The 72,089-nt window shown below is 38.8% G+C and overlaps 1 long non-coding RNA gene and 1 pseudogene across 1 annotated transcript; one reads left to right on the top strand and one right to left on the bottom strand.

Annotated features, from left to right (window-relative positions):
* The first annotated feature begins 43,012 nt into the window (after positions 1-43,012).
* LOC107772122 (UPF0481 protein At3g47200-like) lies at positions 43,013-46,054 on the top strand (annotated as a pseudogene).
* A 13,751-nt stretch (positions 46,055-59,805) lies between these two features.
* Positions 59,806-60,954, bottom strand: LOC142167445 (uncharacterized). Its single transcript, XR_012697585.1, has 3 exons — positions 60,771-60,954; positions 60,610-60,684; positions 59,806-60,157 (listed from the first exon to the last, which is right to left on the bottom strand). It is a non-coding gene; the product is annotated as an uncharacterized LOC142167445 (long non-coding RNA).
* Between the last annotated feature and the right edge of the window lie 11,135 nt (positions 60,955-72,089).

Raw genomic sequence — 72,089 nt, 5'->3', positions numbered from 1 at the left:
AAAATCCAGTCCAATATAAGAGAACCAAGCGCATTGATGTGCGCCACCACTTCCTCAGAGACAATGCTAAAAAGAGGCTCATTTGCATGAAATTCTGCAGCACAGAAGATCAGATTGCATACATATTTACCAAGGCTTTGAGCAGAGAATATTTTGAAAGAAATTGCCCGACACTAGGGTTGATAAAACCCAATTGAAAACCTGGTCCCTCGATGATTGGCTATGAAAGAAATGTTCAGGTAAAATTAGTTAAAAAGTGTTTTCTGGCAACGTCTAACTTATCTCTATACCGTTACAGGTAGGCACGTATAATGATTACATAGAAAGTAGGCAGTGGATGCAGTACACGCTGGTAAAAAGGGCAAAGCTTACAGATGCAAGATTAGTCAGGGAACCTGGTTCTCCTGACACAGGTTAGCAGCTTCTCTATTCTCTCATGCACAATTTTGATCAGTTAAAACAAGTGCCACATCATCAGTGTGTTAGTTTCTTTTCCTTTCGCCTTTTGAACCCAAACGTCTCACCCGTTAATAATCTACCCGACTCCCAAAACTGTCGCCCTTTATTAACCAATCCCTTATCCATCTTAAATACATCCATCACTATCACAACTCTTCACATCAAACTTCAAACTCTCCCTTCTTCTTCCTCTCTTCAAACTACCCATTCTTTTTCTTCAATTCATCACTTCTCACCATGGCTGAAAATCATGAAAACTCGGGTGTTCCAAGTAACACCTCAACTGAGTCCTCACCAGTTAAAACACTAATGTTGGACTCCTCGCTCCTCACTACTACTAGCCAAAACCCTAGGACAGAGTCACGCCCACTATCAGTTTCCTCTCCTACCCAATCGAGTTCTGGTTCTCATAGGAGTAGCAAAATCTCGACTCCTAAAAGGTTTGTGTCTACGAGTTCTCCTCCTACCTCGCCGGAAAATTAGGGTGAAAAGGGTATAGTTAACGAAGAAGAAAATTAGGAAATCTCCAGTCTTCCTTTGGATGAAGACTCAAATGCAGACCAAACTGCTGGTTCTGAGAATGCTTCAGTTCCTAATCTTGACCCACAAGTACAACTCCTTCTTCTTCTGTGTTTTCCATGGAGTTACAAGAGAAAGAAGTAATAGAAAACATGTTATCTATAGCTAATGAAGGGTTTATTATCGAAGGAAGTGTGGATGGGTCTGAGGCTCAGGGAGAAGAGTCTAAGACTGTGGTAGAGGGTAGAGAGCTTGTGCCTGTTGAACAATCAACACATGGCAATACTACTGGGGTACCAAATGTGGGACCTGATCCCTTCTCAGAGGATCTAACTCAGGGGTCCTCTTAAGAGCCCCAGGTCAGTATTGATCCTGCTCCCTTTCCTCATTTCGATGCTGAGCTTTTGTCTGCGGTTGTGCCTGAGATGAGATCTGATTCTGAAGAAGTAGTTGAGGAAAGTGAAGAGGATTCTGATGATATGCTAATTGCTAGATTAACTAGGCATAGACCAATGGTTGCTCAAGAGTCTACTCCTAAGCGACCTACTACAAGGTTGCAAATGAAGGAGGCTCTTGAGTCTGCGCTTAAGAACAGCCAAGCTAAGTCAAGGAGAAGAAAATTAGTGAAAGATGGGAAAGTTGTGCGCGAGAAGACGGTGCCAGTTGTGAATGCGGATGATGAAGTAGAAGAGGAACCTGGTTCCTTGACTAGAAAGCGCTCACAGAAGCATGGCCTCCCCAAGCCAAAAAAGGGATCTTCTATGTCTGCTGAAAGTCTGAGCAAATCTGATGATGCTGTCGCTAGTGAAAATGTGGTGAAAAAATCTGGTGATAAGTTGGTAGAAGAGTTTGCTGCCATGGTGATGGAATAGAGTTATTACAAGTCTGATGAAAAAGGAAAGAATGTTCGCAAGTCTGCTAAGAGAAAAGCTGATACTGATGAGGAACAACATTCCTCAAAGAAGGCCAAAGTTAGTGATCCAAGGAGTGCTAGGAAAGAGAAGTTGAGGAATCAAAAGGTGCTATGGGCCGCACGTTTGCCCCTGACATTTTGGAGGAGGATGGTTTGAGACAACTGGTTGAAATTTGTGAGTTTCAATAGTGGACACATTTGTTCACAAGTGATGCTCCAAAGGTGTATGAGGAGGAAGTTCAAAGTTTCCATGTCGACCTCTTCAAAGTTGAGGATGATCGCATCTGCGTGCTGGTAAATGGAGTTGACATGGTAATGGACTATGCTTTGTTGGGATCTATTCTGGGTGTGCCTGCTGAAGAGCTGTCTAGTGTTCAGGGATCTTGTTCTCAAAATTTCAGAAATGCCATCCTGAATGACATAGCAGTTCAGCAAGGGGAACGGGTACAAAAGAAGGCCCTCCTTCTAGTGTAGTACCAACTGCTATTTGAGATGGTGAACAAGGTCTTGCTCCCTCGTGCTGAGAGAAGATCTATCACTTCTCGTGCAGACCTGTCCCTCATGGAAGCACTGGACAACTTCACTACCATCAATCTGCCTGGGATCATAATAGAGCACATGCAGGGAGTGGCAGATTTTAAAGATGGTAATCATGGGTTGCCTTATGGGTTCCTTCTCACCAAGGTCTTTGAGTACTTCAAGGTTCCTCTGGGACAAGCCAAAGTGGGCACTAAGGAACAAACTTTCTCTATGTCTACTCTAGAAGAATGTGAGTGCATTGATAGGGTTGGAGGAGTTGGAAACACTTCTACCATTTCTCAGTTGATCTACGCTCAGAATAGTGCTACTGCTGAGATAAGGCAGTTGAAAGCAAGGAATGCTATTCTTAAAGGTCAGTTGAGTCAGCTTCAGGAGGCACCTGGTTCTAGTATCTCTCAAAATGAAGAGGTTTCCCATCTGACTAAGGAGAATGTTGAGCTCAAGAAACAGGTGGAGGACCTGAAAGAGAAATTGCTTAATGAGCAAATGTCGGCGAATGCTCGAATGGATCTCGTCCTCCAAACCCTTGCCTCTGCCTCTAAGCCCTCTCCTTCCAGTACTCCCTAAATAGTGTCCCCTCAGTGTCAAGTCTTAAGTATTGGTTTCCTATGATTAGTTTTTTTATGTTTGTGGTATTTGTTTTTGTTGTTTTGAATTGTGGATGGTTGTCAGTAACATTGACTTTGCTCCCTATTTTCAAATCCAAATTGTTTAATGGAAGCTTTTCCCTTTTTGCTGTATATGCCTTGTCTTTATGCTCTGTTTTTAGTCATGTTGTGTGCACACAAGTGGCATGAGTTAACTCAAGCTAGACTTCTTTTTGCTATACGCCTGTTACTAATCTTTTTATGATGCCAAAAGGGGGAAAATAATTCAGGGGGAACATAAGGGAAACAGATTCAAGGGGAATAGGATGGGAAACAAATTCAGGGGGAATTCAAGAAATGCTGGTTCTTAGGGGGAACTTGAATTATAAGTTTGTCATCATCAAAAAGGAGGAAATTGATAGGCCATATGTATATCCCTATTATGTTTTGATGATCTAACAAACTTACTGTCAAGAACTAGATAAGGAACCTGTTATACATTCTCAACACCTTAAGATCAAAAGGTTCCAACTTGGGATATGGTTCAACTCTTCAGAGTCAAAGGAACAACAGAGGGAATAGATAACTACCATTTTCCGAGAAAACTACACAAGTCAACTGCTCCAGCTGTAAAGTTGCTGCCTGCACACGCTACAGTACAGAAACAGTGCAACAGTCAACTTTATGGGGAATGCCCTTTACCTAACTAGCTTACATCATTCATGTGATGTCATAAATAAGTTATTTACATCAAGAATAAAAGGTAAAACAAAACACTTGCACATTCAAGAATCCAAGAAGCATTCTCTCAAGTCTGTGCCAATCTTGCAAGTGATTCTCAAGGGTATCAAGAACAAAGAACAACATAACGAAGGACCAGCTTCTTGTATTGAGTTATCACATGTTCTTAGTTGTGTTGCACCTCTGTTAAAGCACTTCAATTGTAATTCCTACTTATCTTGTTTAGAAGCATTGCGTAGGAAACACTTTGTAAATCATAAACCCTTGTGTTTGTGTCTTGGCTAGAGTTAGTCGAGTTATAAAGTCTTTGTAATAGAGTTATTACAAAGTGGCTTGTAATAGAGTGTTACAAGATGGTGAGGGATTAAGAGGTTAATTCCTAGGTGACATAGGTTGTAATCTGAAAGTTGCTCAGTAGTGAAATTGACATCCTACAAGGGTAGGTCGTAATTTTTAATCCCGTTGAGCTGGAAATTTTCCACGTAAAATTCCTCTTGTCATTTACTTAATGTACTGTGCGTGGTTTCTGTGGGAACTTATATCTGTGGGAACTTATAGAGAACCTGGTTCTCTGGACCCTTAAATTCTATCACTTTTAAATCTTGTGATCTTAGACTAAAGATATGTGTAATGTACCAAAATACTTTTAAATCTTGTGATCTTAAATATATCATGTGAAATGTTGAAGTTAAAGAATTATTAAATATAAAAAAAAGGTATTTTTTTTAACAGACTAAAAAAGAAAGTAAAACATATAAATAAAAACAAAGAGAATACCTGATTTGTCCCAAGCCATATTTAGCGACAGAGATAAAAGCTAAGGTAGAAGTTGATAAAAGCTTAGAGGCCAGAGAAGGCACTATCAGACTTCTTAAACATGTTGGTTCAGTCAAGTATGATGCTCAGGTAGATGGTGTTTGTAAGGCTACAGCCATACAAGAAGATGTCCTTTAAAGGCCATTAATATTCACAGACGGAACTAAAGTTATAGCTATGGGTTCGGTAGAACTTAATAGCTTTAATCAAAATTCTGTATTTATATTAAAATAAGTATAAATAATTTATTCAGAATCCAATAAGATGTATCTTATCTAGAATAAGACCTCATACACTCATCAAAATTCTGAATCCGCCTCTTTTCATATCACGTATATACGTCATAATGAGTGTGTTGGTTCAGAACTGCTATCCCACTTTCCTTTTTCTATTATGATAACTAAAGAGGAGATCTAAGAAAAAGAAATAAATAGATAGTTCGTTGTGTATTAGTTTAATACGTACTAATATTTTTTCGGCAAAGGACCAAATATACCCCTTTACTTTCGAAAATGGTCTAAGAATACCCCTCGTTATACTATTGGGTTATTTATACCCCTGCAGTCATACTTTGGGTTCAAATATACCCCTCATTTAAACGGAGGGACACGTGTCATCATCTTGTTGGTCAATTCTAAATATCTCCTAATTAATTAAAAAGACTCATTACCCATACCCGAAAAATAATAATTTTTTTTTAGTTTGTACAAAAGAACTGCTTTAAAAAAACTGAAAAATATTTCCTAAAACAATATTTTTGTAAAAACTGGAAAAACAAAAGCTGAAAATTAATTTTTCAAAGTATTTTTTTTTTGTAAAAACTGGAAAAAACTGATTTTTTAAACTAAAAACAAAAAAAAGCTGAAAAATATTTTCTAAAACAATATTTTTGTAAAAACTGAAAAAAAACTAAAAAGCAATTTTCTATAGTAATGTTTTTGTAAAAACTGAAAAAACAAATATATTTTTTTTTAGTTTTTAGTTAAAAATATTTCAGTTTTTTCTAGTTTTTAATTGCTTTAGAAAATTATTTTTCAGTTTTTATTTTCAGTTTCTACAAAATATTATTTTAGAAAATAGTTTTCACGTTTTTTAAAGCAGTTTTTTTCAGTTTTTAGTAAAATTGTTTTAGTTTTTTCCAGTTTTTACAAAAAAAAATATATTTTTCGGGTATGGGTAATGAGTCTTTTTAATTAATTAGGAGATATTTAAAATTGACCAACAAGACGATGACACATGTCTCTCCATTTAAATGAGGGGTATATTTGAACCCAAAGTATGACTGCAAGGGTATAGATAATCCAATAATATAACGAGGGGTATTTTTATACCATTTTCAAAAATACATGGGTATATTTGGCCCTTTGCCCTTTTTTTCCTTCTATTTCCTTTCCTCTTGTACGTGCAGGCCTCATCTTTTGCTCATACTATCACTCTGGACTCATTAGTTTAATCCTCAAATAAACAATTAACCAATTGAAACCAATGCATATTTGCCTATTTGCTTTTATTTCTTTCATTAAAACACAAGAATATTTGAATCATACTTAGCCACCGGTTATGACATGACAGCAGATACAACTACCCCTAGTTATTGGCTTAATTGGAGATTCTAAATCTGTGCAATATGGATATTAGCAGCAATGTTGGTTTCAGCACTCATAATATGGAAGTATGAACAACAACAACAACAATAACAACCCAGTAAAATTTTATTAATGGGGTCTAGGGAGGGTAGTGTGTACGCAAACCTTACCCCTACCCCGAAGGAGTAGAGAGGCTGTTTTCGAAAGACCCTCGGCTAAAAAAAAAAAGACAAAAGAACAAAAATGAGACAATATCAGTATCACAACAACAATCATAGGAAAAATAGGAACACCATGAAATCCAGAAGAAAGATGCAAAGCAAAGGGAGACAATATTAGTATCACCACAACAATCATAAGAAAAATAAGAACACCATAAAATCTAGAAGAAAGATGTAAAGCAAAAGCGATAGCTAGTAAATAGGACCTGCACTGAAAAACGAAATAGTAAGACACAATATTGCCACTAGCTATCTTAGACAAAAACCCTACATGGCTAGTCCCACAATAGTACAAAGTAAGGCACGACTCAACTATTTCCTAACCTATAGCCCTAATACTCGACCTCCACATCTTCCTATCAAGTGTCATGTCCTCGGAAATCTGGAGCCTCGCCATATCCTGCATGATCACCTCTCCCCAATATTTCTTATGCCGCCCTCTACCTCTTCTCGTGCCCTCCACAACTAGCCGCTCACATCTACCGGAGCATCTGGGCTTCTCCTCTGAACATGTCCGAACCATCTAAGCTTCGCTTCCCGCATCTTGTCATCAATGGGAGCCACGTGCACCTTCTCCCGAATATCATCATTCCTAATCTTATCTATCATAGTGTGCCCGCACATCTACCGCAACATCCTCATTTCTGCTACTTTCATCTTCAGGATATGTGAGTTTTTAACGGGCTAACACTCAGCCCCATACATCATGGCTGGTCTAACCACCACTTTATAGAACTTACCTTTGAATATCAGTGGCGCTCTCTTGTCACACAGGACTCCAGATGCTAACCTCCACTTCATCCATCTTACCTTAATACGGTGGGTGATATCCTCGTCGATCTCCCCTCCCCCCTGGATAACCGAACTAAGGTACTTGAAGCTGCCTCTACTCGGGATGACCTGCGAATCAAGCCTCACATCCACGCCCACTTCTCCTGGCTCAGCACTGAACTTACACTCCAGGTATTACGTCTTCGTTCTGCTCAACTTGAAACCCTTAGACTCAAGAGCCTGTCTCCAAACCTCCAGTCTCTCGATAACACCGGCTCGCGACTCATCAATCAAAACTATGTCATCAGCGAATAGCATGCACCATGGCACATCCCCTTGAATATGGTGTGTTAACGCCCTTGAATATGGTGTGTTAACGCGTCCATCACCAGGGCGAATAAGAACGGACTGAGCGCAGAACCTTGGTGTAACCCCATTACAATCGAAAAATGCTCAGAGTCGCCTCCTACTGTCCTAACCCGAGTCTTAGCCCCATCATACATATCCTTAATCGCCATAATATAGGGAACCGACACACCTTTTACCTCCAGGCATCTCCAGATAACTTCTCTAGGAACCTTGTCATACGCTTTCTCTAGGTCAATAAACATCATGTGCAGATCCTTCTTCCTCTCTCTGTACAGTTCCACCAACCTTCTAACAAGGTGTATAGCTTCTGTAGTCGAACGACCCGGCATGAACGCGAACAGGTTGTCGGATACAGACACTGTCATCCTCACCCTCGCTTCAACCACCCTCTCCCACACTTTCATGGTATGACTCAGTAATTTGATACCCCTATAATTGTTATAACTCTGGATATCACCTTTGTTCTTATACAATGGAACCACCGTACTCCACCACCACTCATCCGGAAGTATGAAGGTTTCTCAAAATGTAGAAGCCAACAAATAGAGAATCATGAGCTAATTAATAAAGCAGGTTTTCTGTATAAAGATGAAGTTTGGAAAGCATGTTACAAACAAATTCATCTTGTTTGGCTGCTTGTTTACAGATTAATCGCTTTCGCTTTGCTTCTCTCTCTTCTTATTGCAGATGTTGTTACCCATGGTTTACGCATACTTAATTTCTATACTCAGTAAGGAATATAATGCCTTTCTTCTTTTTCTCCATCTTTGATCTTTGCCTTTATTCTGTTGCTGATCGATTACAATCACCATTTTAATTTGAATTTATATTTGTCACCACTAAAGTAACTAAACTTTATTCATTATAACAGTAAAGTAATGAAATTTGCCAACTACAAAGATGGAACCTACTATCAAAGTGATTTTAATATTCATTGTAGGGAAAACTTTATTAACTTTTACTGTCATATTAGGTAAAGCTTAGTTACTTGAATGTAACAAATATAATTTTGTAACTTTACTATTTAATAGTGAGTAACGTTCAATTGTTTTAATGTTATAAAATATAGTTGTATCACTTTACTGTTGTAATAGGTAAGTTTAGTGACCATGCCTTCTAGCTGTACCACACATTCTTACAGAAAACAGCAACAATTTCTTGACCAAAGCTTATGCATGTTTGTCTTCATTTTCTTGAAGTGCTATATTGTTAAGCATTTCCCTTTAACAAACAGCATCAGAATACTCTTCAAAATCTAAAAATGATATGTCAAAGCTATTTCGTTGATTTGATTGACATATGGTCAGTCTTTATCTTATTCTTCTTCTTTTTTTCTTTGAACAGGTGGACATTCACCTTGGTTACAATCTACTTTGGGGTATGTAACTTATCCAAAACCATTGTTACAATTAATTTCTGGATATGATATTGGAATATCTATAGATGTTGCCCGAGTTTGGTGTTACCGTGTATATATGTTTCACACAAGAGAGGGAAAAAAAATACGAAGGAATTAAATGTGGTGCAGAATATGTTGAAATGTGTGACAATCTCATTTAAATTGTTTAAGATGTTAAACAAAAGACACTTTTATTTTCTTAATTACGTCTTCAACAGAATACTTATTAGTTCTCCCTCACTAAACAGCTCGAAAAATTTATGTCACCTCACATAGTCACAGTACCTCTCATCTCTGGTCTCTGCCTCTTTCCTATTACTTTGAGATTAATGTTAGTATTTCTTATACAAGTTGGTGATGCTCTGAGCTATATTTCATAGTTAGGATCTTCACTCTCCATCTATGGATGTCTCGAATCTCGCAAGGAAGGTAACAGTGAGAATTCTGATGTTGTTGATGCTGAAAAAGGCTCTTATACTACTGATTCAACTCCTGAAAACGCGAGCGTAATTATTTTATACAATGGCTTGAATTCCCATGTTACAGAAGCTGCAGGTCTTTGGGGATATGTCTTTCAAATAATATTCCAGGCATGTTCTCTCTACATCTATTTACCTTATTATATTTCTTTTTCCTAAATTAAGTAGATCGAATATGGTGGGATATTCCAGGCATGCTGCATTTTACGGTTACTTGGCTAATTTTTGCCCTCCCCTATATAATTTGTAGATATGTGCAGGTGCTGTTGTGATTACAGATTGTTTCTTTTGGCTCCTTATCTACCCATCCCACATTTACGAAAGTTACTGGGTACATTTTGGGTTTAATCTTCCTTAAGCTCCATAATATTTTGCTTGATATATCTCTTTGAACATCCGGCAAATGATGTCGCAGTTGTTCGTCATTGATAAATTCACTAATTTCACCTTTGACTATGAAATGCAAATGCCCTTGACTGTCACTGTTAATCTTTAAGATCAGTGAGCAAGTCAGGAATTAAGCTAAGGGTATTTAAGATTTAATGTATGTGTACAAAACAGTAATAATTGACCTATATAATCAGTATAATTTTCTAGCGAAGGCAGTTCTACTGACTACCCTTGAGCCTATGTGGCTCCGCCTCTGCATCTATAATTCGTGCTCGGCACATAGTTCATACATACCTGATAGTGTTCCTGTTACTGCAGCTGGCTGTTTGTATGCATTCTTTGAATACTATTTGCCTTTTGGGTGATACCTTTCTAAATTGTCTAGTAAGTTTGAATTTCCTCTACTGTCTAAGCTCTATATATAATCGAGCCGTGGTTAATATTCAGTCTTGCTTCCTTCCCAGCGATTCCCTTTCTTTCGCATAGCATATTTCGTGCTTTGGACGTACATCTTTGTCAGTTTCCAGTGGATCATCCATATTTATGTCTCGACGAGGTATTTGTTTCCGTTTTTGATCATTGTACTGATTATCATCTAGCTAGGCTTATGCTGTTTTACTAAAACTGTTAATTAAACTTTTGTTGCAACAGGTGGCCTTATCCCTTTCTAGATTTGTCATCTCAATATGGTCCCTTTGGGTATGGTGTCTTATTCTTCTAATATTTTTCTTACAATTGTGTATCTCCTGTAAACGCCTTTTAATCATGCAATAAGTTTCGGACAACGATCATAGGCGGAGCCAAGATTTGAATCGTATGAGTTCAGGATTCTAGTTTTTTAAGCCAATGGGTTATAAATTAATAATTTGTGCATATATAATGAATTTCTTAAGACAATCTGAGGTTTGCACCAAATCTATTGAATTCGGCTGAACCAATAGTCAAAGGGCCGGCTCCGCCCCGACTACGATTTCATTTTTTGGTTGATATTAAAAAGATGAGCAATTAGTTGATACACTTATTGTGCTCTTCATGTTTGGCCTCAAATTTGAAATTGCAGGTATTTTGCAGTTGGTATTCTCCATCTCCCTTGCTACGGGATCTTTGTCGTACTAATTAGGACAAAGAAGTATTGGTTATCCTGATTACTTCAAAAGCCGAAATAGTGTTTTTATTTCTGGTCGAAGAAACGGAGTCTTAGAGCTTTTACTTTATGTAAATGCACCTTGAAATCATTCGGTTGGAACTTTGAAGCTGTCTGGGCAGAAGAAAACTCGTATTAAGCACTGCCCCAACATTGCCTTGGTATGTAGCATTATTTTTAGTGCAAGACATTAAATTGTTTTTTCAAGTGATTTGATTTACTTGTCCACAACTTATTCCGGATTAAAGTGTAGTTGATAATTGATTGTTGATTTGATTGATAATGGAAATTAAACCGTGATTTAATATGATGGTTTACAATACAAATTACAAAATGATATATTCTTATTTTAGGTTTGTGGTTTATGCCTTTTCATCTACATTTCACTACTTTCTGTTACTTCTGATAGTAGCTGAAACCGCCTAATTCTGTAAGCTAGTTTTCATTGAATTTAAGCTAAATTAGTATCTTTGTTGCGGTAAAGTTGTTTCTATGTGACCTATAGGTCAAAGGTTCGAGCCATGAAAGCAGCCACTAATGCTTGCATTAGGGTAGGCTATCTACATCACACCCTTTAGAGTGCATCTCTTCCATGAATCCTGCGTGAACACGGGATGCCTTGTGCACCAGATTACCCTAGCATCTCTGCTGCCAACGTGGTGGTGTGCCTATATATAAAGGTTACACCAACCTGGCTAGGCATAATTTTCTTAGATACTGCCTTTAATACTCCCATTTATGCATACATTTGGACGGTTTTTATGTAGTACATGATCTAGAATACATGGCTCAAAGATAATTCTTCAATTAATGAATTGCACTCTTTTCAATTTGAAGAATTAACCCAAATAATCGACCACCCAGCCACTTAAACTAAAAATAGCCGGTGAATGTATAATATATACATAACTTATGTATTGCATATATATAATTATGTATAATCAATATTTAATTTATGTATATGACTAAAAAAAGTAAATAGTAAATATGGCTGACTATTTGTGTAAAGATCCCTTTGAATTTGCCAGAAATATCACGTTGTTAATTAGTACAACCTGTTTTCTGGGAATCATATGTTGTAGTCAAGTGATTCAGAGATTATCTACTTTCACTACAGCAGCTTCTATTCATGACATACACCACGGTTTTGCCGACATATGCATCGGATAACTATGGTGTCCGGACCCGCTTGCGCGCACCTTGACTAATTTCACTGAATACCTGCCATCTCCCACCAGCAACAGGCACCAGGTAACTAGCTCTATCCACCAAGGCTTGGATAGGTGGGAAGAAATCACCTAGTATTTTTGGCATTCATTAGGATTTGAACCTGAGATCTCATAGTTCTTAACCTCTTCATTGACCACTAGGTAATTCATATATTATTAGTTACAGTAAATCTATTATTATTCATCGCATAATAATTCATATATGATTAATTATTGTATAACAGTTGTTTCATTATTACTCATCGTATAAACAAGCTATGCATTAAGGGGTCTGATTTAATATGTTCATAAAAAATCGCCAGCTTATTTGCCGAGTCAATAATTGATATCATTATCCACTAGGGTCGGTTTGTCTTGAAAAAAAAACTATGGCTTGCTTTTTCTCTCTTGGTGCATGTTAGCTTAACTTGCACCAGCCATGGGCAAGAGAGCTCGCATCCCATCCCAAAAGGCTCTAATGGCTAAGGAAACATCCACATCATATGGAATTGCTCATCAATGGCAGAAATCAGGCAATTGTAGTGAGGAATTAGCAAGGAAAACTGAGTCAAGTCCAAAACCCAATGAAGTAGTAACCCTAAACAGTGAAATTAAGAAATCTCAGCAGATCAAAGGACAACGAGTATGGTCTGAAGTGTTACAAGCTTCACCAAGCAAGGATCAAGCAGCACCGACTAGTAGTGAAAAAACATCATGGGCAGATGAGGTTGAAGAGGAGTTAGAAACGCAGAAGAAGCAAGGATCAATCTGGGACGACTTGACATAGCGAAAATTTCAAATGTTGGTTATAAATTAGAATATGTAGCACCTTAGACACATGGTGAGTTCTCAATAGTAGAAATTGAATGGGATGATATTAGTTCTGAAATTGATTACTGGGGAGAAGCAGTAGTATGTTATGTGTTAGGGGCACATCCCCTATTCACATTTATACAGGGGTACATCAAACGTTTGTGGGGTGGAATATGGCACCGACAGAATTAGTATGCTAAAAATGGAGTGATAGTGGTTCGATTTGAGACAGAGGTAGGGAAGCAAGAGGTCATTCAGGGCGGTATTTACCACTTTGATAACAAACCATTCATTGTAAATGTCATGACCCAATTGGAGGGTCATGACTAGCACCCGGGCCATACTTGCCGAGCACCAACGTACATGTTATCTAACCTTCCTTATTATCTTTAAGGGCCGACAAGATCAATATAAATAGTAGACATGGATCATGAACATCCAACAATGAAAGATAATGTCATGAACATACATAACATGGGACGACAAGACTGTCAAGAAACTATATATAAGGTACGAGCTACCATGATGCCATAAAAGACTATACAACAAAAATCAGCCGACAAGGCATTCTAAACCATACATAAGTCGACACCTGTCTATGAGCCTCTAAAGGAACATAAGTGCTACAACATTGCCGGAACAGGGCCCCGACATACCCATAATGTCTATAACAAAAATGCATACCAAGACCATGGCAAGTCCGGAGAAGGGATCTCGCCAATAACCGCTGAACTGGACAGCCTACTGTGGTAGGGGAGTTACGTCTACCTGTCTATCAGGACCTGCAGCACGACATGCAGTGTCCACAAATAAAAAGGACGTCAGTACGAATAAAGTACTGAGTATGTGAGGCAAGAAAGCATAAGTAAGAACAATAATGTAAACAGGGATAGAGAATATACAACCTGTGACATCTGGGTACCTCTGAGGGCTACTGACATGAAATACATGATACATACATATATATACATAAACTTTTAAAACATACGCCTTTGTGGGCATCACCATCATCATATCGTACCCGGCCATAATAGGCTCGGTAAAACGTACCCGGCCATCATAGGGCTCGGTAGAATCGTACCCGGCCACGTGGAGCTCGGTAAAACCCAATTGATCAGTGGTTGCACAATAGGTGCCATACCCGGCCGACTATAGCGCGGCTCGGTAAAGTAAAATAGATACATATATATGATGCATGCTGGACTCATTGGAATTACATTTTGAACCTTTCGGAGTGACGTAAGGTCGGTATCCTTCGTACACGTTATTAGGATTAACTCTTCATCAAGAATCTTATAAGAATCAGGAACTTGTATATACTGCCCAACCTCAAGCTAAGCAAATGTCACGACTCCTTAGTCTTTAAACAGAAAGAACAACTCCAATTTGACCTTAATTTTCCACGAAATATCCCTTCAATTTAGCGCCACGGGATTCCCGACATTTAATTTGTGTTGTTTGCCCTTTGTTTGGGTCTTGGATCATGAGAGAACCTTGAGAGACTGTTTTTAGGGTTATAAGGTCTGAATATACTGAAAAATAATGACTTTAAATAGGGTTGAGGTATCTTATATATGTCCATATGTCTTAAACCGCCTTTGTGGGCCCCATAGAGAGTAGCTTGGCGCACTCTTGCGAAAATGCGAATATCTCTCTATTCTGAGATTGTATCGGCAAACGGTTTAATGCGTTGGAAACTAGACTCATAGATCTTCAATTTGATAGGTAGATTACCCCATAATTCCAAGCACACTGGGAGAAAAATGCAGTAACATTTGACCTAAAGTTTAAGAAAAATTATAAACCTAAGTTGTGACAACTTTTATCGACTTTTGTTTCATAACTCGCTTGACTTCAAGACTTATGATACAAATATTATATGATTCAAATACATTAAAACAAGACCTCTTGGGATAGTTAATCACCTCTAGTGTTACCCGAAAATACGGGTTACAACATCCTTGATTCGTTTAACTTCTAATACTTGTTAACCACTCTTATACACCCTTGTATCGTTTAAGACCAATAGGATTAACTTCTTATCATCTCAAAGATAATCTCTTCTTGGATTTACGTCGACTAACTTACGGCGTGATCTATAGTATGCGAATTTGGGTTGTAACACCCTCTCCCCCTTAGGAACATTCGTCCTCGAATGTAAGGGTTTATGGGGTGTCTAACTCATCATGGATTCCGACGGAGATTTCCGGCTGAGTTTCCCCTATAAAATGGACACTAGCCAAACTTGCAAGCAGTTAAACCTAACCTATGGCCTTACAAGACTATACAAAGCATTATGGATATGTACATTATCTGCATATTACCATTTTGTATTAAAAAAAGAGTATTCACAAGCTATTGCTTACCTCATAGAGCCGTTTCACCTTATAATGCGTCCTTCTTTCCCCCGGCATCCTCGTTATCTTCACTCTGGAATAGGTAAGGTTATTTAGACTTCATCTCCTCTTCTGCTTCCCATGTCATTTCTTCTATATTCTTGTTCCTCCATAATACTTTCACGGAAGCTACATCCTTTGTTCTCAGCTTGCGGACTTGTCGATCTAATATAGCCACTGGCACTTCATCATATGATAGATCCTTTGTAACTTGTACATATTTGATAGGGACGACCCGAGAAGGGTCTCCAATACATTTCCTCAACATAGATACATGGAATACCGGGTGGACAAATTCCAACTCAAATGGCAATTCTAACTCGTAAGCAACCTGTCCAATTCGTCGAAGAATTTTGTACGGCCCAATATACCGCGGACTCAACTTACCCTTCTTCCCAAAACGCATAACACCCTTTATCGGTGAGATCTTCAGGAAAACCCAATCACCAACCTCAAATTCCAGATCATGACGTCGGACGTCGGAATAAGACTTTTGCCTGCTTTGTGCCGTCCTCAGTCGCTCTTGTATCACTTTCACCTTCTCAATGGCTTGGTGAATCAAATCTGGCCCATATAATTCTGTCTCACTGACTTCGAACCATCTAACTGGTGATCTATATCTCCTCCCGTACAGTGCCTCATACAGGGCCATTTTAATACTGGAATGGTAGCTATTATTGTAGGCAAATTCTATAAGTGCCAGATGGTCATCCCAATTCCCCTTGAAATCTAGAACACATGCTCATAGCATATCTTCAAGCGTCTGGATGGTACGTTCAGCCTGTCCGTCAGTCTGCGGATGGAATGCAGTGCTGAGATTTACTTGTGTGCCTAAACCCTTCTGAAAAGACCTCCAAAAGTTAGCCATAAATTGAGCTCCTCGGTCTGATATAATAGATACCGGCACACCATGAAGCCTAACAATCTCCTTGATATACAACTTCGCATAATCTTCAGCCGTGTAAGTTGTCTTAACTGGTAGAAAATGGGCAGATTTTGTAAGTCGATCAACTATCACCCAGATGGAGTCAAACTTATGATAAGAGCGAGGTAATCCAATAATGAAGTCTATATTAATCACCTCCCATTACCAGGTCAGAATCTCTATATTCTGAATCAATCTACTAGGTTTCTGATGCTCGATCTTTACTTGTTGACAATTAGGACACTGGGCTACAAATTCTGCAATAGACTTCTTCATATTATCCCACCAATACTACTCCTTAACGTCATGATACATCTTTGTCGAGCCAGGATGGATAGAATATCGGGATTGATGAATCTCAATCATAATCTTCTCTCGCAACCCTGCCACACTAGGCACACATAATCGGCCCTGGTATCTCAGTGTCCCATCTCCTCCGATCTTGAAAGCTGTAATATTACACTGCTGAATTCCCTCTCTCAATCTTACTAAGGTAGGATCTTCATATTGCCGTGCTTTTACCTCGGCTACCAAAGATGATTCTACTGTATTCTGTACAGTAACACCTCCGTCATCAGAGTCCAACAATCTGATTCTCATATTGGCCAGCTGGTGAAGCCCTTTGGTCAACCCTTGTCTACCTGCCTCAATATGTATTAAGCTTCCCATTGACTTACGGCTGAGAGTGTCTGCCACAACATTGGCTTTACCAGGATGGTACAATATCTCGATGTCATAGTCTTTCAGTAATTCAAGCCACCTACACTGCCTCAAATTCAACTCCTTCTGCTTGAAGATGTATTGTAAACTCTTGTGATCTGTGTAGATGTCAACATGGACGCCGTATAAGTAGTGCCGCCATATCTTCAAAGCATATATTACTGCAGCCAATTCCAAATCATGAGTCGGGTAATTCTTTTCATGCTTCTTCAATTGTCTTGATGCATAAGCAATCACCTTCCCACGTTGCATCAATATGCACCCCAAACCTATACCTGAGGCATCACAATATACCACATAACCTTCTGTTCCTTCTGGGAGAGTGAGCACTGGCGCGGATGTCAATCGATTCTTTAGCTCCTGAAAACTATGTTCACAAGCATCAGACCACTGGAACTTGGTAGCTTTCTGTGTTAACTTAGTCAATGGTGCTGATATAGAGGAAAACCCTTCTACAAACTGCCTATAATATCCTGCTAGCCCCAGGAAGCTGCGGACTTCTGACGGTGTTGTAGGTCTCGACCAATTCTTCACTGCATCGATCTTCTGGGTGTCGACACTAATACCCTCATCAGATATCACATGGCCAAGGAATGCTACTGAGTTCAGCCAGAATTCATATTTAGAGAGCTTAGCATATAACTTATGATCCTGAAGGGTCTGTAATACTATCCGCAAGTGGCCCGCATGTTCCGCCTCCGAACGAGAATACACCAGAATGTCATCAATGAATACGATCACGAACACATCAAGATAGGGCCTGAATACACTATTCATGAGATCCATAAAAGCTGCTGGGGCATTTGTTAGCCCGAACGACATCACCAAGAACTCAAAATGCCCATATCTTGTCCGGAAGGCCGTCTTTGGAATATCCTTCTCCTTAACCCTTACCTGATGATACCCTGAACGCAAGTCAATCTTGGAGAAATACTTGGCACCCTGGAGTTGGTCAAACAGGTCATCAATTCTTGGAAGTGGATACTTGTTCTTTATTGTAAACTTGTTCAACTGTCGATAATCGATACACATCCTTAACGACCCATCTTTCTTCCGCACGAACAAGACTGGCGCACCCCAAGGTGAAGTGCTAGGCCTAATGAAACCCTTATCCAGCAAGTCCTTCAACTGCGCCTTCAACTCTCGCAACTCTACCGGGGCCATCCTGTATGGAGGGATAGAGATCGGTTGAGTGTCAGGCAATGCATCAATGCTAAACTCAATCTCCCTTTCAGGAGGAAGGCCTGGGAGTTCATCTGGGAAAACATCTGGAAATTCATTGACCACGGGGATTAATTGTAGAGTAGGCGGCTTCGCCTCTGCATCCCTAACGCGAACAAGATGATAAATGTAACCTTTTGAGATCATCTTCCTTGCCTTAAGATAGGAAATAAACCTACCTTTCGGCATAGAAATGTTCCCCTTCCATTCAATGGCGGGTTCACTAGGAAACTGAAACCTAACCATCTTCGTACGACAGTCAACATTTGCATAGCATGAGGCCAACCAGTCCATTCCCATTATCACATCGAAATCAACCATTTCTAACTCAAATAAATTTGCCGAGGTTTGACGACTACAAATCATCACAGTGCAACCTTTATATACCCTTCTAGCAATCACAGAATCTCCTATCGGAGTGGATACCGCAAGTGGTTTATTATCAATTCAGGTTCAATGCCAAACTTATTAGCCACAAAGGGTGTAACATATGATAAGGTAGATCCTGGATCAATTAGCGCATATACATCATAAGAAAACACAGACAATATACCTGTAACAACATCCGGAGATGACTCAAGATCTTGTCGACCTACTAGAGCATAGGTTCGATTTTGAGCACCACTCGAACTCGGCACTGAACCTCTACCTCTACCACGACCTGTCGACTGTTGAAAACCTTGTGCTGGAGGTCGAACTGATGAGGAAGAACCAAAAACAGATCCAGTCGGCTGAGCCATACCACCACCTCCTCTGTTAGGACAATCCCGCATCATATGACCAGGCTGTCTGCAAGAATAGCATGCATCGGAACCTCGACAGCACAGTCCAAAGTGGGCCTTGCCGCACTGATCACAACGAGGTGTTGGGGGTCTCGTCTGACTAGTATCTCTATGAAATTGTGAGCCTGATGCCCTCGAACTCTGACCTGAACCAGAATAGATAAATCGATCATACCGAGGCCTCTGAAACTGTGGAGGAGCACTAGCTACAGGTGGCACCAAACTCCTCGAAGATTGGGGCCTGATACTTCCTCTGAACTCATCAGAATACCCTGTAAATCTCGCCCTCTTATGCTGGCCCCTATCCTGCTCCCTATCTGCCCTTTGCTAGCGCTTACGATCCTCTAGGGTCTGGGCATAAGCCTGAATACGGGAAATATCCATGCCCTCTACCAAGGAGGCTGTTGTGCACTCATTTATCAGATGTGGTCCCAACCCGTTCACGAACAGATGCACCCTATCACTCATCTCGGACACCATATGGGGAGCATACCTTGCTAAAGAATCAAACTGTATACTATACTCTCGTACACTCATATTACCCTGTCGAAGGTTCAAGAACTTATCAGCTCTAGCTCGTCGTATCTCAACTGGCAAGTAGTGACGAAGAAAGGCCTCAGAAAATTCCTTCCACACGGTTGGAGGAGCGTTCGGACCCCTAGATCTCTCCCAACTATCATACCAGAAAACCGCTAAATCCCATAACCGATAAGAAGCCAACTCTACTGCCTCCGTATCACTAGCATGCATAACCCGCAATGTACGATGAACCTGATTAATAAATGTTTGTGGGTCCTCCTTGGGGTCTGATCCGGTAAACACTGGAGGTTCTAGATTAAGAAAATCACGAACTCTCGCACTAACCGGTTTATCAGCAGCACCGGTATTTTGCCTCTGAGCCTGAGCAGCTACCAAGCTAGTCAACAACTGCACCGCACTGCGCATATCGTGGTCTGTAGTGCAAGACGGGGGAACTGGATGTACTGGGTGCCTCCTAATATCCTCTGGAGGAGACGGAGAGGTATGAGACGGCATCTCACTCTGAGCCTCACTTTGGCCTGCTCTGGCTGGAGGCACCTGAATGTTACCCTCTCCTACAGCTGTATCAAGCCGTTTACTAATCGCTTGCTTCCTAGTCAAAGGCATCGCTGAAAGAAAATAAGGTGAATATTAGATATGCACACTTACGACTCAACTCTACGCACGATCTAGATTCAGGAAGAAGGTAACAACCCTAGATGTCACGTAGCCTCCTGATTATAAATGTGGCGCGCTACACATCCATAATCAAAACTCTACTAGACACGGCTCATAGACATCCCCTAGGACAGACTTGCTCTAATACCAAGTTTGTCATGACCCAACTGGAGGGTCATGACTAGCACCCGGGCCATACTTGCCGAGCACCAACGTACATTTTATCTAACCTTCCTTTTTATCTTTAAGGGTCGACAAGATCAATATAAATAGTAGATATGGATCATGAACATCCAACAATGCAAGATAATGTCATGAACATACATAACATGGGACGACAAGACTGTCAAGAAACTATATATAAGGTACGAGCTACCATGATACCATGAAAGACTATACAACAAAAATCAGCTGACAAGGCATTCTAAACCATACATAAGTCGACACCTGTCTATGAGCCTCTAAAGGAACATAAGTGCTACAACATTGCCGGAACAGGGCCCCGACATACCCATAATGTCTATAACAAAAATGCATATAAAGACCATGGCAAGTCCGGAGAAGGGATCTCGCCAATAACCGCTGAACTGGACAGCCTACTGTGGTGGGGGAGCTACGTCTACCTGTCTATCAGGACCTGCAGCACGACATGCAGCGTCCACAAATAAAAAGGACGTCAGTACGAATAAAGTACTGAGTATGTGAGGCAAGAAAGCATAAGTAAGAACAATAATGTAAACAGGGATAGAGAATATACAACCTGTGACATCTGGGTACCTCTGAGGGCTACTGACATGAAATACATGATACATACATATATATACATAAACTTTTAAAACATACGCCTTTGTGGGCATCACCATCATCATATCGTACCCGGCCATAATAGGCTCGGTAAAACGTACCCGGCCATCATAGGGCTCGGTAGAATCGTACCCGGCCACGTGGAGCTCGGTAAAACCCAACTGATCAGTGGTTGTACAATAGGTGCCATACCCAGCCGACTATAGCGCGGCTCGGTAGAGTAAAATAGATACATATATATGATGCATGCTGGACTCATTGGAATCACATTTTGAACCTTTCGGAGTGACGTAAGGTCGGTATCCTTCGTACACGTTATTAGGATTAACTCTTCATCAAGAATCTTATAAGAATCAGGAACTTGTATATACTGCCCAACCTCAAGCTATGCAAATGTCATGACTCCTTAGTCTTTAAACAGAAAGAACAACTCCAATTTGACCTTAATATTTCACGAAATATCCCTTCAATTTAGCGCCACGGGGTTCCCGACATTTGATTTGTGTTGTTTGCCCTTTGTTTGGGTCTTGGATCATGAGAGAACCTTGAGAGACTATTTTTAGGGTTATAAGGTCTGAATATACTGAAAAATAATGACTTTAAACGGGGTTGAGGTATCTTATATATGTCCATATGTCTTAAACCACCTTTGTGGGCCCCATAGAGAGTAGCTTGGCGCACTCTCGCGAAAATGCGAATATCTATCTATTCTGAGATCGTATCGGCAAACGGTTTAATGCGTTGAAAACTAGACTCATAGATCTTCAATTTGATAGGTAGATTACCCCATAATTCCAAGCACATTGGGATAAAAATGTAGTAACATTTGACCTAAAGTTTAAGAAAATTTATAAACCTAAGATGTGACAACTTTTATCGACTTTTGTTTCATAACTCGCTTGACTTCAAGACATATGATACGGATATTATATGATTCAAATACATTAAAACAAGACCTCTTGGGACAGTTAATCACCTCTAGTATTACCCGAAAATACGGGTTACAACATCCTTGATTCGTTTAACTTCTAATACTTGTTAACCACTCTTATACACCCTTGTATCGTTTAAGACCAATAGGATTAACTTCTTATCATCTCAAAGATAATCTCTTCTTGGATTTACGTCGACTAACTTACGGCGTGATCTATAGTATGCGAATTTGGGTTGTAACAGTAAAGGCTTGGAGACCTAAGTTGGAATTCACTAGAGAAGAATCGCTAACAGTTCTAATTTGAATTAAGTTTCCTGGACTGGACTTCAAATATTGGATTAAGAAATGTTTGAGCAAGATAGGCAACTTAATTAGTGGGAAAATCTATTATGGTGGACCAAAATACAAAAAAAAGGAATGGATTGAATTTTTCAAGGCTACTAGTTGAGGTAGGAATGAATGCAAAGTGCCAGATATAGTTCTCTTCAGGAATGAAAGAGGCAAGTTAATTGAAAAAAAAGTTAGCTATGACTGGAAGCCAATTCCGTGCAGTTATTGCACTAAATATGGACATGCTGAGGAAGTGTGTAGGAACAAGAAGAAACTTGCAATGGAAAATGCAGAACAACAAAAGGAGATGAACGCTATGGCACAAACAGAACCTAAAGATAATAAGGGCAAGGAACAAATTCAGGTGAACTCTGAACAAAGGAAAGAGGCAACAAGTACTAGAAATGATAGTAATAGAGAGCAAATGGTGGGGAGACAGTCAGGGAAGCAAAATCAAGTGGATATTACAGGCTGACAGACCCCATTGAGAGTAGGAAAGCCACAACAAAAGCAGCAACAACAAGTTGAGAATTCAAACTCTTTTCAAGTCCTGCATAGTAAAGAGGTCAACATAACAAATAAGGGAGGGAGTAGCACAAATATGGGAGGCCAAAATAATCATCCCCCTCGGGATGGTTAATATGTTAAGATGGAATGTTAGGGGCTTAATGCCCCTAATAAGCTAAAGGAGGTGAAACTCCTTTGCAATGAGGAATGAGTGAGGTTGGTTGGTCTACTAGAAACCAAAATAAAAAGCAACAGAATTGAGATGCTAGCAAATAACATATTTGTGGGATAAGTACCTTACAAACCTAGAGTACCATTATAATGGTAGAATTTGGATTACTTGGAGACCTGATTACTTGTCACGGCCCGAAATTCCCACCTTCGAGACCGTGATGGCGCCTAATATTTCACTTGCTAGGCAAGCCAACGTTAGATTAGTTTTAATATATTTTTTAAACAATTCAAGTTTAAATGATTTCAATTACTGAAATAAGTGAGATAAAACTGAGATAAAGTGCGGAAAGTCATAACAACTGAAATATCTAAATATAACCCTGAATCTGGTGTCACAAGTGCACGAGCTACTAGAATAATACAGATAAAGGTCTGAATGAAAGTAAAGTTGTCTGAATGAAAATACACAGCTAAGATAAAGTAGGAGGGGACTTCAGGGCTACGAACGCCAAGCAGTTGTACCTCAAGTCTCCGTACCGATAGTCAACCCGAGCAATCTACTGACCGTCGCTAGGACCGACTCCAAAATCTGCACAATAAATGCAGAGTGTAGTATGAGTACAACCGACCCCATGTACTCTGCTAGTGCCGAGCCTAACCTCGATGAAGTAGTGACAAGGCTAAGGTGGGTCGCTTACAATAACCTGTACACAGTATAAAAATAATGACAGGAAAGGAACATACGAAAAATAAGGCAGTTAACTCATGAAAATAATCAATCCTAGAAAACCAGTAAATACAGAAATACCAATCCTCAGAGTCTCGTAAGAAAGCACCGAAGCCAATACAATACAACAAGGAATGCAAAACACATAAACTATTGCGACATGAAACCCGACCCACCGTACAACACGATTCTCCCTTATTCCACCATGTAAATATAAAAAAAATAATAAGTAAATATATGTTGCGGCGCAACCCGATCCCACCATATAATCAGAGTCAGTATCATAATCCTCCCTTATTTCACCATATCAATCCATCCTTATTTCATTTATTGCAGTGCGCAACCGATCCCACCGTATTAATATATATCCTTCCTTATTCTGCCTGTTGCGGCGTGCAACCCGATCCATAAATCAATAAGTGCAATCAATTTAACAACTCAAATCACAAAAATTTCTAAGATTAACGAAAATGAAAGCTACAAATCAAGAAGGGATCTCGTACAAAATCATGAAAGGCTACAATTAATACTGAGCAACAAGACAAGTTAAATATATGACAGTTAAAGGGTAAAAGTAATACAACTAAGGCAAATATCAACTAATCATAGAAGCATAGAAGAAATCAACATTTATAATGCGAGAATAACAAATGGCAAATAGCAAGTTAAGGCATAGGAAGTAATTGAAGCATGTAACAGTTAAGACATGGAATAAAATAATTAATGAAATATGAAAAAGCATAAAAACAAGAATTTTAACGGTGTATATACACTCGTCACCTCGCATATACGCCGCTACACATGAATTTCACATAGCACATAGCTCAAGAATTCCTAATTCCCTGAAATCAAGGTTAGACCCAACACTTACCTCGCTTTGCAAGCAAATCAAAGCGCTACCGGGGCCTTTCCTCTAAAATCCGCCTCCGAACCAACTGAATCTAACCAAAATTGACCCAATAACATGGTCCTTGATGAACCAATATGCTACTATATTTATGGTCCTCTTTGCTTTGAAGTTATCTAGTAGTCTTATGTTTCCTAGCAACAGAACTTGACTGACGCTCTAAGTTTCGTATTGTCTTAAGCCTACTTAGCTTAGTATGTTTGTGTATCGCTGAATGTTATTCTGCTGCTTGTCATGAGTTCATCTCCTTGTTTGTTTTAGATTCTTATGATAGATTAGTCCACACCCAGAATCTGTCCTAATGTATTATTTTCTATTGTGTCATTCCTGTACATCTTGTTAATTTCTTCATGGTTGATCTATGCATGTAACATTTAAATTCTAGTATTGCTTGAACTTCTGAACCGGCATGACATGTTTTCTTGCTATTTGTAAAGCATAATGTATTTGTTCAAGTTTTTGTTCCTCAAATATTGCCTAAAGACTTCAGTACATAACTTTTTCTTTATATATGTTCAACTAGTCTAAGTCTTGATGCCTACCTATTAAGTTTTCTCATGTGATTGTTTATCAACCATTATAGAGTATGCCCACTAGTCTATTTGTTATGGTCACTAGGCTCCCATGTTAGAATTTCTATGTGTAGACTACTATTTCACTTGTTCCTATCCTTGATTATGCTAGACCTTTATATAAAGCTCTTATGTCTAAAGTCCTTTAGGCTAATTTTGGATCACGCTTTTTGGAATGGTTCATTGTCCAATAATGGTCAATTCTGTGGTTCTTAAACTTTCTTTCTGGAATTACAAGCCTCAATTTGCCTCAAATGTATCTTGTGTGCCTTCAATCTAGCCTAGTCATGCTTATATGCCTTAACTAGGGATGTTGTTAGCTATAGCTTTAAGAAATAAGTGTCTAAGATGTCCAGTTAATTATATAAATAGTTTGCCGCTTGTATGAACTTGGCATCCATTTGGGTAAAGTAAGTCATTTATTTGGGCTTGGTATGTTGGACCTGTCATGGTACTGAAAGTCTGGGATGCGCTGTCTGCATTTGGAATTTGGACCTGCAGTCTATATGAAGTTCTAAGCCTGTTTGAAGGACAAGATCTGTTGCTGGGTTATTCTGTATTCATGTTTGGGAATGTAATCATTCAATATGGTCTGTAATAACTTGTAATGACGAATGATGGGGAAGTTAATAAAAAAGGGGCTGGGGTATTCCAATATTTGCATAAAAGGGTAGAAAATATGCCTATAGGGTCTAAGTGCTTTATGTGCTATTTTGTTAAACTTGCTCTATTTCTGCACATCAATAGAAATCATGTCTATAGTACTCACGCACACACACTTCATTTAACTTGTCAAAATATGTCGACTCAAATAATTGTTGCATTGTTTCCATGTCTTCTATTCAACACTTAGACAACATGTCTATAGGATGAATAACACATGTTTGTTACTGCCCATCTAGATACCATGTCTATAGGTTTATTAATCGATCAATTAATTACTTCTATTGCTTTTAGTGCGTTGCTCCTTTGGTTATCATGACTATAGATTCTAATCAATTAATCCATCATTTTGTTATTATCATACTTAGACGACATGCTTGTAGGGATAATTATATAAGACATATCTAAACTACTAGAAACCATGCCTATAGGACATTGACGTCTGCCTAAAAACATGTTTATAAAATCACCACTAGTAATCTGGTAAATCATATCGCTCAACTGCCTCATCGCGTGAACAATTAGAAATCATGACTATAGGACTTGCGATGCTTTAACTGGCCTATACGCTGCAGTACTATCTGGATAATATTAATCAGACTCACATAGGAACTATGCCTATAGGATTTAACAACCCAAATATGTTTTAATTCTGAAATCGTCTACTACATAACCAGAAATTTGCTCGCGTGCATTTGTTGTTATGTGTGGAGGCTAACTTGGGCCTTTAATTGTCTTTACGTGAAGTCCTATATGTTTTGAATGTCACTTAGTTTTATCATTTTTTGAGCAACCTAAACAAAGTCTAGAACCACCTAAATAGTAGGTCCAAAGCCTCCTGGACCATAGGCATGGGACGGGTAGCGCACGCGTAGGGTACGGCTTAGAATTGAATTAGAACGCTTTTAGATAAACAACTTCAGCATAGTAATCGAGTAGCAGGAGATGATAGTCTGTGCCCACTGAATAATATGATCAACCCCTACCTAAAGGGAGTTGTGAAGTATTATTTATGTTGCACGGGGTGATCCTTTAGGCTAAAAAGCTTAGTACCCTCTCCTCTCCCCCCCCCCATTTCCTTTATATACTTGGTATTTACATTTAGTTATTTAACGTAGACCAATGCATTTGTATCCTTGTAATCATTTAGGATTTGTACCAGTTCCCAATGTGTTATGATAAGAATCTTCGACTTCTATACCTCCCTTTGTTTATTTGATTACCTAACCTAATGACGTAATCCACATAGTTTAAAGTTCGGCCAGGACCCACAGTTGTGGACCTCAAAGAGTGCCTAACACCTTCTCTTTGAGGTAATTTGATCCCTTACCCGATCTTTGGTGACACAAACTAGTCAAATAAAGTTATTTTAAAATAGGTACCCTAACGCACCTTAAAAATCGTTAGGTGGCGACTCTTCTCTTTTAAAACTTTCCTCATTTAAAAGAGTTGTCACACGTCGAAACCCGCTTTCGCGAGAAAACGGGGCACGACAGCATGACGACTATGCTGGGGATTTTACACTTTGGCTCTTACCATAATAAACTTGACTTATGTGGATTACTCTCTTTTTCTTTATTTGTTTAAAACTACTGTTGCATGCATATCCCTTCCCTATTCACCTTTATTTTTTTAAATCTGCTATGACATGTACATCCATTCCCCATTCACCTTTATTTGCTATGACCACTCTTCATCTCTTTTCATCTTGTCTAAAACTACTATATCATGCCTTTCCCATCCCTACTTCCTTACCTACTTTATTACATTCCCGCATATATTTTTTATGAACTAAACTGACTTCTTCATTTTGTCTTTCTTCTCTATTCTTTCCATGTTTACTTTTGCTATCCTATTTACTGCTTCCTATCATGCAAATACTTGGAAACGCGTTATTATCTCTGCATAAAGCATGCTCCATATCATACTCCACTCGTGCCAATTATCAACATAGCGGCGCTTGATGAGTGCCCGCACTCATACAAAAGTCATAACCGTCATTAATGACTTTGTTTGATCTCCTTGAACCTAGATCTTGGGATCTCCAGTCTTCTAGGTAGAGTTACCTCCACAATGGCTTGTTCTCGGCCATAGTCCCATTCCCCTCGATTATTTCTCGACTACCTCTCTAGTTAGGCCTTTTGTAAGTGGATCCGATACATTATCGCTTGACTTTACATAGTCAATCGTGATAATTCCTCTAGAGAGTAATTGCCTAACGGTTTTATATCTTCATCATATATAACGAGATTTACCATTATACATCACGCTCCCAGCCCTTCCAATTGCCGCTTGACTATCGCAATGTATGCATATTGGTGCCAACGGTTTGGGCCAAAATGGAATGTCTTCCAAGAAATTCCGGAGCCATTCAGCTTCTTCACCAGCTTTATCTAAGGCTATGAACTCAGCTTCCATTATAGAGCGGGCAATACAAGTTTGCTTGGACGACTTCCGAGATACCGCTCCTCCACCAATAGTGAATACATATCCACTTGTGGACTTAGAATCAGTTGAACCGGTGATCTAATTTGCATCACAATATCCCTCAATCACCGCAGGATATTTACTGTAGTGCAAAGCAAAGTCGTGAGTATGTTCTAAATATCCCAAAACTCGTTTCATTGCCATCCAATGAGATTGACCTGGATTGCTCGTGTATCGACTCAATTTGCTTATAGCACAAGCTATATCTGGTCGTGTACAATTCATGATATACATTACGTATCCCAACACACGAGCATAATCCAATTGTGATATGCTTTGGCCTTTGTTCTTTGCTAATGCAAGATTCACGTCAATTGGAGTCTTTGCAACTTTAAACCCAAAGTGCTTGAATTTTTCAAGTTCTGTCTTAATATAATGAGATTGTGACAATGCCAGACCTTGAGGAGTCTTATTGATCATAATTCCCAGAATTAAATCAGCAACTCCCAAGTCCTTCATATCAAACTTGCTAGTTAGCATATGCTTAGTCGCATTTATGTTGGCAATGTCATTACTCATTATCATCATATCATCCACATATAAGAAAACAATGACTATGTAATTTGGAACATTTTTAATGTGCACACATTTATCACATTCATTTATCTTAAAACCATTTGACAACATTGTTTGGTCAAATTTCGCATGCCATTGTTTGGGTGCTTGTTTTAATCCGTAAAGAGACTTAACAAGTCTACATACCTTCTTTTCTTTACCAGGAATCACAAACCCTTCAGGTTGTTCCATGTATATTTCTTCCTCCAAATCTCCATTTAAGAAGGTCGTCTTAACGTCCATTTGATGAATTTCAAGACCATAAACTGTAGCTAATGCTACTAACATTCATATGGATGTAATTCTTGTAACTGAAGAGTATGTATCAAAATAATCAAGACCTTCTCGCTGTCTAGACACTTTGACTACAAGTCTTGCCTTATATTTATCAATAATGTCATCATCTTTCATTTTCTTCTTAAAAATCTATTTAGAACCCAAAGGCTTATTTCCAGGAGGAAGATTCACCAATTCCCATGTATGGTTGTTCAATATGGATTCTATTTCACTATTGACTGCCTCTTTCCAAAACAATGATTCCGAAGAAGACATAGCTTCTTTAAATGTTCGAGACTCATTTTCCAATAAGAAAGTCACAAAATCTGGTCCAAATGAAGTAGATATTCTTTGACGTTTACTACGTCTTGTATCCTCCTGATTAAATGTACTTTCTTTTGTTTCTTCCCGATGTCGTTTAGATCCTTCACCAATCGACTCACATTCCTTGTTATACGGGTATATATTTTCAAAGAATTCAGCATTATATGATTCTATAACCATATTATTATGAATGTCAGGATTTTCTGATTTATGAACCAGAAATCGATATGCTTTACTATTGGTCGCATATCCTATGAAAACACAATCAATGGTTTTCGGTCCTATTTTTATTATTTTGGGTTTATGAACTTGCACTTTTGCCAAACACCACCACACTTTAAAATAATTCAAGTTGGGCTTCCTTCCTTTCCATTTTTCATATGGAATGGATTGTGTTTTGACATGGAGTACTTGATTTAGTATACGGTTAGCCGTAAGAACGGCTTCCCCCCACAAGTTCTGTGGCAAACCAGAACTTATCAACAATGCGTTCATCATCTCCTTTAATGAACGATTCTTTCTTTCCGCAATTCCATTGGATTGGGGCGTGTAAGGGGCAGTTGTTTGATATATTATTCCATATTCTAGACATATTTCTTCAAAAGGAGATTCATATTCACCACCCCTATCACTTCTTATCATTTTAATTTTCTTGTTAAGTTGCGTTTCAACTTCATTTTTGTATTGCCTGAATGCATCTATTGCTTCATCTTTACTATTAAGTAAGTAAACATAGCAATATCGAGTACTGTCGTCAATAAAAGTTATGAAATACTTCTTCCCACCACGAGATGGTATTGACTTCATGTCGCAAATATCTGTGTGAATTAAGTCTAAAATATTTGAATTCCTTTCAACTGACTTATAAGGATGTTTAACATACTTAGATTCTACACATATTTGACATTTTGATTTGTCGCATTCAAACATAGGCAATACTTCCAAATTAATCATTTTTCACAAGGTTTTGTAATTGACATGACCCAAACGTATATATCATAATTCATTTGACTCAAGTAACTAAGAAGAAGCTGAAATTTTATTATTATTCTCAATAACCATTACATTCAGCTTGAAAAGGCCCTCAGTGAGGTAACCTTTTCCTACAAACATTTCATTCTTACTTATTACAACCTTATCGGATACAAAAATACACTTAAACCCATTCTTAACAAGAAGTCCAGCAGAGACTAAGTTCATTCTAATCTCGGGAACATGAAGGACGTTGTTCAAGGTCACCACCTTACCAGAAGTCATTTTCATAAATATCTTTCTAGATCCTTCAATTTTTGCCGTTGCAGAATTTCCCATAGAAAGCTTCTCTTCGGGTCCAACAAGAGCATATGTAGCAAATGCTTCTCTAATAGCACAAACATGGCGAGTGGCTCGAGAATCAATCCACCACTCCTTAGGATTTCCCACCAGGTTGCATTTAGAAAGCATAGCACACAAGTCATCGATATCTTCGTGCTTTTCAACCATGTTTTCTTGACCCTTCTTCTTGTCTTTCTTTGGAGCACGACAATCTGCAGATCTGTGTCCAGCTTTTTCACAGTTGTAGCAATTTCCGTGGAACTGCTTCTTGCTTGGGTTGCTTTTCGGTCCATAAGCCTTCTTCCACGTCCTTTATTTTCAGCAGCTTTGTTGTCCTCTTCGATTCTCAACTGAATAATGTGATCTTCAAGGTACATCTCCTTTCGTTTATGTTTCAATTAGTTTTTGAAGTCCTTCCATAAAGGAGGCAACTTTTCAACCATTGCTGCAACTTGGAACGCTTCATTGATGACAAGACCTTCAATGAAAATTCTGTTAGTAGAAACAATATAATTAATACTTTCAACATTAGTATTAATTTTACTTATACCTTCATCAAGGAGATCGTGAATAATTACTTGCAATTCTTGGACATGGGTAATAACAGACTTGCTATCTACCATTTTATAGTCCAAAAATTTATCGGCAACAAATTTCATTAACCCGACATCTTCCATTTTGTATTTCCTTTCAAGCACTATCCACAGTTGTTTTGACGTCTCCATATTACTATAGACGTTATATAGATCGTTCTCTAGTCCATTAAGAATGTAATTCTTGCATAGAAAGTTAGAATGCTTCCACGACTCAGTCACGAGAAAGCATTCATTTTCTGGAGTTTAGTCGGCAGAACAGGAACATCTTCTTTAATGAACTTCTGCAGACTTAAAGTCGTCAAGTAGAAGAACATCTTCTGCTGCCACCGCTTGAAATCAATCCCGAAAAACTTTTTGGGTTTCTCTGCCGGTGCCAATGTCGGTGTTGTTCGGCTTGTCGATGCATTGGCAGTTACCATAGGAACAGTCTGGTTCCCGTTGTCATTCGTCATTTCTGTAAAAGAATGATACAAACAAATGTTAAAATCACGTAGATTTTAATCTCCACTGGAGTAGAAAATCACACAGGTTTTAGTCTCCAGAAACAGTGAGTATAACACAAATACAAAAAATAATTAAATTCCTTAAGCTTGTTATTAAAACTGTACTTGTAAAATAATTCTGGAGAAGATAAAATAACATATAAATAGAAACGTAAAAGAGACAAAATTTAATCCGAGCCCACTGAATTCACAGTGTTCCCTTAAGGAATTTAATCCCCTCCTAGTACCCAAGGTTGTGGATTATTTTCTCCCAGGATAGAACGAATTATACACTGGTGTAGTGATACTTCAAACACCAATGTTTCAGCGAACACAAAGATCGATAGCAAATCACACTAACTGATGTTTTGTTTGTAGTTAAAACAATGCTGAAGAAATGAGGAGAAGGCAGAACTTCGTATGGAAAATCTGAGAGAATGGACTAGTATTTATAGCCAATGTTGAGCTCAAACTGAAGAGGTGCAACTCTTCAAATGAGAAGAGGTGCCAACTGTTTCTTCAAATCTAAAGAGGTGCAAACTGTTCTTCAACTCTTCAGATTTGAAGAGGTACAAACTGTTCTTCTGAAGAGGTGCAAACTGTTTTGTAAATGTCTTTTACAAAAAGTGAAGGGCATATACTATTACGTTTGGATTTAATATTAATATTCCGTTTACAAAAAACTGAATATTTAATAACAATTCTGTTAATATTTACTATTAACAAATAAATATAGTCCAAAAAATTAATCAATCAATCGATCATTTGACCAAATCCAAATCCAAATCCGAATCCGAATCAGAATCCGTAGCCGTAGCTGAGCCGAGCGAGCGACGACGACGACGATGGCGCGAGGCTTGCCTTATTCTTAACTCTTTAAGAGCTAGAAGAAGTGCAATTGTATATATACCCATCAAAATCTTTTCATCTTCCAATATGGGACAATATCCCTTTGTCATGGAGGGAAATCAAATATTTCTAATTTCCCTCCATTTTCCATTCACCCTCTTTTAAGATACATTTAATCTTAAAAAAACCAACAATCCCCCACATGAGTGAGGAATGGCTATATCATGGAAATATGCATGAAAAACTATGTGATTTGCAAGCAAAGATTAATTGTATCAGGATAAGTAGGTTTCCCTTTGAACTTTCCGTAGTGAACTTATGTCGGATATACTCGGTCAATCGGTAGATTTGATATCTTTGAACCGTCGAACTTTGATGTATACCTAGACAACCATAAGTCACACAACCAACCCTGAACCGTCTTTGGCTCTCATTGTCATGTTTGTTTCAGCCATGAACACCGCCTGGTTTACTAAGTGCGTAGAGAATTGGCCTTACAAAATTCCCCTTGAAGCGGATAACACTTCAAACTTACATAGGTGATTCCTAAATGCGTCATCCCGTATATACACTATTTGATATACCCCGTATCAAATTTAGAAAATATTAAAAAGACTTAATGCTTTATCCTTGGTACTAAACATTATCTCATCACGAGAATGGACCAAACTTTTAGTTGACAATGTTGAACCGTCGTTAATGACTTTGTTTGATCTCCTTGAACCTAGATCTTGGGATCTCCAATCTTCTAGGTAGAGTTACTGCCACAATGGCTTGTTCTCGGCCATAGTCCCATTCCCCTCGATGATTTCTCAACTACCTCTCTAGTTAGGCCTTTTGTAAGTGGATCCGATACATTATCGCTTGACTTTACATAGTCAATCGTGATAATTCCTCTAGGGAGTAATTGCCGAACGGTTTTATGTCTTCGTCGTATGTGACGAGATTTACCATTATACATCAAACTCCCAGCCCTTCCAATTGCCGCTTGACTATCGCAATGTATGCATAATGGTGCCAACGGTTTGGGCCAAAATGGAATGTCTTCCAAGAAATTCTGGAGCCATTCAGCTTCTTCACCGGCTTTATCTAAGGCTATGAATTCAACTTCCATTGTAGAGCGGGCAATACAAGTTTTCTTGGCCGACTTCCGAGATACCGCTCCTCCACCAATAGTAAATACATATCCACTTGTGGACTTAGAATCAGTTGAACCGGTGATCCAATTTGCAACACAATATCCCTCAATCACCGTAGGATATTTACTGTAGTGCAAAGCAAAGTCGTTGGTATGTTCTAAATATCCCAAAACTCGTTTTATTGCCAACCAATGAGATTGACCTGGATTGCTCGTGTATTGACTCAATTTGCTTATAGCACAAGCTATATCTGGTCGTGTACAATTCATGATATACATTACGTATCCCAACACACGAGCATAATCCAATTGTGATATGCTTTGGCCTTTGTTCTTTGCTAATGCAAGATTCACGTCAATTGGAGTCTTTGCAACTTTAAACCCTAAGTGCTTTAATTTTCAAAGTACTATCTTAATATAATGATATTGTGACAATGCCAGACCTTGAGGAGTCTTATTGATCTTAATCCCAGAAATAAATCAGCAACTCCCAAGTCCTTCATTTCAAACTTTCTAGTTAGCATATGATTAGTCGCATTTATGTTGGAAATGTCATTACTCATTATCAGCATATCATCCACATATAAGTAAACAATGACTATGTGATTTGGAACATTTTTAATGTACACACATTTATCACATTCATTTATCTTAAAACCAATTGACAACATTGTTTGGTCAAATTTCGCATGCCATTGTTTGGGTGCTTGTTTTAGTCTGCAAAGAGACTTAACAAGTCTACATACCTTCTTTTCTTTGCCAGGAATCACAAACCCTTCAAGTTGTACCATGTATATTTCTTCCTCCAAATCTCCATTTAAGAAGGCCGTCTTAACGTCCATTTGATGAATTTTGAAGACCATAATCTGCAGCTAATGCTACTAACATTCGTATGGACGTAATTCTTGTAACTGAAGAACATGTATCAAAATAATCAAGACCTTCTCGCTGTCTATACCCTTTGACTACAAGTCTTGCCTTATATTTATCAATAGTGTCATCATCTTTCATTTTCCTCTTAAATATCTATTTAGAACCCAAAGGTATATTTCCAGGAGGAAGATAAACCAATTCCCATGTATGGTTGTTCAATATGGATTCTATTTCACTATTGACTGCCTCTTTCCAAAACAATTATTTCGAAGAAGACATAGCTTCTTCAAATGTTCGAGGCTCATTTTTCAATAAGAGAGTCACAAAATCTGGTCCAAATGAAGTGGACGTTCTTTGATGTTTACAACGGCTTGGATTCTCCTGATTAAATGTACTTTCTTTTGTTTCTTCCCGATGTCATTTAGATCCTTCACCAATCGACTCACATTCCTTGTTATACGGGTATATATTTTTGAAAGAATTCAGTATTATCTGATTCTATAACCGTATTATTATGAATGTTGGAATTTTCTGATTTATGAACCAGAAATCGATATGCTTTACTATTGGTCGCATATCCTATGAAAACACAATCAATGGTTTTCGGCCCTATTTTTACTCTTTTGGGTTTAGGAACTTGCACTTTTGCCAAACACCCCCACACTTTAAAATAATTCAAGTTGGGCTTCCTTCCTTTCCATCATTCATATGGAATGGATTGTGTTTTGCTATGGTGTACTCGATTTAGTATACGGTTAGCCGTAAGAACGGCTTCCCCCCACAAGTTCTGTGGCAAACCAGAACTTATCAACAATGCGTTCATCATCTCCTTTAATGAACGATTCTTTCTTTCCGCAATCCCATTGGATTGGGGTGTGTAAGGGGTAGTTGTTTGATGAATTATTCCATATTCTAGACATATTTCTTCAAAAGGAGATTCATATTCACCACCCCTATCACTTCTTATTATTTTAATTTTCTTGTTAAGTTGCGTTTCAACTTCATTTTTGTATTGCCTGAATGCATCTATTGCTTTATCATTACTATTAAGTAAGTAAACATAGCAATATCGAGTACTGCCGTCAATAAAAGTTATGAAATACTTCTTTCCACCGCGAGATGGTATTGACTTCATGTCGCAAATATCTGTGTGAATTAAGTCTAAAGGATTTGAATTCCTTTCAACTGACTTATAAGGATGTTTAACATACTTAGATTCCATAAATATTTGACATTTTGATTTGTCGCATTCAAACATAGGCAATACTTCCAAATTAATCATTTTTCGCAAGGTTTTGTAATTGACATGACCCAAACGTATATGCCATAATTCATTTGACTCAAGTAAGTAAGAAGAAGCTGAAATTTTATTATTATTCTCAATAACCATTACATTCAGCTTGAAAAGGCCCTCAGTGAGGTAACCTTTTCCTACAAATATTTTATTCTTACTTATTACAACCTTATCGGATACAAAAACACACTTAAACCCATTCTTAACAAGAAGTCCAGCAGAGACTAAGTTCTTTCTAATCTCGGGAATATGAAGGACGTTGTTCAAGGTCACCACCTTACCAGAAGTCATTTTCATAAATATCTTTCCAGATCCTTCAATTTTTGCCGTTGCAGAATTTCCCATTGAAAGCGTCTCTTCGGGTCCAACAAGAGCATATGTAGCAAATGCTTCTCTAACAGCACAAACATGGCGAGTGGCTCCAGAATCAATCCACCACTCCTTAGGATTTCCCACCAGGTTGCATTCAGAAAGCATAGCACACAAGTCATCGATATCTTTGTGTTTTTCAACCATGTTTGCTTGACTCTTCTTCTTGTCTTTCTTTGGAGCACGACAATCTGCAGATCTGTGTCCAGCTTTTTCACAGTTGTAGCAATTTCCGTTGAACCGCTTCTTGCTTGGATTGCTTTTCGGTCCATAAGCCTTCTTCCTCTTTCTATCCTCAACAATGTTTGCTCCCATTATTGTTGAGTTTCCACGTCCTTTCTTTTCAGCAGCTTTGTTGTCCTCTTCGATTCTCAACTGAACAATGAGATCTTCATGGGACATCTCCTTTCGTTTATGTTTCAAGTAGTTTTTGAAGTCCTCCCATAAAGGAGGCAACTTTTCAATCATTGCTACAACTTGGAACGTTTCATTGATGACAAGACGTTCAATGAAAATTCTGTTAGTAGAAACAATATAATTAATACTTTCAACATTAGTATTAATTTGAATTATACCTTCAGCAAGGAGATCGTGAATAATCACTTGCAATTCTTGGACTTGGGTAATAACAGACTTGCTATCTACCATTTTATAGTCCAAAACTTTAACGGCAACGAATTTCTTTAACCCGACATCTTCCGTTTTGTATTTCCTTTCAAGCGCTATCCACAGTTGTTTTGACGTCTCCATATTACTATAGACGTTATACAGATCGTCCTCTAGTCCACTAAGAATGTAATTCTTGCATAGAAAATCAGAATGCTTCCACGACTCAGTCACGAGAAAGCGTTCATTTTCTAGAGTTTCATCGGGCAGAACAGGAACATCTTCCTGAATTAACTTCTGCAGACTTAAAGTCGTCAAGTAGAAGAACATCTTCTGCTGCCAGCGCTTGAAATCAATACCGGAAAATTTTTCGGGTTTTTCTGCCGGTGCCAATGCCGGTGTTGTTCGGCTTGTCGATGCATTGGCAGTTACCATAGGAACAGTCTGGTTCCCATTGTCATTCGTCATTTCTGTAAAAGAATGATACAAACAAACGTTAAAATCACATAGATTTTAATCTCCACTGGAGTAGAAAACCACACAGGTTTTAGTCTCCAGAAACAGTGAGTATAACACAAATACAGAAAATAATAAAATTCCTTATGCTTGTTATTAAAACTATACTTGTAAAATAATTCTAGTGAAGATAAAATAACATATAAATAGAAATGTAAAAGAAACAAAATTTAATCCGAGCCCACTGACTTCACAGTGTTTCCTTAAGGAATTTAATCCCCTCCTAGTACCCAAGGTTGTGGATTATTTCCTCCCAGGATAGAACGAATTACAAACTGGTGTAGCGATACTTCAAACACCAATGTTTCAGTGAACACAAAGATCGGTAGCAAATCACACTTACTGATGTTTTGCTTGTAGTTAAAATAATGCAGAAGAAATGAGGAGAAAGCAGAAATTCGTATGGAAAATTTGAGAGAATGGACTTGTATTTATAGCCAATGTTGAGCTCAAACTGAAGAGGTGCAACTCTTCAAATCCGAAGAGGTGCCAACTGTTTCTTCAAATCTGAAGAGGTGCAAACTATTCTTCAACTCTTCATATTTGAAGAGGTGCAAACTGTTCTTCAAATCTGAAGAGGTGCAATTGTAAATGTCTTTTACAAAAATTGAAGGGCATATACTATTACATTTGAATTTAATATTAATATTCCGTTTACAAAAAACCGGATATTTAATAACAATTCTGTTAATATTTACTATTAACAAATAAATTTGGTCCAAAAAATTAATCAATCGATCGATCATTTGACAAAATCCAAATCCAAATCCGAATCCGAATCTGAATCCGAAGCCGTAGCCATAGCCGTAGCTGAGCCGAGCGAGCGACGATGACGATGACGACGGTGTGAGGCTTGCCTTCTTCTTAACTCTTTAAGAGCTAGAAGAAGTGCAATTGTATATATACCCATCAAAATCGTTTCCTCTTCCAATATGGGACAATATTCCTTTGTCAAGAAGGGAAACTCAAATATTTTCAATTTCCCTCCATTTCCCATTCACCCTCTTTTAAGCTACATTTAAGCTTAAAAAACCCAACAATCCCCCACATGAATGGGGAATGGCTATATCACGGAAATATGCATGAAAAACTGTGTGATTCGCAAGCAAGGATTAATTGTATCAGGATAAGTAGGTTTCCCTTTGAACTTTCCGTAGTGAACTTATGTCGGATATACTCGATCAATCGGTAGATTTGATATCTTTGAACCGTCGAACTTTGGTGTATACCTAGACAACCATAAGTCACACAACCAACCCTTAACCGTCTTTGGCTCTCATTGTTGTGTTAGTTTCGTCCATGAACACCGCCTGGTTTAATAAGTGCGTAGAGAATTGGCCTTACAAAATTCTCCTTGAAGCGGCTAACACTTCACACTTACATAGGTGATTCCTAAACGTGTCATCTCGTAGATACACTATTTGATATACCCCGTATCAAATTTAGAAATCATTAAAAAGCCTTAATGCTTTTTCCTTGGTACTAAACATTATCTCATCACGAGAATGGACCAAACTTTTAGTTGACAATGTTGAACCGTCATTAATGACTTTGTTTGATCTCCTTGAACCTAGATCTTGGGATCTCCAGTCTTCTAGGTAGAGTTACCGCCACAATGGCTTGTTCTCGGCCATAGTCCCATTCCCCTCGATGATTTCTCAACTACCTCTCTAGTTAGGCCTTTTGTAAGTGGATCCGATACATTACTGCTTGACTTTACATAGTCAATCGTAATAATTCCTCTAGAGAGTAATTGCCTAACAGTTTTATGTCTTCATCGTATATGACGAGATTTACCGTTATACATCACACTCCAAGTCCTTCCAATTGCCGCTTGACTATCGCAATGTATGCATATTGGTGCCAACGGTTTGGGCCAAAATGGAATGTCTTCCAAGAAATTCCGAAGCCATTCAGCTTCTTCACCGGCTTTTTCTAAGGCTATGAATTCAACTTCCATTGTAGAGCGGGCAATACAAGTTTGCTTGGCCGACTTTCAAGATACCGCTCCTCCACCAATAATGAATACATATACACTTTTGGACTTAGAATCAGTTGAACCGGTGATCCAATTTGCATCACAATATCCCTCAATCACCGCAGGATATTTACTGTAGTGCAAAACAAAGTCCTGGGTATGTTCTAAATATCCCAAAACTCGTTTCATTGCCATCCAATGAGATTGACCTGGATTGCTCATGTATTGACTCAATTTGCTTATAGCACAAGCTATATCTGGTCGTGTACAATTCATGATATACATTAAGCATCCCAACACACGAGCATAATCCAATTGTGATATGCTTTGGCCTTTGTTCTTTGCTAATACAAGATTCACGTCAATTGGAGTCTTTGCAACTTTAAACCCTAAGTGCTTGAATTTGCGAAGTATTATCTTAATATAATGAGATTGTGACAATGCCAGACCTTGAGGAGTCTTATTGATCTTAATCCCCAGAATTAAATCAGCAACTCCCAAGTCCTTCATATCAAACTTGCTAGTTAGCATACGCTTAGTCGCATTTATGTTGGAAATGTCATTACTCATTATCCGCATATCATCCACATATAAGCAAACAATGACTATGTGATTTGGAATATTTTTAATGTACACACATTTATCACATTCATTTATCTTAAAACCATTTGACAACATGTTTGGTCAAATTTTGCATGCCATTGTTTGGGTGCTTGTTTTAGTCCGTAAATAGACTTAACAAGTCTACATACCTTCTTTTCTTTACCAGGAATCACAAACCCTTCAAGTTGTTCCATGTATATTTCTTCCTCTAAATCTCCATTTAAGAAGGTCGTCTTAACGTCCATTTGATGAATTTCAAGACCATAAACTGCAGCTAATGCTACTAACATTCGTATGGACGTAATTCTTGTAACTGGAGAACATGTATCAAAATAATCAAGACCTTCTCGCTGTCTATACCCTTTGACTACAAGTCTTGCCTTATATTTATCAATAGTGTCATCATCTTTCATTTTCCTCTTAAAAATCCATTTAGAAACCAAAGCTTTTTTTCCAGGAGGAAGATCAACCAATTCCCATGTATGTTTGTTCAATATGGATTCTATTACACTATTAACTGCCTCTTTCCAAAATAATGATTCTGAAGAAGACATAGCTTCTTTAAATGTTCGAGACTCATTTTTCAATAAGAAAGTCATAAAATCTGGTCCAAATGAAGTAGACGTTCTTTGACGTTTACTACGTCTTGGATCCTCCTGATTAAAAGTACTTTCTTTTGTTTCTTCCCGATGTCGTTTAGATCCTTCACCAATCGACTCACATTCCTTATTATACGGGTATATATTTTCAAAGAATTCAGCATTATCTGATTCTATAACCGTATTATTATGAATGTCGGGATTTTCTGATTTATGAACCAGAAATCGATATGCTTTACTATTGGTCGCATATCCTATGAAAACACAATCAACGGTTTTCGGTCCTATTTTTACTTTTTTGGGCTTAGGAACTTGCACTTTTGCCAAACACCCCCACACTTTAAAATAATTCAAGTTGGGCTTCCTTCCTTTCCATTTTTCATATGGAATGGATTGTGTTTTGCTATGGGGTACTCGATTTAGTATTCGGTTGGCCGTAAGAACGGCTTCCCCCCACAAGTTCTGTGGCAAACCAGAACTTATCAATAATACGTTCATCATCTCTTTTAATGAACGATTCTTTCTTTCCGCAATCCCATTGGATTGGGGCGTGTAAGGGGCAGTTGTTTGATGAATTATTCCATATTCTAGACATATTTCTTCAAAAGGAGATTCATATTCACCACCCCTATCACTTCTTATCATTTTAATTTTCTTGTTAAGTTGCGTTTCAACTTCATTTTTGTATTGCCTGAATGCATCTATTGCTTTATCTTTACTATTAAGTAAGTAAACATAGCAACATCGAGTACTGTCGTCAATAAAAGTTATGAAATACTTCTTTCCACCGCGAGATGGTATTGACTTCATGTCGCAAATATCTGTGTGAATTAAGTCTAAAGGATTTGAATTCCTTTCAACTGACTTATAAGGATGTTTAACATACTTAGATTCCACACATATTTGACATTTTGATTTGTCGCATTCAAACATAGGCAATACTTCCAAATTAATCATTTTTCGCAAGGTTTTGTAATTGACATGACCCAAATGTATATTCCATAATTCATTTGACTCAAGTAAGTAAGAAGAAGCTGAAATTTTATTATTATTCTCAATAACCATTACATTCAGCTTGAAAAGGCCCTCAGTGAGATAACATTTTCCTACAAACATTTCATTCTTACTTATTACAACCTTATCGGATACAAAAAATACTTAAACCCATTCTTAACAAGAAGTCCAGCAGAGACTAAGTTCTTTCTAATCACGGGAACATGAAGGATGTTGTTCAAGGCTAGCACCTTACCAGAAGTCATTTTCATAAATATCTTTCTAGATCCTTCAATTTTTGCCGTTGCAGAATTTTCCTTAGAAAGCGTCTCTTCGGGTCCAACAAGAGCATATGTAGAAAATGTTTCTCTAACAATACAAACATGGCGAGTGGCAAACTGTTTTTCAAATCTGAAGAGGTGCGATTGTAAATGTCTTTTACAAAAAGCGAAGGGCATATACTATTACGTTTGGATTTAATAATTATATTCCGTTTACAAAAAATCGGATATTTAATAACAATTCTGTTAATATTTACTATTAACATATAAATTTAGTCCAAAAAATTAATCAAATCAATCATTTGACCAAATCCAAATCCAAATTTCGAATCCAAATTCCGAAGCCGAAGCCGAAGCTTGCCTTCTTCTTAACTCTTTAAGAGCTAGAAGAAGTGTAATTGTATATATACCCATCAAAATCTTTTCCTCTTCCAATATGGGACAATATCCCTTTGTCAAGGAGGGAAATTCAAATATTTTCAATTTTTCTCCATTTCCCATTCACCCTCTTTTAAGCTACATTTAAGCTTAAAAAATCCAACATCCGAAGCCGTAGCCGAGCGAGCGACGACGACGGCGCGAGGCTTGCCTTCTTCTTAACTCCTTAAGAGCTAGAAGAAGTGCAATTGTATATATATACCCATCAAAATCTTTTTCTCTTCCAATATGGGACAATATCCCTTTGTCAAGGTGGGAAACTCAAATATTTTGAATTTTTCTCCATTTTCCATTTACCCTATTTTAAGCTACATTTAAGCTTAAAAAACCCAACATCCGAAGCCGAAGTCGTAGCCGAGCGAGCGACGACGACAGCGCGAGGCTTGCCTTCTTCTTAACTCTTTAAGAGCTAGAAGAAGTGCAATTGTATATATACCCATCAATATCTTTTCCTCTTCCAATATGGGACAATATCCCTTTGTCAAGGAGGAAAATTCAAATATTTTCAATTTCCCTCCATTTCCCATTCATCCTCTTTTAAGCTACATTTAAGCTTAAAAAACCCAACATCCATTTCTTAAAATGTATTTTTATTTTTATTTTATTTTTTTTGGCAAAAGAGTAGAAGTTAATACAGCTCCAAATTGTAATTACTTTGGGTTGATACAATAAAGTCTTAACCCTTATTTCCCCGTCTCTCTCTGTTGTAGGAATTGCAGTTTCAAGAAGAATGGCATATCATATTGAGATTACCCAAATGGATCATCAAATTCCACTACTTGTTCAAACTTCTGTAAATCAGAACTCTCTCACACACACAACGCTATACGTCTTTAATTCAAAAATAAATGAAGTCATATATGTTGTCCTTCACTTTATGCTATCCTTTAAAAGGTATTTCTTCCGTCTCAAATTATCTATGGCGTTTTTTTTTACACGTTTCTTAAAAATATATTAAATAGGAGAGATTTTTTGACTATTTTACCCTTATTTATATTTTAAGATAGAATCTCTCGTTATTTAGTATTTACTCATAATTGAGGTATTTGTAGTATTCTAGAATAATTAATATTAAGGGTAAAATAGGAAAAATAATTAGTTAAGTCTTAAACTTCTAAAATGATAATTAATTTGAGACAACTATTTTTAGAAATCACAAGAGTAAATAATATAACCCAAATATAAATTCATCTTTATTACTTTTGGGTAACGATCTCTGCACTTCTTAAGGCATTATAGAGTTTCTATTTTCTCTACTCACTGCTTATTTTTAGTAAATTAATTTTATTTTATTTTGGAATTGCGTTTTTCTTGTTTCTTTTTATTTCTTGTTGCTCCATCCGTTCCAATTTATGTGAACATGTTTGATTGGGCATGATATTTAAGAAAAAATAAAGACTTTTGAAATTTGTGGTCCTAAACAAGTCAAAAAGGGCCAGAGTATTTGTGTGGTTATAAAAGCTTCTCATTAAGAGTAGAATTGTAAGTTTAAGCTAAATTATTTTCAAATTTAGAAAGGGGTCATTCTTTTTGGAACGGACCAAATAAGAAATAGGTTCACATAAACTGGAACGGAGGGAGTACTTGTTATTTCAATTGTTTTTGTTTTCTTTTAGTTTTTGACTTTGATATAACTTAATCTAAGTGAAAAGTTAAGAAAATCAAAAACTAGAATTTCGTATGCGTGTACACTTCTGGAGCTCACCCACGTATTTTTCATTATTTAAGCATTAATATTTAATAGAATAAGTAAACAAAAGAATAGTAAAAGATGTTTATAAAATTAATTAAACAAAAGAGAATATTAGTAAGGGCAAGATAATCAAGCAATAATTATTTATATTATTGATAAATGGGTTAAAAGTATAGAAAATCAAAGTGAGAGAGGTAATCGTAATACCGTAAAATACAGGGAAGGTTAGTGTAATAAAGCAAAATGTGAAGAGAAATCTCTGAAATAATTTCACTTTTTATTTTGGACAATTTTCAGTTTTGATTGGAAAAAGATGAGTGTTGGCATAATTAGTAAAGTTGTTGTCACGTGACGAGCAGGTCACGGGTTCGAGCCGTGAAAACAGCTTATTGCAGAAATGTAGGGTAAGTCTGCGTACGATAGACCCCTGTGGTCTGGTCCTTCCTTGGACCCCGCGCATAGCAGGATATCAAAAAATGAGGAGAAAATCTTTCTTCAGATTTTTATTTTATCTGATCATTATTTATTGACAATTTATGTAAAGAAAAGAAACACAAAAGAAGGAAAAAAAATATGACTCATTAATTTCCATTAATTACAGATAGAAGAAGGGAGGAAACCGGATCATTTAATTGAGATAAAGGAAACAAATGGTCAAGATCTGTCTAAAAACAAACAAACCTGTAAATGAAATCCTTGATGAAATATTTGCGGATTTCAACGATTCATCTACCAAATATTATACCATATTCAAAGTAAGTGTGGGGTTATCTGAATCAAATCCAGATGCTTATAGGCCAAAGGTGATCTCCATTGATCCTTACCATAAACATAATCATGAATTTCACTCCATGGAAAAGTATAAATTGTGTTACTTACAGCGTTTCCTCTGCAGAAAAGAAGGGATTGAGGTGGAAAGTTGCATTAGAGAATTGGAGGATGAAGCATTAAACTGTTATGATGATATAGAGAACCTTGATAGGGATATTGTTGACAAATTTTCAAAAATATTGTTACTTGATGGTTGTTTTCTAGTTGAATACATCCGAGAGCGTTGTGGAATGTGTCCAGAAGGAGAAGGTTGGATTATCCCTGGAAATTGCATACATATTCAAGTATGTCGAGATCTGTTATTAGTAGAAAACCAACTTCCTTTCTTTGTCCTCACAAAACTTCATCACATGACTATGGAGGAGGAAGATGAAATACCATTCACAAAAATGGTGAAGAGGACCTTTTTCCTTGATTTACCGAAGAATACCCATGCATCCTATTTTGAGAGTGAAGATAATGATGCTGCAGAAATTAAACATTTACTTCAAGTTGTACACATGTCATGTCACCTTTCAGAGATTAAAACTACTAGCCTAACGAATCCTAGCATGGAAACAGACCATTCCTGGAAAAGCTTATGTTGTAATCCTTTGCAAATAGTTAGGTCAAAAGGTAAGCCAATAGATAAGGACCACCTAACGGGGCATAGCGTCATGCCAAATGCAACAGAGCTTTTTGAAGCTGGAGTTAGCTTCGTAAAAGTCGGATATATTTATGATTACTTGGAGGAAGAAAACTATGGAGATAACACAAGTTTATTTTATATCAAATTTGAGAATGAGTTATTGAAAATTCTTAGTTTTGAAGTCACTGAAGATACGGAGACTCTTCTGCGGAATCTGATAGAGTATGAACAACAGTCGTCTCATGTACATCCTAGATATTTCAGTGATTTTGCAATTTTCATGGATTATCTAATCGACTCAGACAAAGATGTGAGTTTGCTTCGACAGAAAGGAATCATTCGGAACTGGATAGGAGAGGACAAAGAAATAGCTACCCTTTTTAACAAGATGAACATAGCTAGGCGCGTCATCTATCTTGGCCTTCGGACTAAACTCAAAGTGATCTTAGGTATGTTATATACACATTATGCAAAATTTAATATACATATATACAAGGCCTATGACAGAATATTATGAAACTTTTTATGACTGTGATGAGGAAATTTGGCTTCTCAAAAAAACGGGATTGATATCATTTGGAGATCGGTGGTTGATGTATGAAGAAAGAAAGGACTTTTTTTATATCTAGTTAAGGGCTCAAGCTGTCACGACCCAATTTCAACTATAGGTTGTGATGAAGCTCAACACTACAGCTAGGCAGGCCAACTAATAAATTAAATATATATCGATAAAATTTAAATCTTAGAATAATAATAATAATAATAATAATAAGACACCAAATTCTACCAATGTGTGTGCCAAGACCTGGTGTCACAAGTGTACGAGCATCTAGTAGATTATACAAAACTTCAATTACTGTCTGAAATGAAAATAGACAGAATTAAAAATACAAGAAGAGGCACTGGTAGATGCAGGACGACTCAGAAAGGCACCTCACCACTACGCCCCTGGATAACGAGGATGTGCGATGATAGGTCCTCCACTAGTATCTGTCTCAGATCCTGCACTTTTTTGTGCAGCAAGTATAGCATGAGTACGTAAACAACGTGTACTCAGTAAGTATCAAGCCTAATCTCGAAGTGGTAGAAACGAGATGACCGACTTTGACACTCACTAACGGTCAACAATAATAAATGGAAAAAATTATAATTATTCAAATCAGCATGATTCACAAAGTTAACAATAATTTTATTCAATTAGCCGAAATAATAAAAATCCTTCAAATGCAACAATTTCCAATCTATTAATTAAATCTTTTAATTTCAATAAAATTTTCAATTTATCAAATAGCTTTACAAGCTGCTATTCAATTTCAATAAATTTTTAATTTATCAATTAGCTTTACAAGTTGCAATACACTATCCAAGTATCATGTAACTATTATTATTATTAAGCACGATTTCTGCCGAGATCGTACGACCCGATCCAGAGTGTCGTGTACACTGCCGAGGGACGTACGACACGATCCATAGATGCATCTATCTTGCCGAGGTGTTCGGCCCGCTCCACAAGAAAGGATGACATTTTCTTATGTACCTCCGGAATAAGAGTATATTTGTTATAAGATAAATTCAGGAGAAAGAATAATTTCTCTTAACAATTAATTAATTTAATAGAAAAATTTATGCATATGAGATTTTCATCCTTTAATATTTTTATCTAACAATTAATTTTATATATATATATATATATATATATATATATATATATATATATATATATATATATATATATATATATATCAAATAATATTAATTAAACAAAGAATATAATTTACACAAGTAATCCATGCTTTGAGTCCTAAACTACCCGGACTTTAGCATTAATAGTAGCTAAGCACAGACTCTCGCCACCTCGTGCGTACGTAGCCCTCACAATTAGCAACAATTATTTAATTTAATCACCTATGGGGTAATTTTCCCCTCACAAGATTATACAAGAGACTTACCTCGTCTTGCCCTAATTTAATCCACTAGTAGGCCTTTTCCTCGATTATCCAACTTCGATTGGCTCGAATCTAACCAAAAATAATTTGATACAATCACTAAAATTTATAGGAATCAATTTTATAAGAAAATACAACATTTTCAATAAAATCCCAAAATTAATTAAAAATTCGTCTGTGGGGCCCACGTCTCGAAATTCGTCGAAAGTTATGAAATCCGATAACCCATTCAATTATGAGTCCAACCATACCAGTTTCACTCAAATCCGACTCTTAATCGATACCGAAATCTCAAAAATTCGTTTCTGTGAGATTTCTAAAAATTGTCCCAAATTTCCATCTCAAAACACTATTAAATGGTGAAAGCAATGATATATTTGTGTATATAGACTAAATCTGAGTTAGAATCACTTACCCCAATGTATTTCCTTGAAAATCTGTCAAAAGTCGCCTCTGCTCAAGCTCAAGTTCGTCAAAAATGACAAATGGAACGAATGCCCTCTTTTATAAATCTGCCCAGGCAGCCTTCGGAATTGGGCCTCAATCGTGGCTTCGATCGTGGCCCTCGAGCTTGGGCTTCGGTCATGTCCTTGATCATGACCTCAAGCCTGGGAGTCGGTCATGGATCATGGCATCGAGCCTGTGCCTTTGATTGTGACCCCCGATCCTGGCCCTCGAGCCTTGCCATTGATCATGGCCCTCGAGCTGGACCTTCGATCGTGGCTTCGATCACAAGCTCGAGCCTGAGCCTGAGCCTCGTCAACCTTGGGCTCAATACCTGGGCTCGATCACAGCCCAGAATATCCAACAAAAGAGAAAAAATTGCAGCAGCTTTTTAAGACCAATTTTTGATCCGTTAACCATTCGAAACTCACCCGAGGCCCTCGGGATCTCAATCAAATATACCAACAAGTCCTAAAACATCATACGAACTTATTTGAAACCTCAAATCACATAAAACGGCACTAAAACCACGAATTATGCTCTAATTCAAGCTTAATAAAACTAAAGTTTTCCAACTTCTACATTCGATGTCGAAACCTATCAAATCCAGTCCGATTGACCTCAAATTTTGCACACAAGTCATAAATGACATAAAGGAGCTATGAAAATTTTCGGAACTGTATTCCGACTCCGTTATCAAAAAGTCAACTCCCCGGTCAAACTTCCAAACTTAAATTCTTGTTTTAGCTATTTCAAGCCTAATTTCGCTACGGACTTCCAAATAAAATTTCGATCACGCTCCTAGGTCCAGAATCACCATATGTAGCTGTTGGAATCATAAAAATTCTATTCTGGGGTCGTTTGCACATAATTCGATATCCGGTCACTATTTGAACTTAAACTTTTAAATGTTTCATCAAAATTCCATATCTCGGGCTAGGGACCTCAGAATTTAATTCGGGGCATACGCCTAAGTCCCAAATCACGATACGGACCTACCGGAACTGTCAAAACACTGATCCGAGTTCGTTTGCTAAAAATGTTGACCAAAGTTAACTCAGTTGAGTTTTAAAGCTCTAATTCACATTTTAATTCATTTTGTTTTCAAATAAAAACTTTTCGAAAAAATTTACGGACTGCACACGCTAGTCGAGGAATGATAAATAGTGCTTTTCGAGGTCTTAGAACACAGAATTAATTATTAAATTTAAAGATGATATTTTTGGGTCATCACATTCTCCACCTCGTAAGCAAACGTTCGTCCTCGAACAGGTTTAGAATTATACCTGAATTGCTGAAAAATTGTGGATATTTGCTCCACATGTTTTCCTCGGCCTCCCAATTTACTTCCTCGACTAGTTGGCCCCTCCACTGGACGTTTCAGAGCATGTGATAGGTCGACATGATAGTTTCAGAGCATAGATATATGGAAAACCGGATGAACGCCCGATAGAATGGGTGGCAATGCAAGATCATAAGAAACCTCCCCAACTTGTCTCAATACCTCAAATGGGCCTATAAACCTCGGGCTCAATTTCCCCTTTTTCCCAAATCTCTTGATTCCCTTCATCGGCGGAACTTTCAAGATTTATATCTAGCAGACCCAGCCACATCTCAGGTGGGCGAGGGAGCACAGACTCCGATCGCACATGCTTATGGACAGGCAGTTATTGTATATTAGACCTAGGGTGCACTACCCGTGGGTGGAGCCTAGCTAGTGGCAACAGCTACACCTGAGCCCAGGCCAGCTGTAGCCGCCGATCCTTAGAAACTATTGGACAAATGGACTAGACTACATCTTCCTTTCTTTGGGGGTGAGCGACATGAGGACCCCTAGGATTTCATTGATCGGTGCAAGGATAGACTGTACAACATGAGGATATTGGGATCTCATGGGGTAGACTTTGCTATATTTCAGCTAGAGGGCATAGCCCGTAGATGGTGGCAGTTTTATGTTCTTGGCAAACCAGCAGATTCTCCTCCCATTACTTGGGGCAGGTTCACCCGTATCTTCCTAGATAGGTATATTCCACCCTCCTAGAGGGAAGAGTTGATGTTTCAGTTTGAGCAGCTCCAGCAGAGGCAGAGCTAGGATTTGAAGTGTGTGGGTTCTAAATTTGAATAAAACACTGCTTTCAGCGGGAATCGAACCCCCATCTTTCCCAGCGAACCCACAACACTTACCGTTGAACCAAGACATTTTTTGTTACTAGGTTCGGCAGTATATATTTATATAGATTTATTAAATATTTCAATACAAATTCAGGGTTCCAGAAAAAGTCACTAGGTTCGCCCGAACCCGCACCCACTACTGTAGCTCCGCCACTAAGCTCCAGCAGGGTCACATGTCAGTGAACGATTATGAGACGAGGTTTTCTGAGTTATCTCGCCATGCACTTATGATACTCCCTACTGAGGCGGAGAGAGTGCAGAGCTTTGTTGCAGGTTTACATACTGGCATTCAGGCCACTATGGCTCGGGAGGTTGAGATAGGCACTTCTTATGAGCTAGTCGTGGAGATAGCCCGTAGGATTGAGGGTGTACGTCAGCGGAGCCGAGAGAAGGTTACGAGAGATAAGAGGTTTAGGTATTTTGGAGAGTTCAGAGGTGCTTTGTTTAGGGGCAGAGGTTGGTTCGTGAGAGGACAACCCAGCAGGCCACTATATCCAGCACCACCGCCTCCTCAAGGTGCTCCAGTGCGACCCAATCTCAGTGCTATACCCGAGAGTTCTTATCGTCCACCAGCTATTCAGGGTTCTTCTAATGGGTATTCAGGTCAACAGTGCCAGACTTCTAGTCAGTAGCTTATCGTACCGAAAAGTTGTTACGAGTGTGGGGATCCCAGTCACATGCGGAGATTCTTCCCCAGACTGCGGGGCAGACTAGTGCAACAGGGTCAGAAGCCTATAATTACCGCACCAGTTGCTCCACCAGTAGTCCGACCACCAAGAGGTGGAGTACATGTGGGTAGGGGCCATCCTAGAGGTGGAGGTCAGCTAGGCGGAGGCCAGCCAGTTGGCGCTCCTGCTCGGTTCTATGATTTTTTGGCCAGACCAGATGCAGAGGCCTCAGATGCCGTGATTAAAGGTATTATTTCTATTTGCGGCAAAGATGACTCAGTATTATTTGATCCAGGATCTACGTATTCATATGTGTCATCTCTATTTTCTCCATTCTTGGGTGATTCTCATGAGTCCTTGAGTACTCATGTTTATGTGTCCACTATTGTGGGCGATTATGTTATTGTGAACCGGATCTACCGGTCCTGTATTATTACATTCTGTGGTTATGAAACTAGAGCAGATCTCCTATTGCTTGAGATGGCATATTTTGAAATTATTCTGGGCATGGACTGTTACCTTGGCTATTCCAGCATTGCCTAAGCTGGAGTGGAAGGGTTCACATGTTAATTCATTTAATCGAGTTATTTCTTTTATAAAGGCTCAACACATGGTTGAGAAGGGTTGTTTGGCTTATCTAGCCTATGTTCAAGATACTACTGCAGAGACTCCGACTATTGATTCGGTGCATGTAGTTCGGGAGTTCTCCGATGTATTTCCTTTAGATCTTCCAGGTATGCCACCTGATTGTGATATTGATTTCTGTACTGACTTGGCTTCAGATACCAGCCTATATCTATCCCACCGTATCGCATGCCTCCGAAAGAATTGAAAAAATTAAAAGAACAGCTTGAGGAGTTACTAGACAAAGGGTTCGTCAGACCGAGTGTATCGTCTTGGGGTGCACCGATATTATTTGTGAAGAAGAAGGATGGAACAATACGGATGTGTATTGATTATCGTCAACTGAACAAAGTCACTATTAAGAACGAGTACCTATTGTCACGTATTGATGATCTATTTGACCAGTTGCAAGGTGCTAGGGTGTTCTCTAAGATCAACCTGAGGTCAGGGTACCATCAGTTGAAGAATTCGGGATTCAGATATTCCGAAGACTGCCTTCCGGACTAGATATGGTCATTATGAGTTTCTGGTGATGTCCTTCAGTTTAACTAATGCCCCAGGAGCGTTTATGGAATTGATGAACAGGGTATTCATGCCATATATAGATTTGTTTGTCATTGTCTTCATTGATGACATTTTGATCTACTCGCGCAGTAAGGAGGAGCATGAGCAGTATATGAGAGTAGTGCTTCAAACATTGCAGGAACAAAAGCTATATGCTAAGTTCTCTAAATGTGAGTTTTGGCTAGAGTCTGTAGCATTTTTGGGGCATATTGTATCGGGTGATGGCATTAAGGTTGATCCCAAAAAGATTGAGGCAGTTCAGAATTGGCATCGTCCCACTTCGACGACAGAGATGAGGAGATTTCTGGATTTAACAGGTTATTATCGTCGGTTCGTGGAAGGTTTTTCATCTATTTGCAACACCTTTGACCAAATTAACCAGAAGGGTGCTCCGTTCTGATGGTCCGATAATTGTGAGGAGAGCTTTTAGAAGGTCAAGATAACATTGATTGCAGCACCAGTGTTAGTGTTGCCTTCCGGTTTGAGAATGTATACAGTGTATTGAGACACTTCACGCATTGTCTTGGGTTGTGTATTGATGCAGGAAGGGCGAGTTATTATATATGCTTCACGTCAGCTGAAGCCCCACGAGCAGAATTATCCGGTACATGATTTGGAGTTAGTTGCGATTGTTCACGCTCTTAAGATTTGGAGGCATTATCTTTATAGGGTGTCTTGTGAAGTCTACACTGATCATCACAGTTTGCAGCATTTGTTCAAGCAGAGGGACCTAAATTCGAGGCAGCGCAAATGGCTGGAATTACTGAAAGATTATGATATTACTATCCTATACCATTCGGGTAAAGAAAATATGGTTGCAGACCCCTTGAGTAGAAAGGCGGAGAGTATGGGTAGTTTGGCTTTCATTTCAGCAGAGGAGAGGCCATTAGCTTTGGATATTCACTCCATGGTCAATAGACTTGTGCGACTAGATATTTCAGAGCCCAGCCAAGTTCTTGCATGTGTTGTAGCTCAGTCTTCACTATTTGAGCAGATCAAGGCTCGCCAGTATGATGATCCACAATTAATGGTTCTTCGAGAAATGGTACTACGGGGTGGTGCCAAGGAAGTTACTATTGGAGTGGATGGTGTTCTGCTACTCTAGGATCGTCTATGCATTCCTAATGTGGATGGACTGAGGAAACAAATCCTAGAGGAGGCACAGAGTTCTCCGTATTCTATTGATCCAGGTGCTACAAAGATGTATCGTGATTTGTGGCAACATTTTTGGTGGAGGCGAATGAAAAAGAACATAGTTGAGTATGTAGCTAGGTGTCTAAATTGCCAGCAAGTTATTTATGAGCACTAGAGGCCTGGTGGCCTACTTCAGCAGATGACTATACCATAGTGGAAATTGGAACGCATCACTATGGACTTTGTAGTTGGGTTTCCGTGGACCTTGCAGAAGTTTGATGCAGTTTGGGTCATTGTTGACAGGCTAACTAAGTCGGAACATTTTATTCCTATTGTGACTACATATACTTCAGAGAGGTTGGCCCAGATATATATCCAGGAGATAGTTCGGTTGCATGGTGTGGCAATTTCTATCATATAAGATAAAGGCCCAGCCTTTCATCCGCAGACCAACGGGCAGTCAGAGTGGACAATTCAGATTTTGGGGGATATGCTTAGGGCATGTGTAATTGACTTTGGAGGTCAGTGGGATCGTTTCTTGCCTTTGGCCGAGTTCGTTTATAATAACAGTTACCAATCTAGCATCGAGATGGCTCCATTTGAGGCTTTATATGGTCGGCGATGTCGTTCGCCCATCGGGTGGTTTGAGCCCGGTGAAGCTAAGTTATATGGTACTGATTTGGTGAAAGATGCCTTGGAAAAGGTAAAGTTGATTCAGGAGCGACTTCGTACAGCACAGTCTAGACAGAAGAGTTACGCGGATTAGAAAGTACGTGATTTATCATTTATGTGGGTGAAAAAGTTCTTTTGAAAGTTTCGCCGATGAAGGGAGTCATGAGATTCGAGAAGAAGGGCAAGTTGAGCCCAAGGTTTATAGGCCCATTTGAGGTGTTGAGACAAATTGGGGAGGTTGCTTATGAGCTTGCATTGCCTCCCAGCCTATCGAGAGCTCATCCGATTTTCCATGTATCCATGCTCCGGAAGTATTATGCCGACCTATCGCATGTGTTAGACTTCAACACAGTTCAGCTATATAATAGTTTGGATTATGAAGAGGAGCCAGTTGCCATTATTGATAAACAAGTTCGTCAATTGAGGTCCAAGTTGATTTGTGCAGAAAAAGTCCAGTGGAGGGTCCAACCAGTCGAGGAAGCGACTTGGGAGGCCGGGAAAAACATGCGGAGAAGATATCAACACTTATTCAGCACTTCAGGTATAATTCTAAACCCGTTCGAGGATGAACATTTATTTAAGAGGGGGAGAATGTAATTACCCAACCGATCATTTTGACTTTTAGAACCTTGTTCCCTAAAATAAAACTTTCTGTATCTGATTTTAATGATTTATGACTTGCGGGGATGGTTGGTTCGGGATTTGGAAGTGTTTGGGTTGAAAGAGGAACATTTGGTTATTTAAGATGGCTTTAAAAGGTCAAATTTGACTTCGATCAATATTTTGAAAAAACGACCTCGGAATAGAATTTTTACGATTCCAACAGCTCCGTATGGTGATTTTGGACTTAGGAACGTGTTCGGAATTTTATTTAGAAGTCCGTAGTTAAATTAGGCTTAAAATGACTAAAATAAGAATTTAAGGTTGGAAGTTTGACCGGGGAGTTTACTTTTTGGTATCGGGGTCGGAATCCAGTTCCTAAAATTTTTATAGCTCCGTTATGTCATTTATGACTTGTGTGCAAAATTTGAGGTCGATCGGAGTTGATTTGATAGGTTTCGTCATCGAATGTAGAAGTTGGAAATTTTAAGTTTCATTAAGCTTGAATTGGAGCATAATTCATGGTTTTAGCTTCATTTCATGTGACCTCCACCGACAGCCGCCACAACTCCCGCTGCGCTACCGGCCGCGGCCCACGAATTCTTGAATGCACATAACAAAGCAAGAGCTGAAGTGGGTGTTGGCCCCCCTCTCAAATGGAGTCCCATGCTAGCCAAAGAAACTAGCCTTCTTGTTCGTTATCAAAGGAACAAACAAAATTGCAACTTTGCAAATTTAACCAGTGGGAAATATGGTGGGAATCAATTATGGGCTAGTGGTATGGCCGTGACCCCACGTACGTCTGTATATAATTGGGTTGCTGAGAAGAAATTTTACAACTATGCTAATAATTCATGTGTAGGGGATCATAAGTGTGGTGTTTATACACAGGTTGTTTGGAAGCAATCGTTGGGATCTGGAATTCCCACCGTCGGGACCGTGATGGCACCTAACACTTTACTTGCTAGGCAAGCCAATGTTAGAGAATTATTAAACCAATCCTTATTCCATTCAGTAAATAACAACAATTAACTAAGATGAAATATAGTGAGTGCGGAATAATATACAAACTGCATTAATTACTACCACCCGGATCTGGAGTCACAATTCACGGGCATTCTAGAATTCACTACAAGTAATAGTCTGAAAAAATACAACTATTTGAATGAAAAAAACAGTAGGATAGAAAAGATAAACGGGGACTTCAAGGTCTGTGAACGCCGACAGATCTACCTTGAGTCTCCAGATAGCGGTCTAATAACAAAAATCTTGATCAACCCGAGCCGGTACCAAAATCTGCACAGAAAGTGTAGAGTGCAGTATCAGTACAATCGATCTCATGTACTGGTAAGTGTCGAGCCTAACCTCGACGAAGTAGTGACGAGGCTAAGGAAAGGTACTTGCAAATCAACCTGTACAATTTAACAATATATATACAAATAATAGTAATGAAGAGCTAGACATGAAATATCGGGAGGGGGAAACGTGTTGGGGGAAATACAAAATAAAGAGCTACAGCAGAATAAGAACTGGAACAACCAAATACTATGAATCAACAGGAGCACGATTACAGTAAAGGAAAAATGCACGACATCACCCTTCGTGCTTTTACTCTCAATCTCACCATAAAATCAATAGAAACAACACGACATCACTCTTCGTGCATTAACTCTTATATCATGGCACGACATCACCCTTTGTGCTTTTACACTCACAATATGGAACGACATCACCCTTTGTGCATTAACACTCACAATATGGAATGACATCACCCTTCGTGCATTAACACTCACAACATGGCACGACATCACCCTTCGTGCTTTTACACTCACAATATGGCACGACATCACCCTTCGTTCATTAACACTCTCTCTTACCATAATGCAATGCATAAATAGCAACAAGGAGATATAATAACAAGTACAAGCCTTACTTCACATTTGGTTCCACAATATCAATCTCAACTTTGGAATAAATACTCAATTATTACCAGAGAATCCGTAAACATGATAAGAACGATCAATTTAACAACACTGGTCTAAACACGTAACAACTAGGCATAGGAAAGAGACAATATAAGAAAAACGGGAGAAAACAGGGAAAAACAGGTAAATTGGCGGCGCATAAGTACTCGTCACCTCACATATACGCCGCTCACATGAATTTCACATAGCAAATAATCTGAGGTTCTTATTTCCCTCAAGTCAGGGTTACACACAATACTTACCTCGCTCCGAAGACCACTTAATACTCAATCACAACTTTTCCTCTAGAATTCACCTCCAAACCACTCGTATCTATTCAAAAATGACTCAATAATATCAAATATTACAAAAGGAATTAATTACATTGCATAAATTTAGATTTCTCAAATTTTCCTCCAAGAAGTCGAAAATTGACTCTGGGCCCGCTTGGTCAAAACCCGAGGTTTGGACCAAAATTTATTTACCCATTTACCCCCGAGCTTGGATATATAATTGGTTTTGGAATCCAACCTCAATTTGAGGTCTAAATCCCCAAATTTCCAAAATCTCTAGTTTCTACCCAAAAACCCTAATTCTACCATGAAAACTCTAGATTTTAGGTTAATAATTCATAAAATGTAGTGGGTAATTGAAAGAAAATGGTTTAGAATCACTTACCAACACTTTGGGTAAAAATGAGATTTTTAGGACTTAAGAGCACATAATCGAATTTTAAAATATAAGATGACTTTTTGGGTCATCACATTATGGGAAGAAAGTCAACAATGAGAAAAGTTTTTCATGAGTTAGGTGACTTTATTATATCTAACTTTTGGTGTAGAGAATTACTCAATACATATGCTGATAGGATACAACATATCTGGTGAATTAATCAATATGTGCACCAACGTACTAAACAATTCAATCCCCTATGTCTTTGTAAGATTTTTTTTGGTTAATTAGATTGGATCTAGACATCAACATAAAGTGACTTTAGGTTTTCAAGAACCACTCCCAACGGTTCGAAAACAAAAATTGTTTGCATTAGGTATTTTGATCCTCCTTTTATAATTTAAAAACCACTCCATCGGTTCGAAAATAAAGTTTTGAAATTTAGTATTTTAGAAAACAAAGTTTCATAGTATTATTTTTCCTTAACATTTTTACCGTTTTCTTTTGTACTTGTTTCTTCCTATTTAATGTATCTTTTCTTTTCACCAATAAACTTGAGATGTCAATAGCAAACTTGACATCCAACCATGATATCTATTTGAGATGTTAACTAATATCTACTTGACCATAAATTTGAGATGTTAACTAATATCTACTTTCATGATCAGTTCATAGCAAACTTTCTTAACGCCCAAGAAATCAATCAAAAATTAAGTAGAGATGAAGAAGTACATGATTTAGTGCTGGACTGAGTACAAATAACATATTCTTACTTGTCAGAAATTTTAGCTTGATGATATGGAAGAATATACATATAAACCAAATGGAAAGAAATCTTGCAATACTCAAAGTAATTAGCAAATTCCATTGATATCTTACTCATATTTGGAAAGAGATAAGTAGCATGATGAGATATCGAGTCCCCCATTCCACATCTTGAAGAGAAATTCAAATCAAGCAAAAGAATGCTGACATAATAAGCCCAAAAATAGTAAAGAAATTAAGAAAAGTCGAAATTCACCACGAATTGAAGGCAACCATGAGAGCCTAGTGTCACGGGCCGACTTTCTTACGCTCACTAGTCTGTTATAACAAAGAGCATGAACCAATGCTATTTTCTATGCATACATAAATATCATATGCATGTATAAAAGTTTTAATAGACTTGTATTTGATAGCTTTAAGAAGAGAAACATAGATGGAAAATCCAAGAACAAAATACACATTCTAAAATACAGTAAACTCCATGATAATGGGGCAATAGTATTACAAACCATGAGTTGAGGAATAGTGGCTTTGAGGCTGTGACCATTTCTCTTGAATATTGAATCAATAGATTCTAACAGAAGGCAGAACGAGAAAACTCTGCAAATTTGAAGAGAGAGAGAGAGAGAGAGGGAAAAGAAAGAAAAGTTCTCAATGTTGTTATAGGAAAACAATGCTTTTATAATGACCATCAAGCTAGGAATTGCAAGCATCGAAGGGAGAATTCATATTTCGCTGATTGCAAAATATCGTCCATGACCAATCATCTGGATATTGTAGACACTGGAACACACTTGGAAATACATGGAAAACACTTGATGAAATAGGAAAGTTCTCTCTTTCTCCACTACATCTCTTGTCTATTTTGTTGTTTTATATTGTTACTTTGAGCTTAGTTTTTTAACACGTTTTCAGCACGATTGTTCTCTGCGACAATCCTTCTCAACTTTTAGGAAATGTATCGCAACAAAATTAATCTGTTTTTGTATTACCATAGCCAAGTAACACTGTAGCTTCCAATGCGTAAGCCTGTTGGTTTTCGTATGGACAGTGAGACAAATGTTCTATGGATTATTTTTTTTGGTAAGTGGTTCATCATTTCAAGGTATGCTCCTAAGTATATAATTTTTGTGCTTACTTAAATACCAATTGGAAGGGTTAATATATGGCAATATAAATGTCTTCTGGTCATAGTCGTCAAATGTTTTGTTGTAGTTCTATTAGTACTACTAGTATACGTATCATACTTGAGCAACTTTTTCCATATAGTTACAACTCAAGTATTTATTTCATTCATATTGGATGGTTCATAGTCATACATAAAGTATATCTATCTAGATGGTTCACTATTACTTACGACACTAAATTATTTTATGAAGTAATAAAACATATGTGGTTTGTCATCTATCTCGAAGGATTTATCATGCAATAGTTCGTTAAGTTGAATATCTTACATTAGAAAATATCCTTGAACGATAACATAGTTATACGATATATATGGTGGCCAAAGTGATGTAATATTTTTAAATGTTCGAAGGCAAGTCCCAGTACATGCACTTTGGCTTATTATTGTTATGACCCGGAATCCCAACCTCGGGACTGTGATGGCGCCTAACATCCACTTGCTAGGCAAGCAAGCGTGAGATAGTTAAATAGCCAATTTTTTTAATAGTTTAAACAAAATGATGATAAATGACGAGAAGTAGAAACCCAATCTAATATAGTACCAACATAAGTTATATGATTATCTACTCCCAAAGATCCGGAGTCACGAGTACACGAGTAACTAGAAATTCTACAAACAGAGTCTGAAATAAATACAGTTGTTTCGAAGGAAATGAACAGTAAAAGAGGGAAGAGGAAGGGGGCTTCAAGGTCTGGGAACGACAACAGATCAATCTCAAGTCTCCGTATGCAATGATCTGAGCTGACGCACCTCACGCACCGCTGGGACCAATACCAGAATCAGCACAAGTGCAGAAGGGTAGTATGAGTACAACTTACCCAATGTATTCCATAAGCTACGTAAATGAGCCTGTACAAGTATATATACGAAGCAATAACAATAACAGAGATTAACAACGTACCAATTGGGAGGGGACATGCAAAAAGGGGAAAGATATGATAGCTACGACAGGTATGACTTCACGTAATAGCCAAATAAATCATCAACCAATGAAGACAGATAAACTAATGATATAAAAATGGCACGACATCACCCTTCGTGCTTTTACTCTCGTTGATAAATATCATTGAGAAATTTTCAATAGCTTTTCATCATCACTAACATTAAACTTCTGCTTGAATATTCTCTCCAACCCTCCTACTTGAAGATTTTTGCCCCCAAGGCTCAATTATCCCTTCACAATTTCTGTTAGCTTCGGGCTTAGGCTCACTACACAATTAAAGTTGAAACATTAATGACATCACACTCAATATTTTCCATCATACATGTAAATAGTGCTTCTTGCATGAATTTTGTACATCATGACTCACATATATATATATATTGTGTTGTTCAGATCTAAATACTGGTGTCATTATTTGCAAGTTGAAGTTTAATTTGGCCATCAGTATTTGCAAATACTGAATTTGAGTATTTGAAATGCCGATGAAATATTGGAAAAATACGTTTGAGCAGTATTTCAAGAGAAATAATGGCTTTCACTCGCAAAAATTCATCTTCTCTTCAAGTAAAACTCATGCCCGGACACAATTTCAGCTTCCAAATACTTTTTTTCTACTTCTACTTCAAAATACATTTTTTCCAACTTAAACAAACCATTGTCTTAGTAGCATTTTCGATAATCTTTTTGAAGTCTTTTATGGAGAATATAAGTGCCTTACCATGCTCACGGATGCCTTGTGCAAGACAATCCATCCTTTCTCCAAGTTTGTTCATCTTACCAATCACAGATTTTCCTGCACATACAAATTATCCTTCTTAGTGATCTCTTCATTCATTAATAATACTATTTATAAATACTGAAATAACAGGGGTTACTCACTTTGCTTTATTTTAGACAAGTTCTTTGAAGTTGCAGATGGACGAATATGGTCTTGGCAAGCAGATATGGACAGTAGTCTTTTTGGCTGCCTTTCGAATGAGCATACTGCGGAACTCATGGGTATACCACCCACCACATGTCCACTGAGTAAGTTCTTCATTGTGACTTCTGATTTTGAAGAGGATTACAGTATAATTAATGTCACCATTTTGTGATCAAGATTTGTGTGCACATGTGGTGTTTTCAACTTTTGAGTTGACATATTTGCTTTGTGATGCAACCTACTTTTATAAGTTTAGCAAAAGTAAGAGAAATCTTTGCATTTTGAAGTCATCTTGTCAAAACTGGTAAGGTAGTTTGATTCACCCTAAACGACCTTTTTCCTTTTCTACGCAAAATAGACTCATGCATTCCATTCATGGGCCACGTTTCTCGACAGTCGCATGTAATTTTTTTTTATAACCATAATCTTATCTAGTTTCTTCTAAAACTTAAATTTTCACTTGGTATTATCATATGGCACTTTAATGTTGTGTTTCCGAGTTGATAATTTTTATATAGAAAAGGATTGAATAAGCGTTTACTCTATATAGGGACAGTGCTATGACTATGAACATGAAATTGCTAGCAGGAAGTTGAAATGTCTTTATTGAGAAGCAAACTATAGGATTGATGATTGCACAACTATTTATGTATAGTATTTATGAATTATTTTTTTTATAGACAAGGTTAAAGTTTCCTCCCAATATTGATACTACAACTACAACAACAACAAAAAAAAAAACCAGTGAAATCCTACAAGTGAAATCTGGGAGGATAGTGTATACACAGAACTTACCCCTACGTTACGAGGGGAGAGAATATTGATATAGGAGGAAAGACAAAAGTCAATCCTTCTTGAATATTAAAAGGTATACAAAATTACCTCTTTCGCAAGCTTTTAGTGCATAGTTAAAATATCTCAAGCTGGTTTTTCTAGTCTTATATGACTAAAGTTGACAGGATAACTATTCGAATTTATGACATTACAGTTTAGTAGTGATCAATATTTAATCACAAATTAACTAGTTGATTGTCCCCTTGGAAACATGAGTGAGTCATCCATTAACTTTGAAGTGTTGCTTAATACATTAGGCAAGGGAAAGTGGATAGTCATTCAAAGATTTCAATTTGTTATGCAGGCCAACTCTGGATAATGTTATTGCCTTCTCTATTAAGGCAGTTATCTTATCTTGCTTTTTTTGTCCATCTCATCTTGAAGTGTAAAGACAAATTTGTAGGCTATTTATGCTGACTTTACGTAGAACACATCACGCACGCATGTCAAATGATTTAATATTTTTGAGTAAACAATCTTATTTTCTTAATACTTTGACAAATTCTTGGCATTTGGTCTACAATGCTTTAAAAAACCTAGAGAAATAATATAACGACCCGGCCGGCCGTTTTGAGTATTACAACCCCGTTTCTCTCATTTACTGCTTATTTTGTGTTCAATTATCGTTATGTGACTTGCCGAGGTAGTTGGTTTGGTTCCGGGAATGTTTCGGAATGAGTTGAAACACTTAGTCTCAAGGTTTGAGGTCAATCGGACTTAATTTGATAGGTTTCTGCATCGAATGTAGAAGTTGAAATTTATTAGTTTTGATTAGGCTTGAATTGGGGTACGATTCGTATTTTTTATGTTATTTAATGTGATTTGAAGCCTCGACTACGTTCGTATTATATTTTAGGATGTGTTGGTATAATTGGTTGAGTTCCCAGGGGCCTCGGGTGGATATAGGATGGTTAACGGATCAAAATTTGGACTTGGAGCAATTATGGAAAATTTCCAGTTCTGGTGCAACCGCACCTGCGATGGAATGGTCGCAGGTGTGCTGCCGCAGGTGCGGCTGGCTAGGCGCAGAAGCAGAATGTGGTTGCATCGCAGGTGCGTGAAGACTTCGTCATCTGCGAGCCCGCAAGTGCGAGCGAGGCTCCGCAGATGCGAAGTGATGGAAGGGCAGCCAATGTCGCAGAAGCGAACTGTTGTTCGTAGAACCATGCTAAGCCGCAGAAGCAAAAGGAATCCTCGCATCTGCGAGACTGCAGATGCGGCCAAGTGTGTCGTAGGTGCGAAATTGCTGGGCAGTATACATTCTGAAGGGGTCCGAGATTTTTTTCATTTTTAGACATTTCAAACATGGTTTGGGGCGATGTTTTAGAGAGATTTCATGGGAATTATTGAGGTAAGTCTCTTGTGACCATTTTTAGTCAATAATATTGAATTATCATTGAATATTCAGACTAGATTACGTGATTTTGAGGTGTAATTCGAGAATTTTGGCTTAGGGATTTGAAAATAAGATTTGAGGATTTGGAGGTCGAGTTGATATCGGAATTTGGTAAATTTGGTATGATTGGACTCATGGTTGAATGGGCATTCATATTTTAAAACTTTTGTCGGGGTCCCGAGACCTGGGCCCCATTGTTGACTTTTTGGATTTTATTGTGAAATTTAGCATTTTCTTATAGAATTGATTCATGTACCTCGTGTTGATTGTATCGAAATATTTGTGACTAGATTCGAGACGTTCGAAGGCCGAATCGCGGGGAAAAAGGCTTATTGGAATAAAGAATTGCACCGTTTTAGGTAAGTAACACTTCTAAATTTGGTTATGAGGGTATAAATTCCGAATTACGTGTTATTGTGATTGGTTTGGAGGTGACGCACATGCTAGGTGACGAGCGTGTGGGCGTGCACCATAGAAATTGTGACTTAATTGATTACGTGGAGTTGCATAGTCAAATAATCATGTCACTATCCACATATCCTTTACGTGTTAGAGAAATTGAGCCGAGACTCATGTTATAAATCATGCTCAGGCCATGTGCCGATTTGTTTGGAACCCACAGAGGTCGTATTACTGTTGAATTACTTGTTAAATTTACAATTGTGAACTCAGTCACGCCTATCATTTTCATATCATATCTCAGCCTCTATTTCCATTCATCGATACATTATATCATTATGTCGGGCTGATTTTCATGACATTGTGAGCCCGAGAGACTAGATGAGGTCGAGGGCCTGATTGTGAGTGATAATTATTGGATCGAATTGCACGCCGCAACATGATTCTATTTTTTTATGCTTGGATCTGGCCCCTCCAGAGTCTGCATCCCCCACAGTGAGCGCAGTTGATATTATATTGAGGGATGGATCTTCCCTGGGCATGGATTTTTCCCGAATCATTTATATCGAGGGATGGATTTTCCCTGGGCATGGATCTTGCCCTAGCTATTTATATTGAGGGATGGATCTTCCCTGGGCATGGATATTGTCCTAATCATTTATGTTTGGGGATGGATTTTCCCTGGGCTGGATTGGCCATATATAGTACTGAGTGACTGACGGTCAGTTGCTATTTATATTGAGGGATGTATCTTCCCTGGGCCGGATCTGTCCCGCACAGTACTGAGTGATTGAGTACTCTGTGAGTGTGAGTACTCTGAGAGTGTGAGTACGCGAGGTTTCATTGTAGTGCATCACGTGCAACATGTACTTTGGCATATAGATATAGAGATGTCATGCTCCTCATATCATTCAGATTTGGTCTATTTTTACTTGTGTTAAATTTAACTGTTAAACCTGAAAGCATGTCTACATTTCTGTACTTCTATTTCTGTATTGAACTATACATGTTGAGCTCGTCACTACTTTCAGCCCAAAGGTTAGCCTTGTTTCTTATTGAGTACATTGGGTAGGTTGTACTCATACTACACTCTATACTTCGTGTGCAGATCCAGGTACTTCTGGATACAGCAGCTGCTAGATGTTGGATATTTATCTGTTGGAGACTATCGAGGTAGCTGTTGGGCTCCCGCATACCTTGACCCTCTTTCCTTTCAGCTATTTGTATTATTCTGTATTACTAGACAGTGTATTTATTAGTCAGACTATGTTATCATTTAGATGCTTATGTACTGAGTGACACCGGGTTTTGGGAGTGTATTGTATAAAGACACCATATTTTGTATCCCAGTTTGTGGGATTTTACTCTTAAATTACTATTATGTTTTGAAAATTAAATAAAAATTGTGATTTATTGTGGTTATCGGCTTGCTTAGTATTGAGATAGGCGCCATCACGACATGTGAGATTTTGGATCGTGGCAATTTGGTATAAGAGCCTAGGTTACATAGGTCTCACGAGTCATGAGCAGATTTAGTAGAGTCTTGCGGATCGGTATGGAGACGTCTGTACTTATCTTCGAGGCCGAACCCTTAGGAAAATTTCACTTTCTTGTATTCTTGTCGTGCGAATTTGTTGATTCTGGGAACTAAACTTCTGTTATTCTATTCTCTCACAGATGGTGAGAGCACGTGCTACCAGATCGGGTGGACAACCACCAGTACCACCAGTTAGAGCCACAAGAGGTCGGGGAGGTGGTAGAGGCCGAAGTGCAGCTAGTACAACTGCTAGAGCAACACCTGTAGACCCACCAGTTGCTCTAGCTCAGGAGCGGATTCCAAATATAGTTGAGCCGGTGGGACCAGCTCAGGCACCAGCTATGCCTATTGTGATTTTAGGCCTTCAGGAGGCTTTGGCCCAGATATTGACTGCTTGCACTGGCCTTGCTCAGATGGTTTCGGCTTAGGTCACACCAGCCACTTCTCAGGCCGGGGGAGGCACTCATACCCCCATCGCCCGTACTCCAGAGAAGGTAGTGTAGGGACTTCAGATATCTAGGGTATTACCAGTCTAGCCGGTTGCAGTTGCTAAGGCCCAGGTGGGTCCCATTATGAGTGATGATGAGTAGAGGAGACTAGAGAGATTCGAGAGGCTCAAGCCTCCATCATTCAGTGGAGCTGAGTCAGAGGATGCTCAGGATTTCTTGGACAGATGCCAGCGGATTCTTCGCTCAACGGGTATTCTAGAGACCAGTGGGGTCTCATGTAGTACTTTTCAGCTGACCGACGAAGCCTTCAGATGGTGGGAAACTTATAAGAGGTGCAGGAAAATTGGTGCAGTACCACTTTCATGGCATGAGTTCTCCATTCTCCTTTGGAGAAGTTTGTGCCACAGACCCACAGAGAGGAACTGCGCAGGCAGTTCGAGCAGCTCCGTTAGGAGGACATGTCAGTTACCCATTATGAGATGAGGTTTTTAGACTTGTCTCGTCACGCAATTTGGTTGGTTCCCACTGAGTGGGAAAAGATTAGGAGGTTCATTAATGGCCTCAACCAGTAGTTTCATTTTGTCATGACTGTGGGGAATGTAGTAGGTGCTAAGTTCGACGAGGTGGTTGATAGTGCCCGATAGCTAGAGATGGTCCGTACTCAGGAGCCTAAGGAGAGGGAGGCCAAAATGCCTCGTGGTTCGGGTAATTCCAGCGGTGTTCCTTCTGGGGGATAGTCATATCACAGCAGGGGTCGACCTTATAGGCCCGCTCAGATAGCTCGTTCAGCTCATCGTGGCACATCAGCTAGCCATGGTTCATATAGTGCTCGACCGAGTCAGTCGTCTCTTAGTTCATTTCCAGCTTACAGTTCATCTTGTGCACCATCAGTTCAGGGTTCACCGGTACCGGGTTCTTCTGGTAGTTATTCTGGTTCTCAGGGTGTGCCTCAGTACTTGCCGACATTTTTAGAGAGGGGTTGCTTTGAGTGAGGAGAGTTGGGTCATGTGAATAGATATTGTCCACGCCTTTCGAGGGGTCCATTTCAGCTGAGGAGTCAAGCTGTGACTCCCGAACCAGTTATTTCATCACCCGCCCAGCCAGCTCAGGGTGGGGCTCAGGCAGCTAGGGGTCGGCCCAAGAGGGGAAGGCCGATCAGGTGGCGGTCAGGCCCGATTCTATGCTATTCCTGCCAGGCCAGATGTCGTTGCTTCAGATGCAGTAATCACATGTATTGTCTCAGTATGCCACAGGGAAGCTTCTATATTATTTGACCCTGGTTCCACATATTCGTATGTATTATCATATTTTGCTCGTTATCTGGATATGCCCCGTAAGTCCTTAGTTTCACCTGTTCGTGTATCTACGCCGGTGGGCGATACTATTATTGTGGACAAAGTTACAATCAAGAACATGTATCCTTGATGCTTTATTTGACCAGCTTCAGGGTGCGAGGGTGTTCTCTAAAATTGATTAAAGGTCTAGGTATCATCATTTGAAAATTCATGATTCAGATATTTTAAAGATGGCATTCAGAACCCGCTATTGTCACTATGAGTTTCTCGTGATGTCTTTTGGACTTACCAATGCCCCAGCAACTTTTATGCATCTAATAAATAGTGTCTTCCCACTGTATCTTGATTCGTTTGTCGTAGTATTTATTGATGAGATCCTGGTGTACTCTCGTACCTAGGAGGAGCATACACGTCACTTGGGGATTGTATTACAGAGAATGAATGAGGATAAAATTTATGTCAAATTCTCTAAGTGTGAGTTCTGTCTTAGTTCAGTGGCGTTCTTGGGGCATGTGGTGTCTAGCAAGGTCATTTTTGTTGACCCGAGGAAGATAGAGGCAGTTTAGAGTTCGCTCAGGCCATCTTAAGCTACAGAGATCCGGAGTTTTCTTGGCTTGGCTGGATATTATCGTTACTTTGTGTAGGGTTTCTCATCCATTGCAGCGCCTATGACCAAATTGACCCAGAAGGGTGCTCCATTAAGGTGGTTAGATGAGTGTGAAGAGAGCTTTCAGAAGCTCAAGACTCCTCTGACCACAACTCCAGTTCTAGTTTTGCCTTCATCGTCAGTCTCTTATACAATGTATTGTGATGATTCTCGTATTGGTATTGGGTGTGTCTTAATGCAAGAGGGTAGAGTGATTGCTTATGCTTCACGCCAGTTGAAGCCACATGAGAAGAACTACCATGTTCATGATTTACAGTTGGCGGCCATTATTCATGCATTAAAGATTTGGAAGCACTATCTCTACGGTGTGTCTTGTGAAGTATTTACGGATCATCAGAGTCTTCAGAACTTATTCAAACAGAAGGATCTAAATTTGAGACAGCGCAGATGGTTGGAGCTTCTAAATGACTATGATATTACTATTTTTTATCATCCCGGGAAGGCCAATGTGGTGGCTGATGCCATGAGTAGAAAGGAGGTGAGTATGGGTAGTCTTGCATTTATTCCTATTGGTGAACCGCTTGCTTCAGATGTTCAGGCCTTAGCCAATCAGTTCGTGATATTAGATGTTTCGGAGCCTAGTCGGGTTCTAGATTGTGTGGTTTCTCGGTCTTCTTTATATGACCGCATCAGAGAGCGCCAGTATGATGATCCCCATTTACTGGTCCTTAAGGACGCTGTTTAGCACGGCGATGCCAAAGATGTTACTATTGGAGATGATGGGACGTTGAGGATGTAGGGTCGGATCTGTGTACCAAATGTAGATGGACCACATGAGTTGATTCTTGAGGAGGCCCACAGTTCATGGTATTTCATTCAGCCGGGTGACGCAAAGATGTATCAGGACTTGAGGCAACATTATTGGTGGAGGAGGATAAAGAAAGATATAGTGGAGTTTGTAGCTCGATGTTTAAATTGTCAGTAGGTGAAGTGCGAGCACCAGAGACCGGGCGGATTGCTTCAGAGGCTTGAGATTTCGGAGTAGAAATGGGAGCATATCACTATGGACTTCCTAGTCGGGCTCCCACGAACTTCGAGGAAGTTTGATGCTATTTGGGTGATTGTGGATCGGTTGACCAAGTCTGCGTATATTATTCCAGTTGGGACTACTTACTCTTTGGAGCAGTTGGATTAGATTTATATCCGCGATATTGTTCGCCTTCACAGTGTGCCAGTGTCCATCATTTCAGATCGGTGCACGCAGTTTAAATCACAATTTTGGAGAGCAGTGTAGGGATAGTTAGGCATACAAGTTTAGTTGAGTATAACATTGCACCCCCAGAAGGACAGACAGTCCGAGCGCACTATCTAGATATTGGAAGATATGCTACGTGATTGCGTTATAAATTTTGGGGGTTCTTCGGATCAATTTCTACTGCTGGCAGAATTGGCCTATAACAACAGTTACCAATCAAGCATTCAGATGGCTCCGTATGAGGCTTTTGTATGAGAGACGGTGTCGATCTCTAGTGGGTTAGTTTGAGCCGGGTGAGGCTAGGCTATTGGGTGCTGATTTGGATCAGGATGCTTTGGAAAAGGTAAAATTGATTCAGGATCGACTTCTCACGGTGTAGTCTAGAAAGAAGAGTTATGCTTACCGGAAGGTTCGCGATGTTTCTTACATGGTAGGAGAGAAGGTACTACTCAGAATTTCGCCTATGAATGGTGTTATGAGGTCCGAGAGGAAGGGCAAGCTGAGCCCTCGGTATATTTGGCCATTTGAGGTACTTGAGAGGATTGAAGAGGTGGCTTATAAACTTGCATTGCCACCTAGTCTATCGGGTGTCCATCCAGTGTTTCATGTATTAATGCTCCAGAAGTATGTCGGAGATTCATCTCATGTTTTGGACTTTAACACAGTTCAGTTGTATGGTAATTTGACTTATGATGTGGAGTCGTTGGCCATTTTGGATTGGCAGGTTTGAAAGTTGAGGTCCAAGGACATAACTTTAGTGAAAGTACGGTGAAGGGGCCAACCAGCCGGGGAGGCTACCTGGGAGATCGAGCAAGAGATGCGGAGCAAATATCCACACCTATTTGAGACTTGAAGTTCACACTGATCATCGTAGTTTGCAGCATTTGTTCAAGCAGAGGGATCTAAATTTGAGGCAGCGTAGATGGCTGGAGTTACTAAAAGATTATGATATTACTATCTTGTATCATCCGGGCAAATCAAATGTGGTTGCATATGCCTTGAGCAGGAAGGCGAAGAGTATGGGTAGTTTGGCTTTCATTTCAGCAGAGGAAAGTCCATTAGCCTCAGATATTCAGTCCTTGGCTAACAAACTTGTGAGGCTGGATATTTCAGAGCCCAGTCGAGTTCTTGCATGTGTGGTGGCCCAATCTTCACTATTTGAGCAAATGAAGGCTCGCTAGTATGATGACCCATACTTGATGGTTCTTCGTGAAACGGTACTACGAGGTGGTGCCAAGGAAGTTACTATTAGATCGGATGGTGTTCTGCGACTCCAGGATCGTCTATGTGTTCCTAATGTGGATGGACTGAGGAAATATATCCTGGAAGAGGCACACAGTTCTCGGTATTCTATTCATCCAGGTGCTACTAAGATGTATCGTGACTTGAGGAAACATTATTGGTGGCGACGAATGAAAAAGGACATAGTTGAGTATGTATCTAGATGTCTAAATTGCCAGCAAGTGAAATGTGAGCACCAGAGGCCAGTGGCCTACTTCAGCAGATGACTATACCAGAGTGGAAATAGGAACGAATTACTATGGATTTTGTAGTTGGGTTGCCGCGGACCTTGAGGAAGTTTGATGCAGTTTGGGTGATTGTTGACAGGTTGACCAAGTCGGCACATTTTATTCCTGTTGTGACTACGTATACTTCAGAGAGGTTGGCCCAGATTTATATTCAGGAGATAGTTCGGTTGCACGGTGTGCCAATTTCCATCATATCAGATAGAGGCCCTCAGTTTACTTCACATTTCTGGAGAGCAGTACAGAGTGAGTTGGGGACCCGTGTAGAGCTCAGCACAGCCTTTCATCCGTAGACCGATGCACAGTCAGAGAGGACAATTCAGATTTTGGAGGATATGCTCAGGGCATGTGTGATCGACTTTGGAGGTCAGTGAGATGGTTTCCTGCCTTTGGCCGAGTTTGCTTATAATAACAGTTACCAATCCAGCATCGAGATGGCTCCATTTGAGGCTTTATATGGTCGGCGATGTCGTTCACCTATCGGATGGTTTGAGCCAGGTGAGGCTAAGTTATATGGTACCGATTTGGCAAGGGATATCTTAGAAAAGGTAAAGTTGATTCAGGAGCGACTTTGTACAGCACAGTCCAGACAAAAGAGTTACGCGGATCAAAAAGTGCGTGATATATCATTTATGGTAGGTGAAAAAGTTCTCTTGAAGGTTTCGCCGATGAAGGGAATTATGAAATTCGGGAAGAAGGTCAAGTTGAGCCCAAGGTTTATAGGCCCATTTGAGGTGTTGAAACGAGTTGGGGAGGTTGCTTATGAGCTTGCATTGCCTCCCAGCCTATCGGGAGTTCATCCGGTTTTCCACTTATCTATACTCCGGAAGTATCATGCCGACCTATCACATGTGTTAGACTTTAGTACAGTTCAGCTAGATAATATCTTGGGTTATGAAGAGGAGCCAATTGCCATTGTTGATAAACAGGTTTGCCAGTTGAGGTCCAATCTGCAGTAAATGTCCAGTGGAGGGGCCAACCAGTCGGGGAAGCGACTTGGGAGGACGAGGAAGGCATGCGGAGCAGATATCCACACTTATTCAGCACTCCAGGTACAATTCTAAACCTGTTCGAGGACGAACGTTTGTTTAAGAGGTGGAGAATGTAATGACCCAACCGGTCATTTTAACTTTTAGAACCCCGTTCCCTAAAATAAAACTTCACGTATGTGTTTGTAATGAATTATGACTTGCGGGGATGGTTGATTTGGGATTTGGAAGTGTTTGGGGTGAAACTGGAACACTTGGTTCCTTAAGTTGGCCTTAAAGTGCTAAGTTTGACTTCGGTCAACATTTTGAGAAAACGACCCCGGAATAGAATTTTGATGATTCCAACAACTCTGTATGGTGATTTTGGACTTAGGAGCATGTTCGGAACCTTATTTGGAAGTCCGTATTTAAACTAGGCTTGAAATGGCTAAAAACAAGAATTTAAGTTTGGAAGTTTAACCGATGAGTTGACTTTTTGATACCGGAGTCAGAATCCAGTTCCAAAAATTTTCATAGTTCCGTTATGTCATTTATGACTTGTGTGTAAAATTTGAGGTCAATCGGAGTTGATTTGATAGGTTCCGACATCGAATGTAGAAGTTGAAAACTCTTAGTTTCATTAAGCTTGAATTGGGGTATGATTCATGGTTTTAGCGTTGTTTGATGTGATTTAGAGGTTCGACTAAGTTCGTATGATGTTTTAGGACTTGTTGGTATATTTGGTTAAGATCCTGAGGGTCTCGGGTGAGTTTCGGATGGTTAACAGATCAAAAGTTGGACTTAAAAAGCTGCTGTAATTTTCCCTTCTGCTGTATATTATGGGTTGTGATCGAGCCCCAGATCGAGCCCAGATATCGAGCCCACGATCGAGGCCTGAGTCGAAGCCAAGGACGAGGCTCAGTATCGAAGCCACGACCGAAGGTCCAGCTCGAGGGCCATGATCGAAGGCAAGGCTCGAGGGCCATGATCGAAGGCATGGCTCGAGGGCC

This window comes from Nicotiana tabacum, chromosome 12 (genome assembly GCF_000715075.1).
Source record: "Nicotiana tabacum cultivar K326 chromosome 12, ASM71507v2, whole genome shotgun sequence".
Classification (NCBI taxonomy): Eukaryota; Viridiplantae; Streptophyta; class Magnoliopsida; order Solanales; family Solanaceae; genus Nicotiana; species Nicotiana tabacum.
This window is presented reverse-complemented; position numbering and strand designations above follow the sequence as displayed.